The sequence below is a fragment of the Triturus cristatus genome, chromosome 12, assembly GCF_964204655.1.
Source record: "Triturus cristatus chromosome 12, aTriCri1.1, whole genome shotgun sequence".
Classification (NCBI taxonomy): domain Eukaryota; kingdom Metazoa; phylum Chordata; class Amphibia; order Caudata; family Salamandridae; genus Triturus; species Triturus cristatus.
Window position 1 is genome coordinate 856,455,753 of NC_140595.1, and position 72,089 is coordinate 856,527,841.

Below are 72,089 nucleotides of genomic sequence, written 5' to 3' on the forward strand. Positions count from 1 at the left end.
TCTGAGGAAAAGGTACATGGGCGTGTGGAGGGATGGTTCCAGAGTGAGAATGACAAAGATTATTAGGTTTCCAAGGATAGTTATCAGGTATATAAGGATAAACATGACAGAGAGAACCTCCTGCACCTGGGGCGATGCATCTGAGAAGCCCAAGAGAAGGAATCCGCTTCCCAGAGTCAGAATGGATCCATTCATTGGTGCACTGGGGTCAAGCTGTAGAAGAGATGGTAAATTGATACAAAGGATGCGTTACCAACAGCAAGTATCCATTTTCTCTTCCAACAAATATCTTATACATATGTAAATTCTTATGACTATGAATTCAAGTCACACTAAAATAGAATTGTCTTTGAAATGGCAGTGCAAGATGGAATTATGTATATCATAATATGTCACTACTAGCCTGAAAATCAAAAGAAAAAACTAAAAGTGGTGTAATTCTTCCCAAAGTCACTAGGGTGGCAGAATTTGCATCGCATGCCACTCAACCACCACTCCAATAACAACAAAGGATTTGTTTAATGCAAACTTTCATCTCATGGCATCACAAGAAGTGATGTTGCATGACCTATGATCAAGATGATATGCAGGAATTAGCATCTCTCAACCTTGAACCATGTTAACATTACAGAGAGTGTAATCTTAAAACTGAATAATAAAGTCCTGCTATGAGTATAAACTAAATAAAAAACGTAACATCTTTGCTCTCAGATTTCACCTTTGCTCCATATGCTTTTCCTTGAGTTTCTCCATGCCCCTAAGCTACCCGCATTTCACTGTAAGCACATCATTCCCCTTTAAGCATCCTAGACAATGCAGCACACCTCTCACCAACAGCCTGAAGAAATATGCTCACATCCTGATGCAAGACTGGCAGTCCTGCTTACTGTGATGTTGGGTTTTTGAGAGAGGAGGCAGTACCTTGAGATCAGCAATGCTTGGGGACCTTCCGGCAAAGGAAGGGTTTGGGATTAGAATAGTGTGTGAGCATTTACTGGATTCAAGCTGCGCTCGCATTGGTAACATGGCATGCAATAGAGCATTTTCATTGATGTTTCCCAGGGGGCCACAGGCTCTTGAACATTTAGACCATTGGCAGCAATCTTAAAACTTGTATGACTTTCCTAATGGTGCTTGGTAATCTTGCTGGGAAATGTGTGCTACAATGTTGCTGAAACCAGACCTCGATACATGCATGTTGGCTTTCAAACATTAGGACATCTAGGACCAGATAGCCGCAAATTATGCACTGACTTTATGCAAATCATTTCTTATTTTGCAAAATGGTCTATGATTAATAGGCCATTTGCAAATTGACTATTTGGAGTGCGTCACAATTCTACCTACCTCATAAAAGTTCAAGAGACAAATTATAACTCACTCTTATTGAATGCCATCACAGGGATGATGGCCATCTGGTGTTAGCAAACCCCCATGTCTGTGATCGCATTTAAATTCAGTACCTGTTTTTTTAACCGCAGTCCATTTTCCTTAAAGGAAACGGATCTTCATTTGTGAAAAAGATTGGGAAACACCCTTTATATGTACATTTTCAAGGAGGTAAGGGCTTGATAATGTGTTGCTATTTCCTTTGAGGATGTAAGTGACCTATCAAAACTGTGAATCCGAATTTAAAAGAAGCTACCTAAACATGCCTCTTCCAATTTGTGATTTATAAAGCATTTCTAAACCTATTGTGTGATTCAATAGCCAGTTATGAATTTCAAAATGGGTTTAGCATATTTGTGAAAGTGGTTGCAACCTGTGGTATTGAGTGAATTACAGGCTTTGCAACCACCACATGGCTTCGTATATCTGGTTTAAGTTCCCTAAGGATTAGGTAATGGATATTTTATCTTGACCCTTGATAAAATATGTGAACTGTTTTGCACATTTTATTGAAATATAAAGACTTATCTTCTGCTAAAGTTCCTGTGATGGAGCAGTACAGAATATAAAAGGACATTTTACATTCATAAAATGTTAATGCACAAATGTATAAGGTATTAGAATTCCAGTATGGCTACATATTGCTAAGTGTAAAAAATAATGTTCTAATGTTTTCATTTCACAACAGTGAAATAGAAATTGCATTCCCCTTCCACAAAAATTGCATATTGACACAGCTTATTCTAACAAAGAAAGCTTGATGCATTCCAGACGCTATGCAGCCTTGCTCACAACACAGAGGACCATTATGAATACACATTTATGGTGCAAACGGGCTATGTGACAGAAAACAGACTACTTTCTTACAAGAGAACATACCTAGAAACAAAAGAACAGGTGATAGAGAGAAAGTTCTGAGATGTTTATAGTCAGGATACATCACTGAACTCAACACAAAAACTCCAACAGGGTCAAATACTAAGGAAGACCTATATACACATTTGTAATTTCCCTTTCTTTATAGCGATTAAGGGGTTGCACTGAGGATGTTAATCACTCAATATTTATAATTGCACTAGCTCACTTTAGGATGCTTGTTTCCGGTCCAGGGAAGACATGGCTTGGCAGTTCGGGCTGGACTGTTCCCATGAGGCACAGGGTCAGACTGATATGTATTGTGTCTCACCTACAGGGAACACGGGGCAATCGTAGGAGTGAGGTCTACAACTCCCGAAGACATCCCCATTGAGTGTTTCCGCTGCTGCACCTTTTTAGTTTCGTTTGTCCCTTTTTTCCCTTTCCCCTATTGTGGTATGACCTGTGGAGTGGGTATATAGATACTCGCAGGTGGTTCAGTGCGGGGGAAAAGCTTCTCTGGCATCTTCCATCGTTCCCGCTGTACCCGGCTTAAGAAGTTAGTGGCTAACCGTTCTCTGTTGTGACACCATCAAACAAAAGCGCTCAGTTTTAGAGCAGGTCACTTTGCATTGGATTACAAATCATGTGGGTCAGACTCAATTCTAGTGACAATTCCAGTCAAGTTTGTAAGGTTTGAATCCCATTATTAACAACAGATCTCTGAGGGATTGCTGGTCTTTGTAAGAACAGAGGGCATTATTTAGAGTCGATTAGTTTCTACTCTGTTCACCAAAGCAGTAAAGATATCTACTCGGGTGCCATGGTAGACTACCTGCCACTTGCCATATTTTGAGATGTCCACCAGCCTGGCCAAGATCTCTGTCCTTTCAAAGGATCCACTATCATGACAGCTCCCTGGAAGGCAGTGAAAGGTGACTGACCATGTTGGTGTTTGTCCAAAATATTGAATAAAAAATATCATGGCGCAAAATATAAGTCAAGAATAGGATGTCAAAACTATTGACAGTAATATCGATGGTATGAGTATCATTTTAAGTGTTGATATCAATATCAGTGTACAAAATAATGATTTATAAAATTTAGTTGGATGTAATATTTTTTTTAATGTTATTTTGTAAGTAATTTATTGTATATTGTGTTTTATTCTATTAAGTTTTTTTTTACATTTGGGTTTTTAGTACAATAATATAATAATTGAAAAAGTGTGTTTTTATTTGCATTAATAAACATAATGAATGAATTTATAATTGTTTTAGCAGTGGGATATGCGATATTTAGAGGCTACGGGTGGGGAGATTTTTAAAAAGTGGATATTTCTAAGTATTTTTTATTTTTTATTTAATTGTTTGGGAGTTTTATATAGCGCTGGCTAGACTTGGAGGTATCAGAGCACTTTACATAAGAGAGAACATGGATGGTACATAGGTTACAAACAATAGATAGCAACATCAATGTCCAACACTAAAATTGCTGCTGAGTAAGGGAAAAGATCACAGTTACATTTAGCAAAGTGGAGAGGGGGCTCCGGAAAAAGGCAGATGATAGTAGGAAGGAGTGTACAAGCCCAGCAGAACAGCACCAACAAGGGCGGGAACCTGAGGTCAGTCCATCCCACCGGGCACAAACATAGACAATCCAATATGAGCATGGCGAGGAACGCACAGGAGTATTCCCACACACCGGTTGGAGTCAAGTAGTCCCAAAAACCAGTGCCAGATACACTCACTGCATCCGACCACCAAGGCAATGATGGGGGGCCGCAGGAGGGGGCAAATATGGGTGTCTCACAGTGAGCTTTAATGACTGGAGGAGTGTAGGTGTCCCAAGGGAGGTCAGCTAGAAGCAAAGGACAGGCAACATAAGGTGTGGACAAGCGGCAAGCTGCGATTGAAGAAACAGTAGAGGCAGTCAAGATGGAGGACCCTGAACCACGATCTCCATCAACCTCAGCACAAAATGGCGGGCCAACAGATCCACAGAAACCCATATCAAGATCCGTAAGAAAAACCAACCTCAAGGTGCAGGACTGGATGGGGGAGGAAGCCACCAGATCAGGAGGAAGGAAGGCTGGAAAGTCACCGATCATGCTCAGGTCGTCACGAGAGAGAAATGCTCAGGCAGTAGTATCCCAACACAGCATGCTGAAGAGACAGGGAAAATCGGCTTGGGCACCTAGACAGCAGTCCCGGAAGAAGGAAAGGCAGCCACGGATCCGGAGGGCGCACTCACTCAGATATGCCGTTGGAAGACAAGCTTGGGGTTAGGAGGGTGCTATCATTCAGCCTCACAGTGGAAGATAAGCTAAGGGGCACAAGGCTGAAGCGTCGCTGTGATCACATTTGCTGCTTTTTCGGTGGTAGAAGACACATGCAACCCAGTAGCAGTCTCGGAAGGCATTGCGGGATGCCAAGCAAACAAAGGACGAGCCCAGACGGTAGGTGATGGCCAGAGGGGTGATCTGCAAGCCCATCCCCATCTCCTCTCGGCTGAGAAGACAGCTCAACCGTCCCAACAGCCATGCCGAAGTTAGCTCTACAAGCGTCTGTCTGGAAAAACTCTGAGGGTGAGTAGCAGGAGAGCGAAATTTGCTCGGGGCAGGAGGAGGCAACGGAAAGTACTCCATAGATCTCAGAAGGTGTAGGTGACAGAAGGGGGTAGAAACATACATGGCAAATGTCAAAATCAATCCAAAGGCAAATCCCAGTCGGAGGAGCTCCCTGCCGGGGCTCCTCACCGGGGAGCCATCTTAGACCACCATAAGTAAATTTAATGTTGGTTATTTTAATGGTGTGCAAATTAATATTGTAAATTGTATACATTTATTTTGTTGCAATAATAATTTTTATAAATAATAATGTATAATTAACTAAAATACATATTATTTAAAATGAATTTTAAACACTATTCTTATTTTGTAAATTTTAAAATAAATATTTCAAAAAACATTATTTTCAGTTTTAAAACACATAATGGAATTTAGGAAGGTAAATTAATTTTGAAATGTTTTAAATAAAAATAAATTATTTACATGTTAGAGAAAAAATATTTCAATTACAATGTGTTTGAATGTTTTATGTTGACCTTTATAATGTCATTGTGAAAATATTATTGTTTTACATTTGTATTTTAAACATCAATGTTATATATGTTTTTTATTTTATGATCATTAATTTTGGATTATAATTTTAATGTAGTTCTTTTATGGTTCAAAGACTAGGAATGGTGGTAAATAATTTTTAAAATGCTATTAATTATTAAAAATATTATTTTATATTTTAATGTTTAAGTATGAATATATAGGCTTGTAGTGTTGGTTAGATTGCTTTTTAAATACATTTTAGTTTATTTTATATATTCAACATTTTATGGGAGTATTTAGTCATGATTGTGTATACTACATTTTTTATTTATAACATCTTGCATAACATGTTTTAGAGTGTAGTAGAAATAGTAATCTTCACCCCTGTAGTGTCCAACACCTTCCCCAAACTGGCTTAGAAATGAGTTGGAATAGTAAACATCACCCCTTTAGTGACCTTCCATGAAATGGGTTAGATTGGAGTGGGAATATTAAATGTCATCAATTTAGTGCCTAACACTTTCCCTTAATTGTTTTAGATTGAAGTGGGAATAGTAAATGTCACCCCTTTAGTTTCCAACACCTTCCCAAAATTAGCTTAGATTAGAGTGGGATTAGTAAATGATACCCTTTTAGTGTCCAACATGTTCACCAAATTGTTATAGATTTGCGAATAGTAAATGTCACCTCATTAGTGCCCAACACTTTGCCCAAACTGCTTTAGATTGGAGTGGGCATAGTAAATGTCACTCCTTCAATGTCCAACACTTTCCTTAAATTGATTTAAAGTGGTATGTGAATAGTGAATGTCACCCTTTTAGTGTCCAACACATTTCCAAATTGTTTAGATAGGAGTGGGACTAGTAAATGTCACCCCTTTAGTGTTCATCAGAGTCTTAAAATTGGTTTACGTTGGAGTGTGAATATTTAATTTTATCATGTTAGTGTGAAATTCTTTGCTTAAATTGTATTTATTTGTAGTAGAAATATTTTTTGTTATTTAATTAGTATTGCTGGTGTTCAGAAATATAATAAAAAAATAGTTGCATGTTTGTAAAATATAATATTTACATATTTTTTAGAATAATGTGTATTTGTACATTTTTAAACATATACATTTCAAATTAAAAAGAGACATTTATATATAGACAAAAATATATGTTTTTAAAAAAAACATAAATATGAATGTAAATGATATTTAAATTTGCAGTGCATGTTGTACGTTTTGAACTTTTTCCATTATTTAACAATTGTTTTTAACTTTTCTTAAATGGTTATATATGCGTAGTTTCAACATCATGCCAGAGCGCCTGCTGTGTGAAAGAAATGTAAATATGCGGAACTGGTCAATCTCTAACTGTTAAGGGTACTTGGAAGCCGGTATTGGCTTTAATTGATAAGATCACTCAACGCTTCCTGATGACACACAATGGGGCAGATTTACAAGCCCCTTGCGACAGTTTTACGCCACAGTTGCGTCACTTTTGTGACGCAGAGGCGGCATAAACAGTGCGCCACTATGTGACATATTTACAACGTGACGCATCTAGTGAGATGCGTCACGTTGTAAAGCCCTGCGCTACATTATACCTGCGTCAGGTATAATGTATGCAGGGTGGGCGTTCCGTCGCAAGGAAGTCCGTAAAAGTGACGCAGTGAAATCTACAAGATTTCGCTGAGTCACTTTTATGTCCCAGCTGCATCAAATCCTTATGCCTGCTTGAAGCAGGCGTAAGGAGTGATGCAGCATATCAGGTATAGGGCACCCCTGAGCAGTGCTGGAGTTGCATCGCGCTTGCGACACAACTCCAGCACTGCGTCACCTTTACGGCGACAAATGCGTCACGCATCTGTATATCTGTGCACCATGGTGCGCCGCATTGTAAATGCGGTGCATCCATGTTGGCGCAAGGGGGTTTTTGAGTCACGTAAAATAACTGCCGCATCCCTGCTAATATGCAGGGGTTCACCAGTGATTGTAAATCTGCCCCAATATTCTCCTTGAGAGGCATTGCGATGGGTCTACCAGCTGTGAAATGTGTGTTTTTGCAAGACAGTTATAAGAAAAATAACCTTTCTGATGACACACATTTATTCTTTTTGAGGAGGATTTTATTAGCGCTGCCAGATAAGCTGTGACGTATGTGCTTTCAAAAAACATTTACAACATTGCACTACAGTCTGCAAAAAATCTATATTTTGGAAACACTTTTTATCTTAAACCTTTTTGCATATTTTTTAAGTAGCCTATCTCATACTTTGTGTAATCCAAATTTAAAATAATGACCTACATGTTCACAGTGCTTTCTGTCAAAGACTGGGGCCTTGTAGCACTAAACATACACAAGTCACAATTCTCCCCTGCATCAACCAAGATTATATTCTGTGGCTCTCCATTAACTAAGAGAGGTTTCATAATGTACAATAGTGCATTTTCCACTGAATAACATAATTGTATTCAATTTAAGCTATGCGTTAGTTATCAAAACCCGAAGAAAGTTCCAGAAGATTTTGTTTTTTCGCCACACCTTTGATGCCCCTATGTTTTCTCAACCTGCCCCTTGCACTCAGCATCACAGTTCCCATACTTTTGTAATGCACCTCAACCACTGCCCATAGCACCTGTTGAGCCGTAACCAAACTCTCATTCATGTCCCAAACACCGGGTCCTGCCCCGTGCTCTGATCCATATTTTCCATGTGCATCACTTGAGATGTCATCATTGATGTCATAAATGATGTTATAGAACATGCCATGAGTAATGTCATGTATGAGTTCTTAAGCAGTACATGCGGGGGCACAGGTTATAGTTAATGCTGCTAAATATAACTGGTGAATTGCTGTGTGCTTTTTAGTTCGAACCATTAATGCTGTCATTGACAAATTCACCTGACTATTTAACCTTTGGATTTTTCAGTGAATTTCTGTTTTTTTTAAAACTTAATACTTAGAGGTCCATTAGGATGGGCAAACCGGCGGCCAAATTAGGAATAACAAGCAAAAAAAAACAACCGCGGCGGTACGAGGCCAAGAAAAACTGCCCGTAACGGGTCGAGATGGCCAAAATCCGTCCGCGGTGGTCGGAATCGTGGCAGAAAACAACCCGCCAAAAGTATAGCGGAGACATTGCACCGGAAATTAGTATATCCCCGACGGTCCCGTGGTACGTACCGCTGTCTGTGACTGCCACGGTCGCACAATGGGATGAATGGGAGAGCCAGTGGAAGAGCTGAAGCACAGCCACCGGGGTGGACAAACCGTCAAAAATATGGTGGACGAAGCCAAAACCCCACAAGAAGGCCAACAAGTGCACCATGTCTTCCAAATACAAAAACACAACCCAAGGACACAACCACATGGCAAAACGAAAAATTCAAATCCCAGGACAACACACCTGTCAGCAACACCCCAATTGGACACACCCACATAGCTGAGTATAAAACCAGCCCCTTCCCTGACCACAATCCCTTGTAAATCTCCAGTAGAGAAGGGACACATAACCCAGCTGACAGGAGAGGCAAAGGACACGACATCACTAGCCATACCACACTCAGCACCACCACCACCTCCACACCAGCATAACTAACCCCCTGCACAGCACACACCATATACAGCACAACCACAACTACCACTCACACTCCTGCACCCACAATCATTTTGCACACCACACACCATGGCCACACAGAAAATGCCCAAATTTACTGAGAGTGAGTTGAAGCTCATGGTAGATGAGATAGTCAGAGTGGAACCACAGCTTTTTGGTACCCTAGTCCAACAGACACCATTTGCCACAAGGACACAAATGTGGGCTAGGATAGTCCAAAGGGTCAATGCAGTAGGGACCACCCCAAGATCAAAGAAGGAGATCATGAAGCGTTGGCATGATCTGAAGAGGGTGGTCAAGGAGAGATGAAGCAGGAACCGTGAGCTGGCTCAGAGGACTGGTAGTGGCCCTCCCATTCCACAAAGACCATTCACACAATGGGAGGAGAAGGTGCTTGCTATACTGCATCCAGAGAGTCTCACAGGAGTAGCCGGGGGAGTGGAGGATAGTAAGTACAAACATGGCTACTGCCACTCTGCAATGTACTTCATTGCACAACTACAAAGCTACACCACCTAGGACACATACCATCCATCTGCACCACACACTCACAAAAACATGGCTCACAGATCCAACATTCAACCACTCCCACTCACCCCAAACATAGCTAACAACATAACCATGGGGGCATGTGTACAGGCAGAGAGCACTACAACTCCCACCATGCCCCCTCTCCCACACCTGAGTAGGATGGAGCCCTCCCCCACCCCACCCGGGAGCAGTTGGAAGCCATTGCAGTACAACAAACAAATTTATAGGTAGGTAGCCATCTTCACAATGAGGGTGTCTGGGGTGGGGGGCCTGCACCACTACTCCCACCATGCCCCCTCTCCCACAGCCTAGCAAGATGGATCCCTCCCACCACGCCACCCAGAAGCATGTGTCAGCCATTACACAACCCTCATCAAACTTACAGGAAGGTAATCATCTTCACAATGAGGGTGTCTGGGAGTGGGGGGCCTGTACCACCACTCCCACCATGCCCCCTCTCCCACACCTGAGCAGGATGGAGCCCTCCCCACCCCACCCAGGAGCAGTTGGAAGCCATTGCAGTACACCAAACAAAATTACAGGTAGGCAGCCATATTTACAATGAGTGTTTCTGGGGGTGGGGGGCCTGCACCCCTTCTCCCACCATGCCCCCTGTCCCACAGCCTAGCAAGATGGAGCCCTCCTGCCACCCCACCCAGAAGCATGTCAGCCATTACACAACCCTCATGAAACTTACAGGTAGGTAGCCATCTTCCCTGGGAGGGTGTTTGGGGATGTGAGGCCTGTACCACTACTTCCACCATGTCCCCTCTCCCACACCTGAGCAGGATGGAGCCCTCCCCCACCCCACCCAGGAGCAGTTGGAAGCCATTGTGTTACACCAAACAAACTTACAGGTAGGTAGCCATCTTCACAATGAGGCTGTCTGGGGTGGGGGGCCTGCACCACTACTCCCACCATACCCCTTTTCAGACAGCCTAGCAAGATGGATCCCTCCCACCACCCCACCCAGAAGCATGTGTCAGCCATTACACAACCCCCATCAAATTTACAGGTAGGTAGCCATCTTCCCTGGGAGGGTGTTTGGGGGTGGGAGGCCTGTACCACTACTCCCACCATGCCCCCTATCCTACACCTGAGTAGGATGGAGCCCTCCCCACCCAACCCAGGAGCCGTTGGGAGCCATTGCAGTACACCAAACAAAGTTACAGGTAGGTAGCCATCTTCACAATGAGGGTGTCTGGGGTGGGGGGCCTGCACCACTACTCCCACCATGCCCCCTGTCCCACAGCCTAGCAAGATGGATCCCTCCCACCACCCCACCCAGAAGCATATGTCAGCCATTACACAACCCTCATCAAACTTACACGTAGGTAGCCATCTTCCCTGGGAGGTGTTTGTGGCTGGGAGGCCTGCCCTACTACTCCCAACATTCCCTCTGTCCCACACCTCAGCAGGATGGAGCCCTCCCCCACCCCACCCAGGAGCAGTTGGAAGCCATTGCAGTACACCAAACAAACGTACAGGTAGGTAGCCAGTACGTGCACCCACCCATTTTTCACAAATTAAATGGTGCCATATGACAACACCAGCCCTCTCACTGCACAAAGAGGCATACCTACCCTATTGCCAAGCACAGTGTGCACACAGGTAAGCTAAGGAAACTGTCATAACCACCAAAGTGTGACACAACAATGCACAAGTAGAAGAAAGTCAGGGCACAATCATGCACAGCAACTAGTTACATATGCATCACCATGGGGCAAGTGCAACAAGGACCATTTGAAAAAAATGAAAGCATGTGAGGTGGCACAAATCAAGATATGCACATGACAGGACAAAGGGATGCAGGAGATGACAATGTCCAGTCCATGGCCAGAGGTGACGTCTGCTAGGTCAGACAAATAAACTATGATTCCTCAATTATACACATGTTGTGCCAGGCCCTAGATGGCAACAAGTGCCTGTAAACCTCAATTGTGCACGGTTCGCATGGTATGCCTTGACACCTCACACCATGGACAAGTAATGCTTGTACCACTGCATCATGTCAGGGAGCACAGTAGTGCACATAGTCAACAATGTGATGCTATGTCAATTGTGTAGTGTACAAAAAGTGAATGACACACAAGTTGAATGACACACAGCTAACACAAAGCTTTACGGGCGCACTGCAATGACCATTTCACATCTGACCCAGAGGTGACCAAGGACTCACTGCCGAGGACAACACCAGCAACCTGCAGAGCCAGTCTCCACCCCCGGTACAAGGACTCTCGGATGTTGACTCCCAGGATTTCATGGACAATGAGCTCGAGGCCGGGCCCATCTGGTGTGCCAGGGAGCAACAGGTCCCAGGACCCCATCGTCCCCCCCACCACATTTGTGGCAACAACAACTCCACAGCAGAAACAAAGGCCATGTCTTTTGATACCAGAAATGACCTGTTCTGCTGAGTGGAGCTCTGCTTTCAGAGAGATAGATGCCATGTGGGGAGACCCATCAGGAGAGAGATGGACTTTTAAATCCTTGACAGCACCAGTGATTGGACATGTGTCATAAGATCTTGATAGCACCAGTGATTGGACAAGTGTCTTTAGATCTTGACCAGGAATGAAACGGTCAATCATCAGCACCACTCCATGGAAACTGTGGTCTGCGGTTGTTTTTGAATTCAGAGAGGGTGTCTTATAGTCTCTGGTAGACCCAGTGCAGGCACAAGAGGTAGGTCACTGAGCTACAAAGATGCAGAAAAGAGAAGGGAGGGATCAGACATTCCTCTCCAGTCCCCTTACGATGATCCTTGATGCCCGTTCACTCCCAGTATGAGAGGGGTGCCCAATGCCAACTAGTCTCCTCTGAACCACCACAAATGTATATGGGAAATGAGTAGGACTTGGGTGTTTGAATTGTATGCTCTAGTGTGTTAACACTGCGCATGCACCGCAAACAGCGGTGAATACACAGCGATTACCACTAGGTGTCACTGTGCTGGGCTGGCAGCTGCATGTGCTGAATGGCAGAGTTTGCAGGTTAGCTCGTGTGTGTCCTACTGACAGTGCTTAATCTGAGCCGGTGGTGAGAGGTGGGGCCCACAAGCAATCATTCTTTGGGACTGGCACTAGTTTTCCTCTTCAAACATTGATCTAGAACAAGGGAGGAAAAAAACACAAAATGGGGAAAGAAATGACATATAGAAAAACATTGGAAAAGGGAGATGGCAGGGATGAAAAAGAAACCGAAAGAGTAAGGTAAAGGGGCTGGGAGTGTCTTGTGGTGGTTGAAAGAAGCATCAGGTGGACTCAAGACTTGGTATTCACAACCCTGGTGTTGGAGCCGGCCTCGTGGCGTGGTCCTGTTCCCCCTCGCTAAGCCGCACGAGGTCCCATGCACCTCGGGGCTCCTCCATTTTGGATTGTACGTCACTCTACGTGACCATCTACGTGATCCTGCTCTACCCGGCCTCGGTCCCAGCGAGGCCCAACATCGAGGCGCCAACCCCTGGCCCGGGGGATACCACGTGAACCCTTCCCACTCCCGGCAGAGGGCAGTATCGATGGGACCCCCAACCGTCCTTCCACACCTAGGTGCGATCGCCCCACAGCTCTCTGGGGCCTGGCGCCTCTCCTGCTGGGCGTCTGGCCGCTCCCAACCCGGCCTCTCCGCCCCCCCCGGGCGCAAGGGTCCGGACATCAAAGGGCTCCAGTCCTATATCTGGGGCGACCCGGCAACAAGACAACAGTTGTATCCCGGAGTCAAGAGCCCTGCTGATTGGATCGCGGCTGACCCTACGGAGAAAGACTCATCCTGAAACTACACCCTGAGCCCTGCTGACGACGTCGCGGCTCCACCGTGCTTAAAGACCTTCACGAACCTTTGGGGCCCTGCTGACGCTGTCGCGGCCCGACCTTGTTGAACTTGCCATCAGAGCCCAGCTGACCTCGTCGCGGCTCGACCGAAGCGGACCTACCACCGGAGCCCTGCTGACTGTGTCGCGGCTCGACCCGAACGGAACTACCACCCGAGCCCTGCAGACGCCGTCGCGGCTCTCCACGTCCGAGCTACTTTGAGGCCAGCACGCAAGGTCTGGCGAAGAGCCTCCCCGTACCTGGCTGGTACTGAGACTGACCCGCTACCCTATCCCCCTAAAGACATTGAGACTCTTTTTGGATCACTCGATCCCACTGTAAATATTGAATGTGCTACCTTTGATAAAGAACCAAGATAAGCAACTGATACAGAGTCCTGTGTGGCGCGGCTCGACCGAAGCGGACCTACCACCGGAGCCCTGCTGACTGTGTCGCGGCTCGACACTGATACAGCAACTGATACAGAGTCCTGTGTGGTGGTGTTACTGAGCCTAGTACGATCTCAGGAGAAGGACCTCTCCTAGGAGGCTTCTCAGCGGCGCTCGGCTATAACTTTGCGGAAGGAAGGTGGCCGGAGCAGTCCCCCCGACTCCCCGGTGGTCCTCCCTCCAACATTTGGTGGCCAGCGACGGGATCCGAGCCAGACGCAATCGTACAAGCAAGTAACGCAACCACTACCTAACCAGGCCAACACCTGGCATTAGAATGCGCCGGCCTCAGGCTTTTGAGCAAAACTTTGGGCACCCGCACTAGATAAGCATTTGCTACAGATAACAGCATCTTATATAAAAATGGCTGCACCCGTACTCCTTGGGTAAGTGTCCACACACACACACATCATTATTATAGGGGCCCGGGTCCTCCTGTTCTGATTGAGCCAATGTATATCCAATGTTTCTGTTTATAAAAGGGCCAACATCACTTTTTATATGATTTCTATATGGCCACAATTATTAGAATTAAGATTTCAGCTATATACTTATTACCATTTGTGTTTTTCAAAAACAAATTCACAAAGCAGGAGTTTGTTTTTGAAAAACATAACTCTAATGACCCTGACATTCTTAGATGGTGTGATGTCATTTAAAAACAATTCTGTTTGAAGCCATCAGGCTTCTCCTGTTGGTCCCAAAGAGTAGAAACAAGTATATGTTTCAGGAGGATGGACCTCCAGTCTGTCGGGCCATGAGTGTATGTTTGAGCTGGTGGAGCCAGGAGGAGACAGGAGCTTCATTAGGTGAACGGGCAGGGTGTAACCTTTGACGAATGTGTGACTACAGACCACCCTCGTTATAGGCCTCCTTGAGGTGAGCCTGAATTAAGTTGAGGGACCACATAAGAAGGCACCGAAGAAGCATTTCTCAGCCCTTCTGGAAGAATAGGAATTGGGTAGAGCGTATGTATGCCTGTTGTGTCTTTAGTATTTTTGCATCAATAAGGAAACAAGCACTGGCATATCCAATAGGTCTCGCCTATGCAGGAGCTATTGGCTTTGCATCCTTTTAAAACGGCTTAAACGTATATTTAGGATTTGTCATCTATACATTAATACGTTTTTTTGTTCATGCTTCTAGCAAGAACATTATTTTTCTAACTGTGCATCCGACTGGTGTTGTATGTTTATTTTATGATTCACATTACAAGTACTTGTGTGCTCTGTGTCTATTAAAACTCATTGTTTTAGTATACATTTCTGTTTGCTAAGCTCCTGCAATCACACAAGTGGGCATTTTGTGAAAGCATGTTGCTGCTGAAGACATGAAGTTCAAACATGTATTACTGCTGATTTAAAAGCGATGACAAAGCCCGATAAGCGATAGCTTTGATTGTTTTGGATGCTGGCAGTTGCATAAAAACCATGAGTGTGCATCGCAGGACTCAAGGGTCAAGCAATATGTTAGAAACAGACACAAAGTGCAGGGTTTCTTGCAAAGAGAAAGAGTGCTTATTAAAAATATTACAATAAAGCTGCAAAAGCAGATGTGCATTGCTAAAAAGAATATTGTTGCGACAACCATGAACCTAAAATAGATTAATAAAATAAATTGACAAAGCATAAATATCTGCTTAAGCCATCTCACAAGGAAGTAAGACAGAGCACGCAGGGATGTACATGTTAACAAAGTAATACATGTAAACGGCTGTAGAGCCACTTACTGTGCAAAGCGAGCCTGAAAGCAAAGCCAGCAAAGATGACAATGTTTATAAAACAGCTGTAGCACGAAGCGTAGTGTGTCTGATTTGGGAGGGGGGACACGAGTGAGAGATGGAAAACATTCACTCTCATGGAGTTCTTCCACAAAAACAAATATTTAATTCTATTCCTGTGACTCAAACCCAAAGAAAACAGAACAGACATCTGGCACAAACCTGTGGCTACTTCAAATCTCCAATCCCTGCCGTGGGAGGGGATAAGAGGCAACAGCAAACAGAGAACCAGACAAATGAAAACACTTTGAAGTCAGAGAAAGAAAAGTAAACTGGCACCCTCAGAAAACAGCATCTGACATTTGGCCTCGGTCTTTGAATGCAGAGCAAATGTGACAAGATAAGAACAAGATTTACAGGCCTGATGACAGAAATGGTTGAGTGAAAAAATGGGCGCTCATGTGAAGTGCTCTTAAACAAAGAAAAAGTAGTTCCTAAAACAGTTCCTAAAATGTGAGCAGTGGTCTGATAGTAGTAATGTGTCCATGCTCTCAGAGAGGTCTAAACACAGGAAGATGCATGACACATGCGTGCCATGGACAAATAGGGAAAACAAGCAATGGAGACAGCAAACGGGAAGCCTTTGGGTGGTCTGAAGCCCACATATTGCATACAACAGTATCTTTGAGACAGCACATGCACTGTCAAGTCAAAACCAAAAAAAGGATTCCCGGTCCTCACCAAAGCCACAGGACGCGGCTATTGGCTGAAAACATTGATCTGTCAGATGCAGGACTAATACCTACTCCTAGGCATCATCTCAGTTTTTGATCATCTCGTTGCCTTCTTGAAAGATTGAAGGCAGTTCATGTTAGGAGGCTGCCGTGATTTTTATTTTTGCTTTATATAGTCTGGATCCCATACCCCACCCTTCATCTGTGAGTACTTTCTGTTAGATATAGGAAGACTGCCTGCCATTATAGGATTCTTTGGTGAGCAAGGCTGGCCGATGATGAAGCATGACACCCAGGGGGTGAGTGACACATCCCTTTCAATTTCTTTTTAATTGACTTGTAAATGTTGACAAATGCTCCAAAGTATCTTGGTCCTCTTCAGAATATAAGCCGGATAGAGACTAAAGGTGCTCTACGTGCAAAACTCCAAATGCTCGAATTGGAGCTTAACAAGACATTTTTATAAGAAACGTCAGTGGGGGAAGAAGCCAGTCCAGGATTGCCTGGGGAGGGTGTATGGCAGGCTGAGCACTTTACTTGAGCGGCTTCCAAGCCCTTTTAACAGAGGCAGGGGCCCTTTATCATCTTTATGCTGACAACAACCAACTCTACCTAAAAGTGCTCTCCGCACACAACATCTCAGGAATGGGTGATGTCTCATAACATAAAACTGAACCCATCCAAAACTGAATTCAAATGCTCCACCCCCTGTTCAATCACGGATGTATAATCTATACATTCTTAACAGTAAACCTACCATCGTGACAGCGTCAAATCCCTGGGTGTCATTCTGAGCAAAAGACTTGGGGGCATATCAGCAACAACCGGCGATAATTATCGCTCAGCGCTCTTAGCGTGAGGATAATTATCGCCGGCCAACTCTGAATTTTATCACAGAGATAGCGTGCTATCAGCAACGCTTATCTCCAAAGCGATAAAGTTCAGAGCGCAAGCTGCCAATTCTGAGAATATCACTGGAAATACAGCGATAATCCCACAAGGTTTGGCAATAGCTTGTTGATAGGGCAGGGCAGACTTAGCCATGATATCCACCTTACATAGGGTAACATAGCTAAGTCAGAAAAATACCAGACGTAAAAAAGCAGCGATAACCGCGGTTAGCGCTGGGTTTTTTATCGCTAGCAGGGTTAACGATATCCTTGATAATAGGAGAAATGACGCTTAGCGACATTTCTCCTATTATTTTACTCTGGAACGCCCCCTTTGCATCTGCAAGGGGAAGCGTAGAGTAAAAGGGTGCTAACATGCAAATTTGCGTGTTAGCACCCTGTTGCTGATAGAGCACTAGTTTTATCTCTGCTTTTTTGGCTTTTAAAGCCCTTGTTGATATGCCCCTTAGCCCCCAATCCTAATTCAGCAGCATGGCCAAGAATACAATTTATAACTGCGCCTTCTCTGGGGGATCCGACGTTACATTCCTGAGCAAGACCTGAAAAATCTTGTCCAATCTTTGGTACTCTACAGACTGGACTTCTTGAATTCTCTCCTTGTAGGCCTCCCCGAGACCCATCTATCTCCTTTGTAGTCCATTCTCCACTCGGCTGTACATTTCGTATATGGGGCCAAAATGAATGACCATATTACCTCCTATTGAAGCCAGGACAATAAACATGACTGCTTGTAACACTCATAGTCATTCAGACTTTCTCCCCTCACTACCTAGCAAACAAATCAAGAGATCAAGTGGCTCTAGACCTTCAAAGAATGCAGGAAATCTGCTTCTCGAACCTCCAACTTTCAAATGGAAAGACTCATGTGGCAATCTTTCTCAGGTAATGCGACTGAAATTTGGAATTCGCTAATTCCAAACCTTCACACCACCACCTCTTTTCGGGTCTTCAAAACAAACCTTAAACCTCTTCTCTTCGGAAGAAATGTTTCTCTCTCACACTCCTCATCAAGAACCCACCAGGCATACACCCTCACATTTAATGGCGTGACCCAGACTGTTACATGACAACCATGAGAGCTATAAAGACCTTTCTGCTTCAACTCTGTAATATGTATTTATGTAACAAAAATCTCTTTCACTTTTATAAATAGGTAATATGTAATTTGTAATGAATATTTCATTTGTAAATATGTAACTCTCACTATAAGTAGCAATACATATTGTCACCCACTTTAATGTTAGTCTAAATTTCTCATGTAGCGCTCTTTTGTTCTATTATAAAGCACTCTCTCGATAATATATAAAAATGCATGCATAAATAATGAAGTTCTGCTCGGGTAGGGCCGGTAGGCCACCGGACTGCACTTCATGGAAGCTAAGACTTTCACAGATGCCGACAGTCAAGTCCTTAGGTGACCCACAGCTGCTCTGATACCTCACTCTGGTGAGTCTGAGTGGCCGGCGCTACTTGTGCTTTCCACACAGCCGTGTGCCCTCCGTTCAGCCTTATGTGGAGCCAGACTGGAGAAAAAACAACCCATCCGGACCCCCCAGGGATTCACGTGATACAAGAAATGCTAATTTGGTTGACTAAAACAACAAATAAATCTGGCTGGTGAAATCCGGCTGTGACTGGTGGTTGGGGACTAGCAAGCAGAGAGAGCCATGTATAATCTATTTTTTTCGGGGGGGGGGATATAATTAAGACTTGGGAACCTTAATCCGACATGGCTGCTGACGATACCGCTAAATTGTTATTGTACTTATTAATGTTTACACAAATAAAGTAGCCAGTCTCCAGAGCAGAAAGCCGCAAGATGCTGGTGCTCCTCCCACTTAGCACAGACCCTCACTCTGCTGGCTGGACTTTGGGCTGTGAATCAATCCTCAATGGTTCCCGGCGCCTTGAATTCCGTACATTGAAAGTTAAGATGAACTTGTGTACTGCCTGGTCAGTGATAATGAATTCCCAAGCTGGCACGGTGCCTAAGTATTTGACATGATAGTGAATATAAGGATAGAGCGAGGCAACCATAGTGTTGTGAGAACAGTGCTGGGCACATAGTTGGCATCAGAGCATGCTTGATGCTTAAATGCATTGCAGTCTGATCATTTTAGATTGCACCTCAGTGGAGCTATACATGTGGGACTAATGCATTTTGGTGAGGTTCTGTGAACACGTGCAATAGAATGCATTAGTCTAACCCCTAATGCGTGGTCCTTGGAACCGTTGCATAAAATGCAATGCTAGCCTCACATCCCCCATCTCATTAGTTGCAAAGAGAACTTCAAAGAAGTTCAGTCTTTCTGACAGTGGTCTCACTCCTAATCAGCCTCAGAAGCTGGGACACCTTCCAAGGCATATCTGATCTTGGTGCTCAGTCTCATTCAAACCCAGTTTTTAATTATGGGTTCACAACTACTACCACATGGTAGCCATCTTGGACAGAAATCTACATCCTTTATTATTGTTTTACCTTTCCAAGATGGCTGCCACATTTATAATCAGTTGGTGAGCTAAAGTTTCTAACATTCCTTTCATTCTGAGCATCTATTTCTCTGATGCTTTGTCATCTGCTGCTCCCACGTCCTGCAGGGTAATCAAGCTAAAGTCAAAAGGTTTAATGCTTTTGCGCTGTGCTCATGCAGAATCTGCATGTCATACAAATGAAAAATCAATTGCTTGTTTATATGGCTTGTGGCTTTATTGAACTGTACAAAATATGAATAGCTTGATTCAAGTCAATATTATTCATATTATCAGCCTGGGAATGATGAACCCTTGAGCTGGCACTGCTTTGATTCACATGACTGAACATCAGGCTGCACAACATCTCTGGTGGTGCTAGCTATGATATCAGTATATACCACTTCAGTCACTTCAGTCATCACACGAGAGATGATTAGTAGATACACCCTTAATTCAACAAAAAGTAACAAGACTGTGGAGACAATTAGGAGGGACAGTTGAGGCCACCCTGAGATGCTGACAACAGGGAGCCCAAAAACACAGAATGAAGGCAACGGAGAACTCTTTTGTGTTTCTTCATATTTGGAGATATTAGAGGACGACACATTATTATGAGAGAGTTAGGCTCCGGGAAGGTCTAGTGCTCAGCACCCCACACTGCCATCACATCAAGGGTGCTGCATCACCACAAACCGCCATCACATCAAGGGTGCTGCAGCACACACTTCCTTCACTTTAGTGTTTCAACATCAAAAGTGCAGCAGCACACACCTCAATTGCATCTACATGCAGCAGCAAAAAATGGCATCACATCAATGGTGCAGCAACACACACCAACATTACATCAAGGGTTACAGCACACACTACCATCAAATAAGGGTGTGGCAATACACAACGCCATCAAATAAGAGTGTAGCAACACACACTACCATCAAATAAGAGTACAGCAGCAGATATCACCATGACATATAAATGCAGCAGCACATTTCATCACCTTCACATCAAAGGTGCAACAGTACACATCACCATCACTCCTGGGCTGCAGTCTATGTATAGCAATCACATCAAGGGTGCTACGACACATCATGAGATCAAGGGTGCAGCAGCACTCACTATCACATCAGAAAGAACAAACACAGTAGATATACACAGATGTTCAGTTGCTTCTTGAGATATAAAAAGGGTCAAGACAAATGAAGAGGTGAAGAGCAGATTTGGAAAAGGAAGGGAGGGAAAAAATAGTGAGAGAACGGGGGACCAAGCTTGGCCTATTATTAAGGGTGGAGGGCCAAAGCATGAAGGATGTCAGACAGACTGAGAAAAGGTTAGTCTGACAGGCACTAATCATGTTAGGGTAAGGCAGCCAGGCACTATACATGCTCCAGATGACCAGGTACCTGGCAGCGTGAGCCAAACTTCATCTGGTTAAAGACTTCACAACCCTGAGGGAGTGACCTCATCAGCCGGCAAAGTCCCATTAGGACCTCTCACTCATGACAAAGGGGTGCATCACCAATGGACTAAGAGCTGGGTGCTCCAGTTTTAAGCCCTGAAGTGCCCAGGCCTAAGTGTCAATCAATGATACCCTGTCACAGAGTGGGGTGGGGTCATCAACTCTCACTGGTGCCATCCGACTCGCTTACAAGTGAGGGAAGGTCAACCATCACTGGCTGTCCCATGAGAAGGTCAGCTAAAGATAAGAGATGGTGGGATGGCTTTATTTTCCCTGCTGGAATTATCCAGCTCATTCCATTGCCTTCTGCTTTCCCTTCCACTTAACCTGCATCACCACCACAGCCTGTAAATTTGTTTTATGTTTCAGTGCATGCATGCATGAATGTAAATGTATTTGCAATTTCATTTCAAGACCGGAGGCTAACATTATGCATTAATTCTTTAATGTCAACTCCACACAGCCACTTTAAAGTATAAATCACAGTTTGTATTGTTCTAGAACATAATACCGTCAGGCTATAATAGGCCAGTCTCACCTGCCTCTTTTAAATGCGGCTCCACACAGATAAGTATCACATCTCTTACTCTGATTGGGTGTATATGTGTGTCTCGCTTTTGTAAGGTATTACCTGCTATAGTAGATGCGTTTTAAGACCCAGTTTCTTTTTTAGATTCTTTCTTTATATACATAGGTAATAATAGAAGTATGATAGCAGTTTAAAATATAGCTTTTATTAGTTTTGAAATACGTTGCACAATAGCAGACTCTAAAGTTGCTGAGTAACTGACCTTCCATATAGCTGGAGCTTCCAATTTTGGTCGCTTTATCACTCGCTGCCTTGCAACGCAGCCCGTGCTATGAATGTAAGTGTATTTGAAATTGTGTGCTGTGAATGAATTTGTGGGTTTGCACATGCTTGTGAATGGTGGGTGTATAGTGGTGTGATTGTGAAAGGATGGGTTTGAGTCAACGTGCATGTGAATGGGTATGTTTGAGTATGTGTGTGTGTATGTGGCCTTTTCTACAGCTCAGCCAGATGACAGGCAACCACTGAGAGACAGGGAGTGAACATTGTGGAAAAAAGAGGGAGAGAAAAAAGGCAAGGATAGAAAAAGAGAGTGGCCTGGACTGTTAGTGTAAGAGGAGCCAGAGGTAGAAGAGAGGATGATGCTATAGAAAAAAGAGAGGGGAGACCTAAAGAGGGGTCAAGGCCATTGAGGGGAGTGATTGAAATGTTAGAGAAAGTGGAGAGAGGGATTAGAGCAAAGGGAATGTGTAGAAAGGTAAGCTTTAAATATATTGGGTAAAAAGATGGATGAGAAAGGAAAGATATGAGCAGCAGAGAGGAAGGGGTGAAAATAGAGTCCAGAGGAAGAGAGTAACACTGGGAAGCACGAGAGAGCCGAGAAGGAGAAGAAAGAGGACCAGGATTGCATGCAATTGTTTGAGGGGACATTGCCTTTATTGCAGAGTCAGGGTTCAGTTGTATGGGGATATTCCTGACTCATTGCCTTGTGGCTTTGAGTATTTGGCCCCGGTATACCTTGAAACCACTCTCAGCCTGCGCCCTGGGCACCCCAATAACTCTTATTGTGACTTCAAATACCCCAGACAATACTAGACATCCCAGAAGTCAAAACCCTACTGCAAACGTCTCCAGAACCCTATAGCTGCTAACCTTTGTAGTGTTATGGGAAATTGTAAAGCCCACTATCAACTGCGAGGACATTCCAGAAGAGTTTTGCGAAACAGCCTAAGTTTGTTATAATACTAACACTATGCAGGCCTGCACCATGTGGAGGGTGAACATTTGACAGAGGTGGCATGTGACAAGTTAAAAACAAATAATATTACAGAATCATGAGACAACAGATGGGGACCAAGACCTTCGCACCTACTTCAGAGAGGACTCCAGCTCAACTGCCAGGGCACACCTGGTGAGCGGAGGGAGGAAGGTGCTATAAAGGCTGCATAATCCCCCCGAGACCAGAGGCTCCAGGATCTCAAAGTAGATTTTAATTAATGCTCAGAGGTAATGATTCTCTTCTACCCAGGAGACCTCAGGCCCTCTCTCTGATGCACACACCCAGCTTGGCCTCTGTCCCCGAATTAAGGGTGGATAATTGTAGGCACATCAATTTATGGAATAAACAAACATGGATCCCTTTATTAAAAATGTAAATTAAAATCAAACAAGGAGAAGGATATTCTTTAACAGAAAACAAAAAAAGTGAAAATAAATAGTGGCAGACAGGACAGTTGAAACACAAGGAAATGTGCTATGTGTGAAAAGGTACACTAAAAAGAAGAAGTGTGTACTTGCTAGTAATAGAAATTAATAATGAATTATCTGTCAGTAAAAAAGTAACAAAGCAGCGAGCTGTCCTAGTTACTCTGAGATATAGTTCAGACATTTGCTTATGGAAATCATCCTCAGGGAGATCATGTTTCTGTCACAGCTGCTGGTCTGAGTAGATTTAAAGAAATGTGTGCACATTGTTAGCTTCTGTGTCTTGCTATAAAATCTCATACTAATAGCGAGCCGGTTGGTGTGTTGTGGCGAGGAAGCGAGCTTATCCAAGTAACATAAGAGAAAGTATACTAGGAAGCATTGTGCCTTGAATACAATACATTGAAGAACAGACACACAGAGAAAACTGCTGCTGGCCCTCATACACGCATTACATTGAGATCGATATCTCCCTTTCAACGCAGCCCATGAATCACTGTAACCAGGAAAGCCCATTGGCCCATGGATCACACCATCTAGCTAATTTTCAAAGGTCACCGTCATACCTTTCAGAAATTAACTGTGATGGCTGCCTATGACTGTCCTTGATAACTAAGATAAAGTGGTCAATCTGAAGATCCCCAACCACTCACCTGTAAAAAACAAATTAGAGTGGTCCTGATGAAGGTGGATGAAAGTTTAAATTCACACCGTAACGTATGTTGACCAGAGAGATTGGTATCCCAGTTGGCAACACCCACACGGATGGTCATGACATATAATCTTTGTGATTACATCAGTGTATGCTGTTGAAGGCTGGGTGGCGAGTGCATGTATGCAAGTTGTGTGGTAGCGAGCATCAGTGTACTAGGTGAGGATAGTAGTGTGATTTAATCATGGGGAAATTGTGACGAATTTTATGTACATGTAAAATGAAATGGAAACAAAAGAATCAGACAATACAATCACTGGATCTGTCTAATTGAAAAAAAAAATTCTGCACTTTACTAATGTTTGGTGATCTTATGTTTTTAATATTTGTATAATGAAAGGACATATGTTTGATCTGATGTTTCTAAATGCAAAAAAGAAAAAATGAAATAATAAAAAATATTAAATGAATTAAAATTGTATATTTGATCCTGTGTATAGGGCCTATTGAGCTCATATTAGCCTATGGAAAAGAAATTGAGGTTGTGGGAGGTTTGTTTGCAATATTGTATAAGATGTTCACCCTTACTCCCAGTCCTATGAATTATTTATAGGGGGGTACCTTCATTTATTTGAAATTGCTACAAAACCTGCTCCTTGCCCGCCTCTGCGAAGAATACTTACTTTACTTAAATACATGTAAATAACCAAATGTACATACATGTTGCTATCAGGCAGCTATTCGCCATTGATGCACTACAGACCCAGTGGTATTCGCAGTAGGCTCCACCAGCAGAGGAATTCCAGCCACTTCCTCAAGTAACACAGAAACATTACAACTCCACTGAGTAAAGAAAAGAAGGAGATGCTATTTATGTTAGTGTTACCGCTGGCTTGGTTTTGGGCTCTTCAATAAAGCACCTGAGAAGTGCAGGATGATGATGTTTTCATGCAGGTGTGTAATGTGGAAACAATTCAGACAGAACATTTCACCTTTAATCTTATGACCATGCACATGTATACATTGACCGTGGGCGGAGATCTCCGCTCCACCCGCTGAGTGTGTGGAGTTGTGCCTACGCCGCATTCCATGGAGAACATGGAGTAGGCACAACTTGGCACACTACATAGCAGAACGGAGTTGCCCAGACCTTTCCTTCACCCCCCAGGAGAATTATATTAAATATACGTCTAAAAGTTAAAAAAAGGAACACTTACCTTAACTGCGGCGTCCCTGGGTTGCCGTCCTCCTCTTCCTTGGTTTCACGATGATCTGCGCATGCGCGCATGCTCGCGCATGCGCTTTCCGCATGGGCGCACGTGTATGCGCAGATCATCGTGGAAACCAAGGAAGAGGAGGACAACAGCCCGGGGATGGCGCAGTTAAGGTAAGTGTTTCTTTTTTTAACCCTTAAAGTATATATAGTGTAATTCTCCTAGGGGAGGGTGGAGGAGGGTGGCAGAGCGGAACGGAGTTTCCACGGAGTTGGTCCCCAACTCCATGGACCTCTGCGTTGTGCCACTCCATCAGCTCTGCCCAGGCTTAGTATACATGTGTGTATAGTGTCAGTTTGATTTAAAGTATCCTTTTCCTAACGATAACATCCCAGTAACCTTTGGTTTTTCAATATATATATTTACTGAATAAAACAAAGGTTACAGGGATGTTATAGTTAGGAAAAAGAATTACAAAAACCTTAGAAAGTCACAGAAAAAAACAAAGGTTACAGGGACGTTATAGTTAGGCTGACATTTCACTCATACAAAACCACAGAAATTCAGCAGTTATAGTTAGCTCAGCTAACTATAACTCGCCCCGCAATGCAGTACTTATGACCTCACATATTACATCACTCTTGACATGGTCAGAGACATCACTGTTGACATCTCAAATTACATCACTGATAACATAATATAGTGACTGTGAGAGTTTTTAAAATGTTTATGAGTGTTCAAAATATATATCAAGGTGTATTGATGAATCAGTGGGTGTATGTATTCTTGTATGGATGAGTCAGTGTGTGTGTGACTGACTGTATAAGTGAGCGATTATGTGTCTCAGTGAATGTATGGGTGAGTGACTAGGTTGTGTGAATATCTGTATCAGTCTGTCAGACAGTGCCTAAGTACCTTCATGGGTTTAAAAACAAAAATCTTTTTTGGGCCCTAGGGGTACCTGACCAACAGAGTGGGCCTAGGGGTCAGGGTGTTCCTACCCTGTCCCTTTTCTTCTTTATTTACCTCTTTTCTTGCGACTTGGTTCAACGGAGTCACAAGATGTCTGCCAACACTTCCTGGTTTGAAGTGCTGGCAGCCAATCAGAGTCAAGCTCATCATCGGAAGAGTTCATGAATCCACTGCGGTCACCAGATATTAATATTTTTTTAAATATGAATTTCTCAAGATCTACTGAACAGATTTACACCATTTAATGAAAAGAGTGCTTTCTGGTCCGAAAGCTACATTTTAGCAAAATTTTGTGTAATTCCGGTCAGCAGTTTGGGCTGTAGCTGTGTCTAAAGTTTCCCATGGAAATTAACATGGAGAAGACACGTTTTGGGACTCCCCTTTTTTCTCGGTCCCTGCTTGATGAATCACCCCAAAACTTTTAAGACAGGAGCTGACCGGATTGCTCCATTAGATATGGAAATTTCACGAAGATTCATGAAATGGCGCCAAAGATATTGGCAAAAGAAAATACTCTTTTTCAAAAGAAACAAGGTACCCAACAATGACTACCTACAGTAGGTTATATCAATATATATATGTATATTCACAAAAAAACATAGGTTTCAGGGACGTTATAGTTAGTTGAACATTTGACTCATATAAAACAAGAGAAATTTGCCTGTTATAGTTAGTTGAGCTAACTATAACTCGCGTGCCTGCAATGCACTGCTGATGATGTCACATATTACAACACTCATGACATGGTCAGTGACATCACTGATGACATCTCAAATGATATCACTCATGACATCACTCATGACATCATCCAGTGAATGTGTGTTTCTATAAAATGTAAATATGTTTTATATATATACATGCCAAGGTGTATTGAAGAATGAATGCATTTAAAAGTGCCTAAAGGAATTATTTCGTATGTGTGTGACTGATTGACTGTATAAATGAGTGATTGAACGTGTCTTACTGAATGCATGGGTTAGTGACTGAACTGTGTAAAAGTCTGTATTAGTCTCTCCATTGGTGTGTAAGCAACTTCATGGGTTGCTGAATACCTACATGAGTGTCTATATAGGTTATTGATTTGTTTTCTGAGTATCTGTATGGGTCCCTAAGTGTCTGTGTGGGTGGATGGGTGTATGAGTCTGTGCATAGATGGCTGAGTGGTTGATTCAATGGTTGTATGGATTAAAATGCGCATCTGGAAAGGGCTGTATGGGTGAGTTAGTGTGTCTATGGGTATGTTGGTGATTGAAAAATTATCTCAGTGGTATATCTGTGACTAACTACATATGTTTTAAGCCACTATATGTGAGTGTTGGAGTATAGAAATGAGTATACGTGAGACTAAGTTATTTCAAGAGTGGGTGTATAAACAAGTGTCTGCTTCTATCAGTGATTGTATAAGACAGTAAATATGGGTTAGTATCTGTATAAATAAGTGATGTGGTATGTCTAAAAATAATGAAGTTGGTGTGTATAACTGTATACATGATTAAATGGGTATGTGATTCATCCTTTGCATTACTGACTAGGTGTGTGAGTAACTCTATGGATGAGTGGCAGTGTGTGACTGCAAGTATAGATGTATGAGTGCATAGTATAGTCCTCTATTGATGAGTAAATTTATGTATAAGTGACTGGATGTGTGTGTAGACCTAGGAAAAAGTGAGTGCTATGTAGTATATGGCATTCGTCTGTGTATGGTTTCAAAAATAGTAGTCAGCATTTTAGAATGGGTATCTCAGAGTTTATATTAGAGCATCAGTATGTGCATCAGATTGTCACGTGGATGATGTCATGAATGATGTCATGAGTGATGTCATTTGAGATGTCATCAGTGATGTCATCAGTGATGTCACTGACCATATCATCAGTGATGTAATATGTGACATCATCAGCAGTGCATTGCGGGCACACGAGTTTTAGTTAGCTCAACTAACTAAATCAGGCGAATTTCTCTGGTTTTATATGAGTCAAATGATCAACTAACTATAACGTACCTGAAACCTATGTTTTTTTAGTGAATTTCTAAGGTTTTTTAAATGCTAATTCTTAACTATAACATCTGTAAAACCTATGTTTTTTACAGTGAATTTCGAAGGTTTTTTAAATGTTAATTTCATATTTTAATGTTTATAAAACCTATATTTTTTCTATTATATTTTTAGAAATTTTGGAACTCTATTATACTTCTTGTTTTTAACTTTAAAAATCACCACACTAATCCTATCCGCCATATCGCTAAACTCGTATAAGGAGCGCATTTCGTATCCACTCGTTACGTCATGTACGTATGGGGTCGCACCTGCTCTGCGTTGCGTATTCGACGAGTACACGCTGAAATGCCCTGTGTTTCATCACAGACGTATAGTATCGCGCCAGGTACGCCATTCCCTTTTTTTGTCTCAAAAGTATATCTAAATAACTTTAAACAGTATCTGAGAGCACGTGAAAATCTAAATTATTTTAAACATTTATATATTTCTAACTGTAATAAACGTATATTATGATAAATATGTTTTGTCAAAATCGTGTCGGCTGCGGTCTCCTTGCGCGCTCGGTGCGTGATTGCCATGTGACCTTAAAAAAAAGCATTTGATTGGTTCATAACATTTCCCATTGTAATAGTTGTATGACACCACCCATTTTACTCATTCTCTCTACAGCGTTTGATGAGAGACACCTCTTCTGCTTAGAAAGCTTTTTTGAAAAGTGGTTTCCTCTATACGGATATCTTATACACACACAACATGCAACGATCATCTTGATCAATATTCATGCTCTGTACATTAGCCTTCCACGTGTGATTGACATGCATCTCAAACATTCCATCAAAAAACAAATATGTGATACACAATGCCCCTGGTGTGTGTGTCTGCACATTATTGTGCTGCCTGAACACCGCCCAAGTCCCTGGAATAATTATTCACACCCCTATGCTGGCCTGGCGTACGCAAGCCCAGCTCACTTTGCGTACGTATAAATAGGATAACCACGACCCCACACATGCCTCTTCTTCCACACTACCTCAAATAATTTGCCGCATCCACCTCGCATATCACAATGCGCAATAAAAAAAAGAAATGGATCCATGAGGTGTACTCCATCCTGGCAATCAACACGGGCTCTAAATTGTGAGCCCTACTGCCCGTCGTCTACAAAAGGGATCCATGAGGTGTACATTCTCCTGCAATCAACACTCCATCTGAATTGTGAGTACTGCTGCTCGTAGTGTTTGCTCACACAACAATAACAGCAGGTAAGCATAGCGGCCTGGGTGTATAGGGCCTCCAATTGAGCGCGCTGCGGCGAGAGGGGTGGGGTGCTTCAGCCTAGCTGCGCAGGTCCGAACAAATGATATTGCTGTGTGTTATGATGTGATATTTGACCTCATTCAGTCACCTCTCTGTCTCATTTTAAAGACCTGCTGGACTGTACTGTAGCGGTACAAAAGAGAGTGGTGATGGACGGAGCATCAGAACCAATCAAACACTCACACCCAGTCAACAGATCTGGCTTTGATCCATCACCGTTCTTTAGCCCACTCTGCCACCCCAGTTCAGACATGGCCATATGCAAATCAGTCTGACCCTGTGCCTCATGGGAACAGTCCAGCCCGAACTGCCAAGCCATGCCTTCCCTGGACCGGAAACAAGCTTCCTAGGACCGGTTTCTGGCATTTCAGCCGTCTTCAGCCAGGCTTGCTTGAATCCAGTGGCAAAGTGAGCAAGGGACTCACGTCTGAGCATACCCTGCCAACTTATGGCGAACAAAGCGGTACAAAAGAGAGTGGTGATGGACGGAGCATCAGAACCAATCAAACACTCACACCCAGTCAACAGATCTGGGTTTGATCCATCACCGTTCTTTAGCCCACTCTGCCACCCCAGTTCAGACATGGCCATATGCAAATCAGTCTGACCCTGTGCCTCATGGGAACAGTCCAGCCCGAACTGCCAAGCCATGCCTTCCCTGGACCGGAAACAAGCTTCCTAGGACCGGTTTCTGGCATTTCAGCCGTCTTCAGCCAGGCTTGCTTGAATCCAGTGGCAAAGTGAGCAAGGGACTCACGTCTGAGCATACCCTGCCAACTTATGGCGAACAAAGCGGTACAAAAGAGAGTGGTGATGGACGGAGCATCAGAACCAATCAAACACTCACACCCAGTCAACAGATCTGGGTTTGATCCAGTACTGTACTGTAGGCCTGAGCCAGCGGGCAGCGCTGCCCTACAGACACCTCTTCAGCACGGTGCTGCGGGAGGGATGAGATGCATCAGCCAGACTGCGCACATGCAAGTAAGCGATATTGCTGTGTATTATCATGTGATCTTTGACCTCATTCAGTCACATCTCTGTCTCATTTTAAAGACCTGCTATACCATAAGGTAGGCCTGAACCTACGGGCAGCGCTGCCCTACAGACACCTGTTGTTGGCATTTCTGCGAGAGGTGTGGGGTGGGGTACATCACCCTGAGTGCGCATGTGCGAAAAAGCGATGTTGCCGTTCGTAATGATGTGATCTCTGACCTCATTCAGTCACATCGGTCTAATTTTAAGGACCTGCTGGACCTTACTGTAGGCCTGAGCCAGCAGTCAGCGCTGCCCTACAGACATGTAGCGATGGCTTTTAGGACACTGTAGTGAGCTCCTTACTAAGTGTACATGCACACAGGCTCCCGCCACTGCATTACACGTGCACATTATGCTTCTAGCATGCGCTCTGTTCCTTTGTATGTGAACGCTGGAATAACATATTATTATTTAACCTTGTGTATTCTCATGCACTCCAACTCCTCTTTGAACCACGATTACCACTAACAGTTGGTAGATCGTAATTCAAAAACGAAGGATGCACTCAACTCCTATTTTCTATCAAGCTTGAAATAAACCTTCATTTACCTCCAGACGTTTCCACCATTAAATTATTTCTCCCTTTTCAGACATTTCATTGTTTGCCTCAAGAAGGGCGGAGCGGGAGCTGACCCTGCAATGATGCCCTGGCATTCTGACACCTTCCATCGTGGTATCAAGACACCGTCCCCGACCAGAGACCTGGTCTATCGTACAAACATACCCTGGACTAGGAACTTGCACCAACACATCGTGGGACACACCAGTGGTGGAAGGTGAGCAGTGAAGCCTCGGTGGGCAAGACCTACAATTGAGCACAGTGCAGGGGAAGGGGTTGGGGTGCAGCACCCTTGGAGCACAGGTGCATGCAAGCGATTTTCCTGTAGCTAATAATGTAGGACTATATTATCAAACAACGGCGATAACATTATCACCACTTTAGCGACAGGAAACTGCCGCTAAAGTGATGATAAGGGGATGATAATATACGCTTGTAAATTCCCATAGAAGCCCAGGTTCACACCAGAACCTGGGCTTCTAAGGGAATTCAAAAGGACATATTATCAACCCCTTATCGCAGTTTCCTAAGTGGGGATAATGTTATCGCCCTTCCTTCATAATATGGAACATAATCTCTGGCCTCATGTATTTAATTTTAAGGACTTGCTGAACCACACTCTTTCTCGCAGACCCCAGCGTCCTAGACAAATGGGTGACCGAGGGTAAACACTAAGGGCTGGGTGCAATAGGCCGACGCTCTGTCTTCTCCTCCCTCTCTTCTTTTGACTCTCCCTCCCCTTCTCCCTTCCACCCACTCCCCCTCCCTTCCATCCTCATTATGGTCCTTTCATTCGGACTACCTTTCTTTACCTCTTCCACATATCACACATACTTATGTTTCATTTTTGTCTTGCAGGTTTCCTACACTGCTTCCACTGGAGTCTAACCCACGTTTTATTTATTATATTGTTCTATTACAGTTACATTTCTATTTATTTCTGTTTTAATAAAGGTTACTTATTTTTTCAAATAAATAACTGAGTGTATAGGTCTTCTTTTTCTGACGACACTTGTCTATTGTTTATTGTGAAAATCATCTGTTTATAGAAGATTTTAAGGATAACATTATTTAATATTAGCGTGCACCTACCAAACATAATCTAACTGACTATTTTACAAATGAAGCCTGGGTAATTGTACAACTGCAAGAGTTCTATAAGTCTATCACTTTATAACACCATAAGTACTGCCCGTGTCATTACAGAACAAATAAGGCACTGCCTAGGACCACCGAGGCTTCAGGGACTGCCGAGGCCCACCCAGCATATTTAATAAAGACCCAGAATGTGGCGATCCCCGTACTTCAGTTGGCCTTGAACCCCCCGAACAATTAGTAAACAATACCCGGGAAGGTGGTGCTCCCCTAGGTTGCAAAACGTCTCTGTGCCCTTCCGCGCCTAATTTACATGTGACATTAAGATCCCCAGTCCTACAGAGACCCCACAATATAATAATTGGATTGGCCATGGAACATTACCCACCCACCAGGGGCCTCATTTAAAAGAACGGGTGAGACCCCGTTTTTTTTTTTGTTCTTTTCTCTCCATTTTTACCATCCGCATCCCCTCTATTACAGCAATACGAGGTTTTCCTCCTCTCGCTTCAAGTAGTCGAACAAGTATTTGCTATCACAGGGTGGAAGCCATGCACCACCCTCTAATAGCAAACACAAATGTCCAGCGAATACACACCCCGGGACATTGTATGAGCTGCGCCTGAGAGGTCGCCCTCCGTACTACCATGATGAATTTGTTAGTATAAACGAATACAAACACTACTTACACACGTGTAGTACAGCAACCAGAATGTAGTAAAGATACAAAGGAAGCGCAAAATCTAAAAATATAAATCCTACCAGAAGTCGGATCACATAGTTCAATGAGCCGACGACCCTGGCATGAGTAGAAACAGCTACACGAACAAAACGGGTCTTCAGCACAACGCAAGCAATTTTGAAATATTGCTGAGTGGTGCCTTCTTTTTGCCTTCTCCCACTCGTCGCCAAATTTATGTAGTGAAGAGGCAGACAGCAGTGAATCTAATAAGTAGATTTATTACAAGAAAACAAGACACCTGAAACAACCACCAACAGGAGCAGACAGCAAAGCAACCGTTTAATCCAGCACCGTGTACTAACTCCGCAAGGTTCCCCTCATGACAGCCCTACATTCTAACATTACATACTGAGGGCCATATTATTAAGGAACGGCGTTAAAATTATTGCCGCTTTAGCGGCAGGAAACCGCAGCTGAAACGGCGATAATGGGCTTGATAGTATGCCGTAGAGAATTCTAATAGAAACCCATATTCTCGTGTTAACATGGGCTTCTATTGGAATTTTCTACGGCATATTATCAAGCCCATTATTGCCGTTTTAGCAACAGTTTCCTGCCGCTAAAGTGGCGATAATTTTGACTCCGTTCCTGGATAATATGTCCCCTAGATTCTAGTAGATTTACATACTAACATTTTACTATGTCTTACAATGGAATACTACACAGAGCACATGACTTTACAGCAATGAGCTCATAGTTTCATCCACGAGTCTTGACACCGGTAGGGGTAAGACATTCGCTTCCCACTCCCTATATAAACGTAAACTAACACTTCTTCCACAAGTATGCTACAGCGCCCAGAGCACATCACTTTACAGCAATGAGCTCACAATTTAGGCTCACGGTTTAATCCCTGAGTCTTCACACCAGTAGGGATGAGTAGTTTGCTTCCCACTCCCTATATACTATAAACGCATACTAACACTATTTACACACTTATACTACAGCAGCTAGTATCCCACACTGCCCAGTGCCCATCACTTTACAGCAATCAGCTCGGTTTCATCCCCAAGTCTTCACACTGGTAGGCGTAACTACTTCGCTTCCCGCTTCCGGTATACTATCAACACACAGTAGAGGTCAGTAGTTCGCTTCCCACTCCCTGTATGGTATAAACGCTTACCAACACTACTTGCACACATATGCTACAAACACCAGACCACATCACTTTACAGCAATGACCTCACAGTTTAGACTCTCAGTTTCATACCCGAGTGTAGCACCATATCATATCACCACCATGCCACTCTGAGCAACACCGCACTTTCAGACCGTTAACTGTGATAACTACCTACTGGCGACCGCCAGAAGGTAAGCCAGAACAAATTACAATAGTTCCTTGATTCTTTTAACTTTCAAAAATTCTCTCTATTACTGTCTTTCTACTTTTCCATATAAATTGTTTTTTTAATATTCAAGTGCACATTGAAGTCAGAAATGCAACGTATTCTATCAACACACTTTCTAGAACATTCTACAACACATGGAGCAATTTTTTTAAACCTAACGATTTTTTTTGCAACATTTTCTTGAACATTTAACGGCACATGCAGGTTAAAAGTTCACAATTGTTTTAAGTTCGAACAGTGCCTTCCAAATGCAAGTAGCAGGTGTGGTTGAGTTGAGAAAACTTTATCCTATAATATGTACTATAATATGTACGTGCAAACTGCTTTTTCTTAACTAATCACAAACATACTTTTCCACAAAACAAATGTGCACCCTACTTTTAAAAAACAATGCTTTTCATCTCCCAATCAGGTACTGTTTTGTATGCGAAAAGAAACTAGTTCCCCATCTTTAAACATATCTCTTATTCTACGAAGGAACTGCATGAACTACAGACATCTTTCCATACCTTCCAGCCATACCTTCTAAATGCTAGTGTGGATCGTACGACATAGCTATGTTTTCTGGTGTAAGAGGTATGCAGAACAGCGACGTATTGACTTAGACCTAGGTTTACAAAATGTGGACATTAAACGGTTTGGACAGAGAGGATTGAAGTGGCACCAATAGTTGCCTTTGGTTAAAACCTGTTTGCATCTCCAACACCCTGACCTCATGATTGTGCACTGTGGTGGAAACGAACTAGGCACATTGACTGGGGCAGATTTGGAAATGCTTATGAAGGACACCTTTGGACAATTGATGTTACTTTTGCCTCAAACTGTCTTTGTATATTCCAACATATGCCAAAGACAGAAGTGGAAATGGTCCAAACAATTTTGTCCTCAGATTGAAAAATCTTGGGAAAAAGTCAACAAAGCTGTCTCTGCATACCTCAGAGACCACAAAATGGGGTCTATATACAACAACATACGTTTTGATATGGCGGATATATACAGAAGTGATGGAGTACACTTCACAGATCAGGGAAATCGAGTTTTCCTGAATAACTTGAAGCTGTGCATCCGCACTTATATGTAGCTCCAACTAATGAACACAAGGGCTCTTTTTAGAGCCACCCTATACCTTACAACCTAGGTCCCCTATTTTAAGTTATTGGGAATAGAATGTTGCCATTTTCCTGATTCTTCCTTGGATAATATTGACTGACTTCATGATGAGGGGGATGTTGACCATGGGGTCAGAGGTGCTCGGGCTGTGACCAATGAACAAGTGTCTACTATGGCCGGCCTTTGTATCAACCCCTATTCCTCCTCCGTGTACCCTGTCCCTATAGCCCCTAATATTTGCCACCTTACTTCTGCCTCAGACTTAAGCCAGGGGCTTAACCAACCCCCCAGTGGTCTTTTAGCAGATGCGCAACTCACCATCCCTGATCCAGTCGGCCATGCCTTGATTAGTGGCTCCTTATGTTCCTGGAATATTGCTGGCCTAAACTCTAAGCTAGCTATTGTTGATTGGGGCACATTTATTAACACAATGGATATCTGTTTATTCCAGGAGACTTGGCTCTTACAGCCACGCTTTTGTGTGGGCTACCTAAATTTCCATATCCCGGCATCCAAGGGGTCCCATGGGCGTCCATCAGGGGGCCTAACTATTTGGTTAAGAAGTCAATTGTGCTTGACTACTAAGCTCCTCCACACGGGTAATTGTGATATTCAACTGTTGAGGCTTGAGCTTGGATCAATGGGTAAAATTGACATCTATAACGTGTACGTAAGAAGCTGTAGGGGTGTTAAATCCTCGGTCATTGATGATCTTATCTTTTTAGCCTGTTGGATCTTTACTCAGCTGATACCTTTGTTATCATAGCAGGTGACTTTAATATAATGTTTGAACCTCTTCTTTAAAATAAATGGGATTCGCAGGATATTGAAGAGTTAGGCTGGGGTATCCCACCTCTGGAGTTCTCCCCATTATCAAGGTGGCCTGAAGTGGCCATTCAGTTTAATTTCCCTTGTATGGATAGGGGCTTGAGGGCACTGAATGGTAGGATGCCTAGTAACCGCGAGTGTGCCTGCACTTTTAATAACGGAGTGACCAGTAGCCGAATTGATTACATTTTGGCGGACATGAAACTATGGCACACCCTTGTCGACATGAAGATTGTGTCCCTTCCGGAGAGTGATCACAACCCTCTCTGTTTACTACATAGATGATGGAAGGCTGATAGTGGCCCCGCCGAGATTGGGGAGTTGAGTCCTCCTGAGGTGGTGCCATCCAACGACATGCGCCATTTGAAATGGTCTGGTGTTATGGGGAACCCCATCACCATATCTCAAATCCAAGAAGAGGTGGATGGTTCCATTATTACCATAGAGTCAGTTCTTGCCTCTAACGGCAATCTATGGGACGTAACATCTGCGCATGATAGTCTATTTACCAGCCTGAAGTCTCATTTCTTCACCAAAACGAGACCAGGACCAAGAGGTGCTATCCATCAAGCCTCTTGGTATAATAAGGAATGCAGGGAAGCTAGATTATTACTTGGGATTGCTTTGAAGGGCGGGGACGTCTCCTTGGTTCGCCACAGAAGAGCCACTTATAAGAATTGTGTGGCTAGAGCTAAACGCCTCTGGGATGGGAAAAAATGGGAGGGCCTCCTTGAAGCAAGCCTTCAAAATAATAGTAAATTGTTTTGGAGTGTTGTAAAGTGGGGTTCCGGTGGTCAGCCAGAGGGCCCCCAAAATAATGTCTCCCAAGAGAAGTGGGTCAAGTATTTTAAACCTCAATATGCCGCACCCATTGATCCCTCCGAAAGTCTGGGGTCTTACCAGTTGTTTAAACCTGATGATGATTTTACCAGTTCCGAGGTGAACATAGCACTGGTTGGCGTGGCTTCTGGAAAAGCCCCCAGCCCGGACGGTGTACCTGCGGATGTCTTCCTGCATGACAAACTTAGATGGGGGAGATATATCCAGCTGATTGTTAACGCGCTGGCTCATGGTGCCCCAATCCCTAGCTCATGGAAAGCCGCGGAAATAATCCCGGTGTATAAGAAGGGAGACCGCTCGCTTCCAGAGAATTACCGGCCCATTAGTTTGATTGACGCTATCCAGAAGATCACTGGTAGACTGATCATCTCTGGATAGCGTCAAACAATATTTTATCTTCATTCCAGGCAGGTTTTCACCAGTACACTAGTACCATCGATCAAGTATTCCGCTTCATCCTTCTCTATTGGAAGACGGTTGTCCTGGGCAAGGGGAGTTTGTACGTGGTGTCTGTGGATCTAAGGGCCGCCTTCGATCTAGTACCACGTCCCAAACTTTGGTTGACATTGAAAGATCTAGGGCTCCATGGCGGCTTGTTGTCCTTGATCCAGAGGCTGCATGCGGATAACTCCGCCAGAATAAGATGGGGAGGGCAGGGAACAACGACTGAGGACTTTCCTGTCCAAAGAGGTGTCAGGCAAGGTTGTGCAATGGCCCCAACGTTATTTTCCCTATATATTAATAATATAGCGGATCGACTTTTGAAAGCCCACGTAGATGCACCCATTCTTGCCAACACTAAGGTCCCCATTCTAATGTTCGCTGATGATACGCTTCTAATTGCCAAAACACCTTGCGGTCTCCAGCGTTCATTGGATATTTTTGAGACCTTTTGTGTTGACCGTGGCCTTGAGGTTAATATTAAAAAAAACAAGTTTATGGTATTCAGGCCACATAAATCTTTTTTAAATAATTTTGTTTTGTTTAAAAATCCGCTTGAACAAGTACAGGCTTTTAATTACTTAGGTGTTAACATCCAAAATAATTTCTCGTGGAAATTACAGCGTGACATGTCTACCCTTAAACACAGGCAAATTGCTGGAGCTCTAGCTGGTGAATTTAAAAAGTCTCCCTCAAAGCCAATTAGACCTGTGCTTCAGGTGTATAGTGCAAAAGCTGTGAGCTCGGCTCTTTATGATGCTGAACTGTGGGGATATGAGAACCTGTCTCCCTTAACTATCTCGGAAAACAGGTTCTTGCTTAGCATTACTTCTCTCCCCCAGAGCACACCTATAGTTCCCTTAAGATATGACCTTGGTAAGAATCCAATAGCCGATGTAGCCAGGCTTCGTCCTATTCTCTATTGGCGTCGCCTGTGGACCACCCCAGATTTAGCCCAGTATGCGGAGGGTTTTTTAGATATAATGTCTTTGGTGGGCTCCCGGAAGATTGTTTGGCTTAATGAGATCAGAAAATCCCTTGTGGCGCTAGGGATGAGCGATCTCTGGGAGAACCCCTTGGCTGCTTCCTTCCCATCTAAAGCGCATATTTCAGCTGCTGCAAGCGCGCGCGCGCATCGGGCGCGCCGGTGGCGTGCCAGAGGCGCGCCAGAGGCAAGCCCGTCTGCGCCCGTCCGCGCCCTCAAGCGCCCAGCGGCCAGAGACTATGTCTCTGGTGAGGGAGATGGTAGTCTTCGCCGCATTTACTCTGCTGGGGAGCTGTACCACTTACGGGGTAAGGAATGTGTTGGCAGGCCATTTGACTTGTCAGCTAGACCATTGACTAATTGTACAGGCTGTAACTTCACATTTAATCATAAAAGAGATAAAATACAAGCTGTACCCTCCGTAGCAATAGCCCCACGGGGGATTGTAAATACCACTTTTAAATTCTGGAGCGTTAATTGTAGGTCCCTCCCAAAACACAAGGAACATATATTCGACCTCCTAAGCACCGCTCTCCCGGACGCTCTATTTCTCACAGAAACTTGGCTTCATGCCAGTTCCTGTGCAGATGTGGCCAGTGCCCTTCCACCAGGCTATGTTATATTGAGAATAGACCGCAGTTCCGGGAGAGGTGGGGGGGTTGCAATTATATTTAAAGACACCTACACATGTCGGCTAGAATCCCTACCATTCCCAGACTGCGAAGCTGGGCTGTTTAAATTAGCACTGTCACCTCACATGACTATGTCAGGGATTCTCCTTTATCGTCCCCCAGATAAATCCACTCAGTGGCTTTTTTCCTTTTCAGAGCTGATTGCTCCTTATGTGCTGAAGGCGGCAAACTTTGTTATTGTGGGTGATCTTAACCTTCATTTAGAAGACACCAATGATAAATTGTGCAAAGCGTTTCTTGTCGACTGTGAGGCAATTAATTTAGTGCTATGCAATCAGGGACCCACCCACCAGGCAGGGCATTTACTTGATCCAATTTTATCTGATATCTCGCTGGATTGCAGTATTTTACCCCTCCCCCTTACTTGGTCCGACCATTTTGCTGTTCAGCTTAGTCTTATTTCAGTTAGCGGTGTTTCACCAGTTCCCCCTTCTAATGCCACCAAATTTAGAGTTTGGTCTAAACTGAACTTGGATAAGTTCAACGCCGAGCTGTCATCCACCTGTCCGGACACTTCTGGCCCTTTATTCTCTCTGAACCTGGAGGTGGCACAGTGGTTGTCATCTGCCATCGAGCATCATCTGCCGCTTCGCATTAAGCGTCCTCTTGTACACTTGCCTCCCGCGCCATGGTTTACGCAGGATCTTAAAATTATGAAGGCCAAGTGCAAACACCTGGAAAGGTGTTGGAGGAAAACGTATTCTGCAGAGAGTAAATTAACCTATAGGGCAGCTTTAAAACTATATCATCTCGCCTGCAGGAAGACAAAAGGGACTTTCATCTCGGAATCCATTTCCAAGGCCACCAATCGTCCTAAGGCCCTTTTTTCTATGGTAAAAAAGTTGGCAGGGGCAGATACTTCTCCAGCCCCTCCTATACTTGATGAAGCCCAATGTAATGAGATCGCTGACTTCTTTGTTACTAAAGTTGAAACTATTCACAACTCCTTGGCAGTCAATACACCACTGCCTGGGAGCAGGTCTTCTCCAATTATGTATGATGAGAGCCCTCCTCCCAAGGAAGTGATCTCTGCATGGCCGCTACTGGACCAGGAGTCCCTACGCCTGTGTTTTTCGAAGGTGAAATCCGGCTCCCCTTTAGATCCCATGCCCCCTACTATTCTTGAACTACTCGCACCAGCTCCTCTTCTGGTGATTCAAGAATTGCTTAATGCTTCCCTTCGGGAGTCCACTGTCCCTGTTGACTGGAAGAGGGCGATGGTGATCCCCCTTTTGAAAAAACCGGGGGCGGACCCCAAAATCTTTGCGAATTTTCGGCCTATATCCCTATTACCTATGTTTTCAAAAATTTTGGAGAAGCATGTTAATACTCATCTAACTGCACACATAGAGGCAACAGGTTATCTGCATACCTCTCAGTCTGGCTTCCGTGCAAATTTTTCAACTGAAACCACTTTATTGGGGGTTACTGAGACTCTGCGTAGTCATCTGGATCAATGTGAAACCATGGAACTGATACTCCTTGACTTGAGCGCCGCGTTTGATACGGTGTCCCATTCCATTCTTATCACCGCATTAAAAAAGGCGGGGGTGGTTGGGCCAGCTTTGGCTTGGCTAGCCTCGTTCTTGTGTCAGCGCTCATTTCGGGTCTTTTCATCAAGCTGCTCCTCCTCCATTCGTACAACTGCTTATGGGGTTCCTCAGGGGTCTACACTAAGCCCCATGCTTTTTAACATCTATGTACGACCCCTGGCCTCAATAGTGGAGGAGGCTGGTTTATCCCTTTACTCTTATGCAGATGACACGCAGATCATTTTCTCTCTCTCCTCTAATAAGGAATGCCCCTCTTCAACACTTCAGGAGGGACTTGGTCGTGTTGCGGAGTGGATGCAGGCTTACCTGTTAAAGCGTAATGGGGATAAAACCGAGTTAGTCATTCTGGGCAAGGATAAACCTCTCTGGGGTCCTAATCACTGGCCCTTGGTAATGGGTCCGTTACCTCAACCAGCTACACATATACGCAACCTGGACTTCTTGCTGGACGACTCGTTATCTATGCGCCAACAAGTGGTCAGCATTTCAGCCACCTGCTTCACCATCTTAAGGTGGCTTCGTAAAATTCTTTGGCTTCTTCCTGTTCCAACAAGACGTACCGTGGTCCAAGCTCTGGTAACTTCTCGCCTTGATTACGGCAATGTACTCTACTTGGGGTGCACCCAAGAGGTACGCAAGAAGCTTCAGTTGGTGCAGAACTCCGCAGCTCGGCTCTTATGTAAGGTCCCGAAGAGATCCTCTATCACTGCTGGATTGCGGACTTACATTGGCTGCGCATAGAGAGCCGTATTAAATTTAAGGCTCTGTGCGTCATGTTTAAAATTAAACATGGTTCAGCACCTCAATACTTGCGTTCCAGGGTCCATCCCTATGTCCCTTCACGTGCTCTTAGATCTGCCTCTCAGGGCAATTACGTGATCCCCAGATTCAAATTGGCAAGAATGGGGGGTTGCTTCTTTTCTTATCTGGCCCCTAGGCTTTGGAATTCCCTTCCAGTCTCCTTAAAATGTCAATCCATCTTTACACAGTTTCGCAGGGATCTGAAAACTTGGCTCTTTGCGCAGTAGACAATTATTCCAGTAAGCCTCCCTATTGCTGGCGCCGGGAGACCCCATGGTGGGTAGCTGTGCGCCTTATAAATTTACCTACAATACAATACAATATGAAAGAAAAATACTGGGAGTTGGTAAATGCCAAGGTACTTCACGAAGCTAAATCCCTCTCACTAACTGATGAATTTTTGAGTATTAAATCGGCCCCAAGATTAGAACACTTCTGGGATCTTGTTATTAAAGTGCTTGATAGGAAACTATTTTTCCAGATGCGGGTGGGAGTGTTGCCCCAAAACTCTTTTTCAGCTAGGTGGAAGCCTACAAGTAGCAACCTATGTTTTTACTGTAATTCGCAGGTGGAAACCCTTGCACACATGTTTTTTGCTTGCCCTGCCTACGCGGCCCCGAGGCGTGTATGGTTGAGACCCGTTTGTAAACTATTGGGTACCAGATGGAGTGTAGAAGCTGTAAGACTCCTTCGTACCTGCACAGACCCGGTAATTGTTGTGGCCGTTGCCAAATCTTTGGGGTGGGCATGGGTAATTAGATTTAAGAGCATTAGCTAGTAGTGTTAGTAGCCCTGGATGTTACCCTCAATGATCTTTTTGTGTATCATATGATTTTTTTAAAAAAATTGTAAATATTTTAAATAGTAACATTTTTATATTGTCTTATTTGTGTATTATGTACCTGTACTTGTTTTGTATCGCTTTTATGACTTCTGTTGAATAAAGCTGTTTTGGACTTAAATCACCCCCAAACATAGGAGCTGATCTCAACAAGGAATTAGTTTTGGAAATTTCGTGAAGATTCGTCAATCGGCGCCAAAGTTATTGGGAATAGAATGTTGCCATTTTCCTATGGTAACTAGGTCCTAACTATAACTACCTACTGGAGACTGCCAGTAGGTAATATATATATATATATATATATATATATATATATATATATATATATATATATATATATATATATATATATATATATTCTACTGGCGGTCGCCAGTAGATAGTTATAGTTAGGACCATGTTACCATAGGAAATCCGCAACATTCTATTTGGAATAACTTTGGCGCCGGTTGACGAATCCTCGCGAAATTTTCAAAATAGGTGGGGCGCTACGCTCCACTCCTACCCTGAAAGTCTCGGGGGGATTCGTCAAGCGGGGGCTGAGAAAAAAGGGGGGTCCCAAAACATGTTTTCCCCATGCAATTTTCCATAGGGACCTTTAGTCCAAGGTACAGCCCGAACGGCTGAACAGAATTACTTGAAATTTGGCAGAGAGGCAGTCCTCAGGTCAGGGATGTGCCTTTTGCAGGTCTGGTGTTAATCTGTTCAGTAGTTCCTGAGAAAATCAAAAGTAAAATCATATATATATGTGGGCGGAGCCTAACCACACATCTCATCCTAAGATCTGATTGGCTGTCAGCACTTCATCCAAGAAGTGTTGGCAGCCATCTTGGGACCAATATACATGATAGCACCTCATTAAAAAGCATTGCAGTTAATAGAAGGTTTTAAGACTTTAGTTACATTATAAATCATTTGTTGATGGTACCATACTCATTTTAGGAATTGTGGTATGTTCTAAGGTGATTTCACCATGTGAAAAAGCCTTCTTCTGGCATATCATGATTGAGAGAAAAATATTTTCTCATGCTTTTCCCACAGAGGTTTGGAAGGTGATCTATAAGCTAAACTGAGAGCTTATTTTCTGTAAATTCACATTATCTTTCTCAGTCATGTGAGAATGAAGTCTGACATTCTCAGTAAAACATGTACATCCAACAAGGGCAGAGACTGTTAGCTGATTCCTTTGCGTTCTACTGCAGCTTCCCAGAGTGTTCCAAAGAACAACTAGAGCGCTAACAGTCCTACTTATGATAAACGTATAGCACAACTGAAGCCATCTTGCTTCGATTAAAGTGGTAACTCTTAAAACATTTAATTTAAAAAGGAACAAAATGAGGGGGTTCATTTTTCCATAACAAGTATGATTAGTGCTGCAGAAAGAAAAATTAGGGCACATTTTGAGTGACTTCTCAAATCCTCTTCTATTTCATTAAAAAATTCTGACATGCAGACTGAAACATGCACTTTCAATACCAGCAGCAGTTTTCCCTGGTGAGCAGTAGCTTTACTACAGTGATCTAATGAGCAAAAAGAGTGCTAACATTCTGAATTTATGGCAAATGTGTGACACATCTGAATGCCTTTGGAATCAAAGTAAAAAACTGAAAGTATTTCCTACTGAGGAGACTGCAGTAAATGAGGAAATTAGGAAACTTCATAACAAATAAGTCTGCCAAGATGGCCACCGGAGACAAAAGAGCCCAAATGTAGCCCAAATATCACCCAGATGTAGCCCAAGTATAGCCCAATGACAGAATGTCCCAGAGTGTTCTTAAAAACAACTAGAGCGCTTACTGTCTTCATTATGACAAAAGTATGGCACACCTGAAGCCATCTTGATTGGAATAAACTGGTTACACTTAAAACATTTAATTTAAAAAGGAACACAATGAGGGGGTTCATTTTGCCATAGAAATTATGATTAATGCTGAAGAAAGAAAATGAGGGCACATTTTGAGTGACTTCTCAAATCCTCTCCTATTTCATTAAAAAATTCTGACATGCAGACTGAAACATGCACTTTTAATACCAGGAGCAGACTTCCATGGTGAACAGTAGTTTTACTACAGTGATCTAATGAGCAACTAGAGTGCTAAGATTCAGAATTTATGGCAAATGTGTGACATATCTGAATACCTTCATGATGGAATCAAAGTAAAAAACTGAAAGCATTTCCTACTGAGGAGACTGCAGTACATGAGGAAATTAGGAAACTTCATAACAAATAAATCTCCCAAGATGGCCACCGGAGACAAAAGAGCCCAAACGTAGCCCAAAATCACCCAGATAGCCCAAATATAGCCCAATGACAGAGGTGTGCAAAACACTTATTATTTTGTGTTTTACATGAGCATTGGTTACATCACACAAGAACAAATTCATTTTGGTTGTAGACATGGGGAGACTAAGTGATTTGACCAGAATAACAGAATGTCGAGCTGAAGCAGAAACTCCAACCTGGTTCCCCAGTTGCAAAGTCTGCAGTTCTGGAAGTAACACCACATCCTCTCCCCTAAGTGCAACATTTAATCAAGTGGTCAACTGGATAAAAAAACATAAAGGTAACAAATAATTTAAAAGTGCTTTTTCGCTATTTGAAAACTCAGAAAATATGTCCTTATTTTAGTCTTTTAGAGCACTAACCATAATTTTGATGCCAATAAGACCCTCTCATATATGTAATTTCTAAAGGAAATGCTCTAGGTATTACAGTTTTGATTACATCAAGATGAGGTCAGGCGTTCCACACTTTTGTAATAAATATAGAATGTTAGCAATCTAGTTGTTCATTAGGATACTGTTGAGAGGCAGAGGCCAGGGGCACGGACTCTGAAAATTGAAGGCAGGTAGGAGGGTGCAAAGGCAACAATTTAACCACACTGAGGAGGCAGGAAGGGCCGTGGCAGCACAACAGACTATGGAGGGCAGTGGAAAGGGGGGCAGGGGCAACAAACCAACAATACAGGACTTGCAAGAGAGGCTGTGGCAATGTAATAGACCATTGTGGGCAGAAGGAAGAGGCAATGGTAGTACAACCATACATGCCAACAGACCCGATTCAGCCAGGAAACGTCCAATGTTTTTAAGCTCAAATGGGCTTTATTTTATCTGTCTCCTGTCTACAATCTCCTCTTTTTCAATGTAACTCAAAGGGGAAAATCAATACCCCAGTTTTTTTTCAAAATCTCCCTCTTACCAAGTTCAAAATGTTCGCAAGTATGGTACATTGGATCATGGAAGGAAATGGGGTAGGGACATGAACTTGGATAACAGAGGACAGGAGGGACATGGAGAGGTGCACCAAACTGACCCTGCAGGGCAGGCATCAGGGTTTGCAGCAGCACAATACACCACAAAGGGCATGCGGGACGGGAGTGCAGCACAACACTCCATAGAAAGCAAGAGGGAGGGGACAGGACCATGCACATGGACAACAGAGAACAGAGGGGCAAGAGGCAGGACCATAATGGACAGACAGGAGAGAAAGCTGCAGCATAACAGACCATAAAGGGCAGGAGGGATGGATCAGGGGCATTACAATGGAACAGACAAGCCAGGAGGGAGGGAGTAGGGGTCTGCACATGTAAACAGAGTGCTGGGGGCAAGGGGGCAGGGCAGGAGCAGCAAGATAGCCATGGAGGTCAGGCAGGATGGGCACTAGAAGCAAGACACGCCATGAAGAGCAACAGTGAGACTGTGATGGCATACACACAGACCATGGAGGGAAGGTGGGAGGGGTTCAGGGGCAGCTAACTGACCACACAGGAAAGGTGGGAGGGGCCATGGCAGCACAGAAGACCATGCATGTCAAATGGGAGGGTTAGTGGTAGCACAATGGCTATGATGGGCAAGAAGGAGGGTGCAGGGGCATGCACAAAAGACGATGGAGGATAGAAGGGAGGGTCAGGACCTGTGCATAGACAAGAAAGTTCAGGGGAAGGTGCCTCACAACAGACCGCACGGGGCAGGCAGGAGGAGCAGTTGCAGCACAACAGACCAAGGAGGGCAGAAGGGTGTGGCAGTACAATGGACCATGTAGGACAGGAGGAAGAGGATAGGGGCATGCCATGTGGACAGGCAGGGTGGAGGTGGCAGGGACAGGTTACAGTCATCCGACAATGCTAGGCAGGTGGGAGGGGAGTGGCAGCTCAACAGAACACTCAGAGTAGATAGGAGTGGCAGGTCCATGGAACATGGTGGGCAAAAAGGATGGAGCAGGGGCATACACAAAGACATCGGAGGGCAGGGGGAAGGAGAATAGGGGCAGCAAGCTAAGCACAGAGTTTCAGCAGGAGGTCAATGATGGGGCATAGAATTGGGCAATGGAGGGCAGGAGGAGTGGACTGGTACATCATAATAAATTGAGGGCAGTGGCAGCACATCAGACATGCATGGCAGGAGGGAGGAGGCTAGTCCATGGATTCACACAACAGAGGATAGGGAGGAGGGGGATGGGGCAGCAAGCTAATTGTTCAGAGAAGGCGGGTATTAGGAACTTTAATGTTTTTAAAACGTGTGTCTGTGCGAACTACTTAAAATATGAACAAGTATGCAGCATAATTTCACTTTTATTCAGGAAGAAGAGGACGTTTGTGACTGTGACTCCGGGCTCACTTGGCAGAAACACCCCCTGACCCTCCACCCCCTATCGCAAAATGTAATACCCGTGAAAATGGTAGGTGAACACAGTGTTATATAGAACATAGTCCTGAGAGCACGATTGAAAATGAAAACTAGATATAGTGTATGGTATAAACTATGCACCAAAAAGTGTGATATAAGATGAACCGGGCGTGAAATATAATATGCAATACATTGTGCACAATGACAGATTCATTGGAGAGCGCGAGATAGCACAGGCACTAGCGCGTGCTATGCGATATGCGCCTTGGAGTGTAATATGCACAGGGCAGTGTTGTGTAACCTAACTAGTCTCTAAAGTTGTAATATAAAATATGTGCTGGGGAGTGTAACGTTGCATATGCACTGTGACAAAGATATGGATCCTAGATTGTAATATGTATGGCATAGCACTGTGCGTTATAACATAGGCATCGAGGAAGGCACGTTAGATGGGGCAATATAACCCGTGCGAAGACAAGTGTGGCATGACATATTCACGGGGTGGTGTTACAGTGCACATGGGCTAGAGAGTGTCATAGCATATGCACTAGCTAGTGGAATACAACACAGAGGTGTGTGGCACTCAGCAGGCAATGGTGGGTGTAATACAGCATTGGGCTCTGCCAGGAGCGCGCTGTGACTCTCAAGTGATGTTCGTCCCCTTTCCAGAGAGTAAAATAAAAAGTATTACACATCCGGCAGTGGATGTGTGTTTTATTAACCGTGAGGGGGGTTTCTTGCATAGTTTTGGTCGAATTTTTGTCGAATCCCCTTTGAATGGCTTGGTGTGCATGTGTATTAAATCTAAGGTCCTTCTAGATTGCATCTGGTTGTCTCTCTCCTTTTCTTCTTCTTGCTCTTGTTCTTCTACTCTCTCCTCTGTTTTGTGAGACTAATTAGCCCTCTATTTTTGCATTTCCGCTCATTCTGCAGGATTTGACTAGACCCCCAGTTCTTTGTTTTGTTTTTTCATATTACAGATTTAGGGGATTAGAACTGAGGCAGGTCACTAAACTCTCCCTTAGACCCTATCAAAAAAATTTTTAGTGCTTGGTTATTGAGCAGCTTATAGCTGCGGGTCTGTACTTTTGATCTCTATACCAATAGGATAGTACACATCTAACTTACAATTAGTTAGTTTCCTTCCTAGTATTTTTTCACACATATGTGTCTGACCTTCGACTGTTTCCCGCTGCCCCTTTGACTAGTGATAAGATGGCCGAATACGGTGGCTTAGCGTATGATGATGCTATCTTACAATCTATTCTCGACAACACACCAAGCATTTTGGATTTACCTACCACCTCCTCTGTCAGCGGGGTTGACGAGTGGGGGAAGATCCTAATTCTAAAGAAATCACATTCCCGTTCTTCGGTCCATGGGGCCATCATGGCAGAATATTTACGGGCCAATTGCGCACCCCCAGGCCTAATAGTCACCAATGCTCCACGCTTGTTCCTCACAGATAAGGGATTTCTAAAAGATTGGTCTCTGATAGCCTGGCGCTGCACGCGCGACTGGCTTATACTGATTATCAGCACTGCCAAAAAGGTCGCTGATTCAATTCTAATTGAAATCCAGCTCTTAGAATCTCAAATCAAAACGACCATCACTGCCAGTCTCTTTCGTAAAAATCAGGAAGAGTCCAACAAAAATAACAAAGAGTTCAAAGATTCCATCCTACTCTCAAAAATTGAAAAATTCAAGAAAGACCTGGCGAAATTCAAACACGAGACTGTCTACCCATATACCAACGAGAACTATTCCCCTCCTGAATTTAGGAACAATGGCAAAAGATTTGGATCCACTTACTCAGGGTCCAGCACGGAAGATAGTGATTCAGAGGGTCCAGGTTCATATAAACAACCACCTAGGGGTAGGGGTAGATTCAATCGCTTCAATAGCTATAGGGGACACTCCATGCCTCAATTCCAACAGTGGTGGCCACCAACACCGTGGAGCTACCCCACACATCCCTTCCAACCACCAATGGCACCCTTTCAAGGTTTTCCATCTGACCCTAATTCGCATCCTTTTTTAGGATTAGGCCCTCCCAGATCGAGAGGCAGAAGAAGAAACCAACGATCCCAGGTTCACTGGGACCCGCAAACAGGCCCACACACGGGGACTCGCAGTCAGACACAGAGGAACATCCCTCCAACAGACAGCCCCCACCAGACCTGATTGTAAATCTCAGTTCAAAGATACTCACTAAAGATGAGGAATCAGTTCTGAACAGAGGCCTTGGGTTTGTCACCACCTTTGATGGGGACCCCTTTCAGACACAGTGCGAATTAGCACAATTTTTTCGTAAACTCAGACTACATTACTTTTTCAAAGACAAGGAACTGACCGAAGATGATCAAGCTGATATGAACACCGGCCTTAAGAAACGTTCGGTGTTCAATCCTCCAACTCATACAGTTCCGCCGGCAGTCCTAACTTTTGAAGAAGCAGTTCAGAAAGATGTCACCCTACTTTGTAGCAGTCACAAATCCACATACACCAATCTGCCCTTGGCTGAACAAAGAGCCCTTCGAGACCTTTCCGCAGACTCCTTGATTACCATCAAACCAGCGGACAAGGGTGGTGCTATTGTGATTCTTGACACATTGGATTACAGGACTGAATGCCTCAGACAACTGGAAGATCGCCGCTTCTACTTACCACTAGCGGAAGACCCCACTAATAGACTACAGCGAACTATTAGTGATATGTCGGAGGAGGCACTCTGCGAAGGCTGGATCACTGCAAAAGAGTCTCAGTTCCTACAAACCAAATTCCCCATCATGCCATATTTCTACATTTTACCCAAAATACATAAAGCCCAAAGACCACCGCCTGGGAGACCCATCATTTCGGGTCAAGGAGCGATACTGGAACCTTTGTCTACTTTTGTGGACCATTTTTTGAGACCCATTGTCAGCAAGATGCCTACGTATCTCAAAGATACGAAAGATGTATTACGTCTGTTACCCACCATTGATTTTGATATGAACACGGATTTACAAGTCTCTTTTGATGTAGAGGCGCTTTACACCTCCATCCCCCAAGATGAGACTTTGGACACAGTGTCTGCAATTTTACATGAAACCGAACTGAACTCCATTACTCCGGTACATTTCATTATGGCATTAGCTAAACTCGCCATGAAAGACAACTTTTTTAAATTTGAAGACCAGATCTACTTACAAGTCTCCGGGACCAGTATGGGCAGTATTTTTGCGCCTAGTTTGGCCAATCTTTATGTCCATTCCTATGAACAGCAACACATCTTCAATCCTACCAATCCGTTTCTTCAGTCTATCCGACTGTGGAAACGCTACATTGATGATGTGCTGGTGGTCTGGAGAGGTGACCGTGCGTCTATCCTTCTTTTCCATCAATGGCTCAACACCAGAAACCAGTTCCTAAAGTTCACAGTTGAAATTGATGACAAAAGGTTAGCCTTTTTAGATCTGTCTATCTTTGTCACACCTACAGGTTTAGAAAGTGAGCTCTATCGTAAACCTATGTCTCGTAACTCTCTATTACGATACGACAGTCAACACCCCAAATCACTAAGGGACAATTTACCTTTTGGACAGTTCCTGCGAGTCCGTAGGAACTGTTCGACTGTGAATACTTTCAGGAAACACGCTGAGGCCCTTACGGAACAACTGGTCTCTAGACAATATCCTCCAAGATTAGTGAAACGCTCATTAAAGCGGGCTACTAACAATCATCGTGAGGCGCTCTTGGAACCTGCTTTTGAGAAACCCATACTTGAACGCATGACGTTTGTTACCACTTTTAGCACAATGGCTAATAAGATACAAAAAAGCGTCAGAAAACATTGGCGTATTCTGACCTCATGTGATGGATCCTTGGCACCTCCTTTGTTCTCCTTCATGAGATCTGGCAACATACGAGACCGTTTAGTGCATACCCGCCCGAAAACCCTTCCTCAGAGAGCGGTAGGCACACTATGGGAGCTCCCCGCAGTGACTGGCCACTTCCCCTGTGGCAATTGCTCTATTTGCCCACAAACGATACACACCACCTCTATCGATATAGGCACCAACAGACCTTGGGTGCAAAAGAGGTTTACCAATTGCAACAGTGACAATCTCATTTATCTGATCACTTGTCCGTGCCAATGCAAGTACGTGGGTATGACAACCCGGAAAGTAAGGACTCGTATGTTAGAACATAAGAGTTCCTTCAGATGTAAGAAATCAACTACTAGATTAACCAGACATTTCATTGAAAAAGATCACAAAGCAGAAGACTTTCTCTGGACAGTGCTCGAAAAACCACTGATACCATCACACATCGTTGACATCACTAAATACCTCTTCACGAAAGAGCAGAAATGGGTGTTTAGACTACATAGTGATATCAGGGGTCTGAATGATGACATCCCATGGGCCACCATATAAAATGGGTTGTGATTTCCTTTTTCCTCATTCAGTGTGCCCTATTACTTTGGAACCTGCATGTGGCTTTAGTTGGTACGGGACAGTCCCTAGTCATCTGGAATAAATTCTTATAACATTTTATAACATCTTCATAAGAATAAGGCTATTATGCTGTTTGGATTTGACTTTCCCACTAAATAACGAGGCATCTGCACACAAGTATTCAAGAGATAGAATACACACTGATATATTTACAACAGAGCTTTATTACACTATACAACATCTTCACACCCACAAACTAGACATTTCATAGTTCATGTGATGGTGCGATCTCCCTACGTTCCGAATTTGAAGCTTTAGGCGCGAGCCACACCTTTAGCGCGGTAAACGAACTACAGACGCCTCCATTGTGACGTCATCTTGTAGTCCTCGATGTGCCCCTACCGTAATCATGTATTAACATCACATACTGCTACTTTGCCAAGATATGAGGCATCTCGTGGCCTCATGTACATGCCCTGCTGATTTTTATGGTCATCTCGCCAGTTTAATTTGGTACGCGCGAGTTACCATCTTAGCGGGCAACCCAGAGACATAAAATAAACTACACAAGTCTCCATCATGACGTCACCCTGTAGTCCGGACTGTTCTTCCGGTGACAGGTGATGACGGACAAGGAAGTCTTCCGCGTTTCGAAACCTACGGGGTTTGTCGGCTTTATAAGAACGCCGGTTTGGACGTCCGGGTTACCTCCCTCCTGACTCTGCAGCCACAACGAGGCAACGACGGATAGGTGAGCACCCCCCCTACTGGTTTGAGCCCTATTATAGATAACATTGGGCACTCTAGTTGCACTTTCTTTAAAAGCGAGGTCATGAGACTTTTTCCCTCCTTTCTTTGTTAATTGTTTCCATACGAGATCCTGCACTAGATATGGAAACATTTGTCATACTTAGTTATTTATTCCCCCATGCCTCTAACATTACAGTGAAAACTCTTCCACAATTACAACTGCTGATGAGTTTTAGGGGCTGGTATATAAGGCAAGAGATGTTATGTTTGATGTGTCTTGACATACAGTCTCTCCCTTTGGCGTACGACATTTTGTCGGAGTGTATGGGCGTGGGTCTCTTCCCTCGAAACGACACATGTGTTTTTACTCTACCAATAACTGTCACTAGTAGTCAACTACACTAGTACACCTTTGAAGATGCATCAAGTGCTCTATGATCATTCTTCAGATATTGGTAGTTCATTTTCTCTTCTATACAGAGCGGGGCCTCCTAGTCCTGAGCCAGGATCCAGGCGAGGTGAGGTCCGTTCCTCGATCATTACGGGTAAGCCCCCTAACATAAGGTTGGGTATGAATATAACAGTGAGAGTACTCCTACTTCTATTTCTAATGATTGAGACATTTTCCATTTGCTTTCTTGACAGATGCACGCAGCATCCTTTTGAGACGGAGGATTTACCTAAGGTGGTACAATGTGCCACGCTTTCATGATAGTGAGATAAATTTACTTTTTTGTCTTTATCTATTCTTTTCATCACTATACATTTTCACTTGATTGCAGTAGCTAGAACATAACAACACAGGTCCTGAAGAAAGCCGCAGGGGTAAATGTATCTCATTTGGCTGAAACATGTCGACCTTTTTACACAGCAGTTATTTGTTTAACACTGCTTTTCTGCACTGTTGTTTTATTTAGAATGTGAGACACATATTAAATTGGTAGTGTTTTCTCGCAATTCTATTTTAATACACCACTTCACTGTCTTTTGTTAGCACTGCACTCCTTTCAATTGTCCTATCATCCTACTACGGTTGGTCTTCCTACTCCAATCCTCTGACAACCTTGGACCACCCTTGAGTGAAATCACTTCCATTTAGATGTTCTCTATGATCAAGAGAAGCATCTCACTTTGGATTGGATGACCAGATGATAAGATTGATCACACAGACAATTGATGGGTATCCAATAATTTCGCTCTAAGGTCCTTCTAGATTGCATCTGGTTGTCTCTCTCCTTTTCTTCTTCTTGCTCTTGTTCTTCTACTCTCTCCTCTGTTTTGTGAGACTAATTAGCCCTCTATTTTTGCATTTCCGCTCATTCTGCAGGATTTGACTAGACCCCCAGTTCTTTGTTTTGTTTTTTTGTGTATTAAATGTGCCCGTTAATAGCTACCCATGTTTGTATAAATAAACGACAAGGGTGTCTACCGGGATTAGGCATGGTAGGGCATCAGACATGTCAGAGCTTCACTAGTGGTGTAAATACATTCCACGTGGATTCATTGTATGCATAGTCGCCTTTTAATGAATATCACGCAAATCGTCATGGTGATAGGTACGTACGGTTTGTCCAGCATGTCCTAGGTGTGTCTATAAATATATATTTTTTAAAAATAATAAAAAACAGTGGCCGGCCCTGGAGATTGGGGTCAAAAAAATATAATTAGGAGACAGGCCCTGGGGGATGGGGTCATCAGGGCCAATAAATTAGAATAAGAAGGGGAACCACACAGCCCCCCTTCTTAAAAAATTAAAATAAATAAAAGACTGGCATCGTGCCGGAGGCCACGCCCCCTCCTTGCAGCACTCTGCAAACGCGCCCCCTGGCGAGTTGTAAGTTGGGGAATTAATTCCTCTTCAATACTGAGGGTCCCTGAGGGCCAACTAGCCCAACAGGCATCTCCAGTATGCACCAGGGAGCTGCGCTGCAGACAGGTGTTCTGAGGCCAAGCCCCTTTTTACACCTCTCTGCAACGCAGCTCTGTGGCGTTTACTGGAGGTACCTAGTGGGCTAGTTTGACCCTAGGGACCCTTAGGATTCAAGGGGACTTAATCTCTCAACTTAGAACAGCCACAGGGCGCGTTTACACAGTGGTGAAGGGAGGGGACGGGGCCTGAGGTGATATGTGCAAACACGCACTATGGCACGTTTTAAATTGGGGATATAATTTTCCTTCAATACTGAGGGCCCCTGGGGGCTAACTAGCCCACAAAGTGCTTCCAGTAAGCGCCACTCAGCTGCATTGCAGAGAGGTGGTCCAGGCCGTGCCACTTTTTACACCTCTCTGCAACGCAGCTCTGTGGCACTGACTGGAGGTACCTAGTGGGCTAGTTGGACCCTAGGGACCCTCAGGATTCAAATGAACTTAATCTCCCAACTAAAAAAGGACACAGGGCGTGTTTACACAGTGGTGAAGGGAGGGGACGGGGCCTGAGTTAACGTGTGCAAAAACGCCCTGTGGCCTGTTTTAAGAGGTAGTTTTAATCCCCCTGCCCTATTATATACTAGGGGCTTACAGAGGAGGTCATGCTAATCACAGGGGGACCCCAACGCATAATGTTCCCTAGTGTATGTAGGTGTTTTCACTGTATTCTAAGTGTCTTTTAACATAGCACTGGCTCTAGGACTGGTTAGTCCGATTCAGTTACCACCAGTATCCGTCTGAAAAAGATGAGGGTACAGGATGATTTTGCAACAAGGCTTCTTTCTGCTCTTCTTTTTGTTCTTTCTGCACGTTATCCTTCTTCCTGCACTTTTCTTCGTCTTTGAGGACTTCTGTTGCTTCTTTCTGCACTTCTTTTTTTTCTTTCTGTGCATTTTTTCTTCTTTCTTCACATGTCCTATCTCTGTAGGCATAGTTAGAAATTAGCATTTAAAAAACCTTTGAAATTCACAGAAAAAACCATAGGTTTCAGGCACGTTATAGTTAGGAATTAGCATTTAAAAAACCTCAGAAATTCACTGAAAAAAACATAGGTTTCAGGGGTGTTATAGTTAGCTGGACTTTTCACTTGTACAAAACCATTGAAATTCCCCCGTTATAGTTAGTTCAGTTAACTATAACTCGCGCGCCCGCAATGCACTGCTGAGGACGTCACATATTACATCACTCATGACATGGTCAGTGACATCACTCATGACATCACTGATGACATCTCAAATGACATCACTGATGACATCATCCTTGTAATAGAGTGGCAGACCTCCTCTCACCCTAATATAACCTTTGATACACACATTCAAAAATAGAGACTAAACTTTTCAAAACAATGGACATACCAATACCAGTTACAACAACCTCTTCAGTAATTCTAAGATCCACATACACATCCACTCATTCACCAACAGTCCTATACAGTCACTCATACATGTATTCACTCATCATATGTACTCATACACCTATACATGCCACTCATCCATAGAGTTACTCACACACATAGTCACTCATGCTAATAAAGAATCAAACATACATTTATTTGCATATACAGTTATACACACACCACCACACTTACTTCTACGGAAACTTACACATACTTAGTCTTTTAAACAATCACTTATAGAAACACATACTTATTCATACAGGAACTCTTTCAATCTCTCACTCTCACATATACTCACTTATATACACCAATAGTCACATATACTAGTTTAAAACATATGTAGTTACTCATAAAGACACTATTGAGACAGTCATTCACTCACTAACACACCCATACACACACTCATCCACCCATACAGTCCTGCACACATGCTGTCTTCAACACATACAAAGAGTGAGTCACTCATTCATGCACCTATGCACTACGTAATACCCCCCACCGAACCATGCAGACACTCAGACTGATACTCAAAAAACCAACTAATAACCTATATAGACACCCATGTAGCTACTCACCAACCCATGCAGCCACTTATACAGAAAGTGAGAGACTGATACAGATATTTACATATTTAAACATTACTCACTAAGCCATGTATTCACTATGATACACTTAAACAGTCAGTTACACAATCAATTTTTCAAAAACAAATCATCCATTTAGACACTTATATACCCATTTATTCTTCCATCGACCTTGAGATATACATATATAAAACATATTTAATTTTCAGAAAAACACACATTCACTGGATGATGTCATCAGTGATGTCATTTGAGATGTCATCAGTGATGTCACTGACCATGTCATGAGTGATGTAATATGTGACGTCATCAGCAGTGCATTGCGGGCGCGCGAGTTATAGTTAGCTGAACTAACTATAACGGGGGAATTTCAATGGTTTTGTACAAGTGAAAAGTCCAGCTAACTATAACACCCCTGAAACCTATGGTTTTTTCAGTGAATAAATATATATATATATAGATAGATAGATAGATAGACAGACAGACAGACAGACAGACAGACAGACAGACAGACAGACAGACAGACAGACAGACAGATAGATAGATAGATAGATAGATAGATAGATAGATAGATAGATAGATAGATAGATAGATAGATAGATAGATAGATAGATAGATAGATAGATAGATAGATAGATAGATAGATAGATAGATAGATAGATAGATAGATAGATAGATAGATAGATAGATAGATAGATAGATAGATAGATAGATAGATAGATAGATAGATAGATAGATAGATAGAGATAGATAAATAAAGGTCTGTTCCCTAAAAAATGCCTAAGCAGACTTTGTCCATCCTTATGAGCAATGCTCATATAGAGCAAGGTGACATCAAGAGTGTTTAGCAAGTCATCATCTTCCCACACCATCTCATGTAGCTTCCTCAGTAAATCTCCTGTAGCAAAGTTTTGACAAAATCCTGCAAGAAGTGATCTAAAAATCTCGAAGTAGTTTCAAAGAGACTGCTAATAGCTGAAAGAATCAGCCTTCCTGGGAGTGTCACCATATCTTTGTGCACTTTAGGTATCAAAAAATGTATGGGGGGGTCACTGGGGTATCCACTTTCAAATATTGCAGTTCTGCATCGAAGATCAACCCCATACCCCTCCATCTCGCCAATTCTTTATGAAACTTTGCTTTCACTTCCAGGACATTGCTTTGTGGGACTTTCTGGTGACACTCTTTATCTCTCAATTGAGATCATGCTTCAGCATCATATTTGCAAAGCGGCCATAAGACTACGTTGCCCCCTTTATCTGATTGTCTTATGACTATGTCCTTTCCTGGTTTTACTTTAACCATGGTTTTAGCATACTTTGTGAATGTAAAGAGAGAGGCCCCCTACTAAGAGGATATGGTTCCTTAACGTAGGGAAAAACACAATAATTGTATAGAATTAAGGCAACCAAAAAATATAACACAATGATAACTATACATACTGTCAAAGTAGAACCAACAACTACAATGATTATAGCAAAAATACAAAATGAATTTTATTGTACATTAAAGAATTGTTATAAAACATTATCGCATTCTTACAGGAATTTGCGTGTCCATCATACACATTTACAATCATACTTTCAAATATACAGAGACGTGACTTTATTAACAATAGTACATTAATAACAATTGATATTCTAGAAAAGAGATTCAATAAAAAACACAAATTTGGTTGACTGGGGTGTTCTCTACGCGCCTTTCGGCACACCAAAGTGCCTTCGTCAGGAAAAGTTGGCCACTGGGGAAAGACAGGACAATGGAATTTCTTTATTATGTTATTGATAAAAAGCCTGAATCTTGTAACCGAATGTCAAAAAAGATATGGGTTCACAACGGAACTTGATAGTAATCTGATATTCTCCCTAATGTTGATAGGAGAAATAATTATAGCATTTCCAGGTCGGATAAAATGGAAATATTAAAAATGTCTGTGGGTTTCTGATATGAAAACCATCAGTATCTCGAGAAGCGGGATGTCGCAAATCTCGAGGTATCAAGGCTCTGGATCATCTGTATGACCTTGAATCCGAAATAATATATTGGACCCAATTTTAATTTTTAGTTGATTTTTGATGGAGTCTGAGCCTTTGGGGCAATGGTTCCGGCTTCCGCACGTCCTTCTCTAGCATACTTTGTCTCTTCCTCTTCTTCTTTCATATTTTTGTTGAAGTTTTTACTCGATTCTTTTGCCAACTCTTTGAGGTCTGTGACTACCCATTCTGCAAATAAGTCAATAGAGTCTTTTGGCATGATGGGTGTGAACGTTGATTTTTTTCGAAATTCAGTGACACTAGTCCCATAAATGTCAAGTCCTAATCTATCGACAATGTTGATACTTAATATATATATATATGGCTTTATATGAATTGCATGGAATTTGTTGCCTGATTTACAGCTTTTGAGGACTCAGCTCGTGCTTTAGCTGAGCTCTTTGAGCCATGCTAGACTGCGGACTCGGCTCGTCCCAAGACTTCTGTGTGTCCCCACCAATGTAGGCCCAGATTTCATCTACAAATGTATTGTCCTTGTGTGATGCAAGTCATAACAGGCAATGCAAGCACTTAACTAGAATTTGAAAAGCCAATCAAGGGATGATTTCTGCCACCGTGAAGGGCTTCTTAAAATAAAGTAACACAAGGTAACGTATAGCACTGATTTGTGTCACCTTGCACCAGGGAGATGTTCACTAGGTCGAGTATTAGCATTCCCATACCTCCACCTATGAATTTTGGTGCATTCCCAAATTTACAAACATCTTGTAAATCTGGGAATGTATCAAAATGGTGCACCTACTTGACCATTGTTTATTTCTTCTTGTCGCTTCCTCTTTCCTTGTGGCTTCATTCCACATCACACATAGAAAAAGTAAAATGCCTTTAAGGGTTGTTTTTGTGCAGGAAGGTGCCCGTCCCTGCACAAAGACAATCCTGTTCATAATGCAGGCCCCCTGGTACTGTGATGCAAGGTTGCCTGTGTTGGCGTTAGGCTGCACAGAGTGCACCAGTGCAAGGAGGGAGCAGAAGTGTGACACATCTTCATAGATATGGTGCATTTCTACTCCCTCCCTTTCATGCAGTGCAGTATAGGAAGTTCTCTTGCTCCAATGCATTGCTTGAAAGAATAGTAAATCTGGGCCCATGCCCTATGCCCTTGCCGCAGTGCCCTATGCCCTTGCCGCAGTGCCCTATGCTCTTGTCGCAGTGCCCTACCCATTTAATTCGTATGACGGTCACTGTCCTCACTCCAAGACAGGCAACCTAATTTTCTTACAGGGAAGGCTGTCCTAACTCTGCATTGCATAGACAACAACATCTACTTATTTTTCTACTGCCCTGTCTCCCTACCCACAAACCCCTTTTGCTTTACCTATTTCTGTCTCCAACAGGAGAATGTGGTAATCTTTTTCATGTAAGCACTCCTGTTTTTGCACCCCTGTGTTCCCTTCTCCCCCATCAGCTGGACTTTGTCTCACAGTGAGTTTATTGGTATTGTGTAGACATGTGGCAGGCTCGGGCCAGACCTATTTGCTTCATTGGAGAATGTGCTTCTGTTTGTCTGGAACCACATAGCCAGGGGACTGAGAAGAAGACTCTTTGTTGTATCCATGGTGCTGCAGGGCAGGAGCCACAGTGCAGTAGCATGCACAACAAGAGTTGTGTACAGTCTCTCTATATGTTGACAGCTCTCACAGAGAGCTACTCACAGAATCCTCACGTTCAGTTAGCGAGGCTGCCAGGGGCCCAGGAATTGGAATCTGTACTTCTTACAGGTGAGGGTCCGCCTGCTCTCACAGTTCAAGTCACAATGAAGTTGGTGTTTTGGTGAGGGAATGGGATAAGCCCACATGAGTATCTTTCACAGGGGTATTCAACTACAAAGGGTGACCAGTTCAAACAGGTTCAGAGTAGCCAGTCGCAACCACTAGGCCAATGCCATAAGACTGGACATCCTTTGTGCTCCTCTAGATCAGAGCTTTAAATGCAAATACAGAAGTGCTGGTACTCAGTGTCCGGAGTACCTGTTTGCTCCTAAAAAGCACTGGTACTCTTCCAGTAAATATGGTGTAATGGTGCTGAGAAGTAGTTAGGTACCCTAAAAAAGTGCAGTTACTCAGTACTGGACAGCACCTGTCCATTTAAAGCACTGCTCAGAGGCTAAAATTGTTAAACAGTCTATTTTTTTTGTCCTCAGTCGCTTCTGACCACATTGACCACTCCAGGCGCCTGTACCTGAAACGTAGCCTAAAAGCAGGTGTGAGATAACACCCCCCCCCCGCATGTACATCTACCCACTGGCGAGGTACAATCCAGATGGGAAGGGTTACTCTCAAATTTGTTCCGGTGTACACCGGCAACAGCTGAGATAGCTTTTTAGGGGTGGGAGAAAGTGGAAAGCCTATCGCAGGCCAGAGAGATCCAAAGAGGTAAAGTCATAGGGCAGTTTTTTACTTTCGTTTTCAAGGAAATCCCTATCAATTTGCCTCTGACACCATGCTTAACCAAATGGCTTTCTTCCTCTTAAATTGAGCCCCTTTCTAATCTAATTTGGATATTGATATAACAGAGTCTAACCAGTCAGAGTTTTGGGGAGGGAAACATTCTGCTCATCTTCGACAGATTTCCCTTCTTGCTAACAGTATGGCATAGAAAAAGAGTGATCTTTTTAGGCCTGTTACTTCATTGGAGAATCCAAAAAAGTGAGGCCTACCTTGGCTTGGAACCCAAGAATGTTCAAGATGGTTTCACCAACCTTACACCAGAACTCGAGGATTGCTGGACATTCCTGGCACATCTGTATATCTGATGCTCTTTCGAAGCCGCATTTCTTATATTTTACAGGGGGTTCTTTCGTCATCTTTGATAACCTTTGGGGAGTTAGGTAGGCCCTGTGGATCGAAAAGAGATTGTTGCTCCCTAGCCATGCCGGCTTAACTGTAAGAAACATAGGGGCAAATTTACATGCCCCTTGCAACACATTTACGCCGCCTTTGCGTCACTTCTGTGACGCAGCAGCGGCATAAACCATGCGCCATGTTGCGCCTTATTTACAACGTGACGCATCTAGGGAGATGCGTCATATTGTAAAGCCCTGCGCCACATTAAACCTGTGTCAGGTTTAATGTATGCAGGGTGGGCATTCCGTAGGAAAAAGCCTCGGAAAAGTGACGCAGTGAAATCTACAAGATTTCCCTGAGTCACTTTTCCGATGCCGCTGCGTCAAAACCCTGCCCCTGCTTGAAGCAGGTGTAAGGCGTGACGCAGCATGTTAGATATGGGAAGCCCCTGAGCATTGCTGGAGTTGCGTCTCTCTTGCGACACGACTCCAGCAATGCGCCGCTCTTCCGCCATCAGATGCATCACGCATCTGTTTATCCTTGCGCCAGAATGTGCCGCATTGTAAATGCGGCGCATCTGTGGTGGCGCAAGGGTAAACTTGCGTGACGCATCTTGCCTGGCGCATCCCTGCTGATATGCAGGGATGCGCCAGTCCTTGTAAATCTGCCCCATAGTGCTCAGTGATACTTGCAAAAGTTGTTCCCAAGGCTCTCCCAGCAGACAGGCCCCCATAGATCTTCTGCAGATCTTCTACAAGCCTGAAGTCCCCATCTACTGCCTCTTCAATTTTCAAGTACCACACTGAAACCTCTTTTTTCCCATGAGGCTTTTCCACCAGATATTCCTCTAAGAAATTTCCTATGCCAATTGGGGATTTCAGGCTCTGAGCCCAGCTCTTAAGTTGAATATATTTAAATTTAGAGATACCACCCTCCAGCTTGGTGTGTAGTATTTACCATAATAGAATTGTACCATCCTGGGCTAGGTCTCCCTATATGCTTAGTCTGGATTCCCTTAATGACTGCGCTAATTTGTCCTTAGTGCTCATAAATAAGTAGATGGTCCGTGAATCCCGCAAGCCAATAATACTACTAGTCGATTTGATTAGATAGGTAAATTTTTTTGCAATTGTTTCCTTAAATGTTTTTTGAGCATTTTTTTAAAATACTTTATTTGTTTCACAGCAATCATTAATGCTTGTCTCTTTCTTTATTATATCTTACATGATCAGCAGCACCAAGTCAGCGGGACAACCAGAGGACTGCTCCTATCCTGAGGGTTCTGCTGCTGGCCACAGTAAGTCCTCCAGTGGTTAATATTACCAATTATATTTCCTTAGCTTTTACTGCACCTTATTTTTTCCGAGCTAATAATTCTGGTTCTACTTCCTAATTCTATTTTTTACAAAATCTTCTTTGATCTTGACTATCTGTTTCTAAATTCTGGTTATCCCTGCCTCTAAGTTCTAACTGCCTCTGCTAGGACTCTCTGTACTACTACTATTAATCTGTCTTTAGCTAAGCGTGCCCAGTTAGCCACTCTTTATTTAAGGTTTTGAATAAAACTCTTGTTGACCAATAGCTCTAACCACTGACTCCAGACCTTTGGGTTGTCCTCTTCTAGTCTTCTTAATCTTGAGGCTTTGACAATTCCCACCAACAGAATGCCCAACCAGATATTTGACTATTTTTGATAGGATATAGTACATACTAATACTGTTGTGAGAATTCTGCACAGCCACATACAGAACTATGCACAAGGAAATAGGATCTTGGTGTCAGGGGAACTTAACAAATCACACAGGAGCAGAATGACGCTAACTCCCAATGCCCTTCTCAGGACCCCCCCTGCTAGGTTTGTTTTAATCCATCGCAGGTAAGTTCTGAGGGGGGAAAGGGGATTGGATAGAGAAGAGACAGCTCCAAAACACTGCTGGTCCTGCTTAATCTTCTTCTTCAGGTTGTTAGGCTAGAAACATTAAATAGTCAGATATATCGGTTACCTTGACAGACTGCTTTCCTCAATATAGATACATATACATATAATAACTAATCTCACCAGTAAGTAGTTTTGGGCTTGCCACTCTTCTTACTTCTCTTGAGCGTTGTGTGTGTTTACCCAGAGAAGCCTTCTCTCTAATCACTTGTTCTTTTTCTTGCAGGTCTTTCTATTCTAAGGTTCTCTGTCTTGATAAAGGAAAAAACAAGGTAAGTTATCTTTCTGTTCTGTAAGTATGTAATGTAGTTCGATGTTCCCTTCCTACCTATGTACTTACTGGACAAGTGATTGAGATGTTTATAATTTGTTGCCTGAAGTATGAGAACTTCAATTAAATAGAGATATAAGGACAATTGCACCTGTCTAAGATTTTTTCTAAATGGAAGATTTGCTGATTTATGCTTCCCAGCCAATTAGAGAAGGTGCTTATAATCAGATTGGTATGACTATTTATCACAGCTCTTATGGCGGCTGCCAAGATGTGTGCAATTTAATATTTTCCTTCTCAGGTAAAAAATGTAATGAAGCGCGAACGGACATCTCTCAGTGTTCGCACTTGTTCATTTTTTTAATTACGCAGCCCAAAAGAGAGGCTTGTTTAAATATTGCAGAGGAATTTCTGTAACCTTGCCGGAAGTGCGCACAAACTGAAACGTGCGCACAAGTTTAATTCCTGCCACGAGGCACAAAAGGAACAGTGCCCACGAGTAAACTTCAAATCCAGAATGAGAAATTCGATCTAGAATAACGCAGCTCAGAGAAACAATGCTCGTGTTTTTCCCTAGTACGAATTTACAGGACGTTAAGAGTTAACTGAACTTGTCCAAATTCTCTTCCTTGTCATTCTCTCAGGAAATACAATACTAAATATATTTAATTGGTTAAAGTTGAATTAATCTTCTTCACAGATTTATTTCAATCGTTAGCGCAAGCAAGGCTTCAGTCAGAATTATGTTTCAACAGCTTATTGCCTAAAAACTTGGATGGGAACAGAAATAATACTTTGAAGTTGACACTAACCTATAATCTTGAATATTGGTAGTAACCAGCGAAGCTAACCCCGCATATTCCGCCACTACCCTGACTAACTCTCGTGACGCATGAACAACAGGTGCTGCTCCAGAAGAATCTTCAGTGAAGTGCGCAGTAGAATGTTGGAGCACACCTCACCAACTGTCATTTGCAGAAAGACTAGACTGCTAAACAGCGTTATTCTGTTGCAATGTCAGGATGTTGGCAGCCATGTTGGAGTTTCTACGGTGCCAACTAGTGCTCCAACTAAAAGGATTAGCTACTCTTTGAGTTTGTGAAGAGAGAATAGTAGCTACGAAGGAAATAGGAGGAGGAAACCTCCTGTGATTCCTGTCACTTGATGATGGGAGTTTGGACCTTCCTCACACCTCAGTCAGGACTCACAATCCCCTGACCGACTAGCTATAGTGTCTCATTAGGTCCCCGAACCCCCACCCGAAGATACCCAATGATTACACAACCCAGAACATAACACCCTTTCGCTCACTCACTCGTGTAAGTACACCACCACACCAAATACCACAGAGTCTATGTGTAAGTTCTAAAGGTTTATTTTCAACTTACAATTCCTGTACATTGTTCTATAATTCAGTATACTACAGCTAGCTCCAACAGCAAAATGCATAAGATTAAAACAATAAACATTGTTACAAGTGCATAGAAGACAAAAGATCTGGTAAATAGACATAATATCGAAAAAAAAATATCGAGTGGACAGAATATCGAGTTTTTAATATAGAATGGACAGAATATCGAATAGCCAAAATATAGTGGTGAAGAATATCGAAAAACAGGTAAGAAATATCGATTACAATAATAAAGAAGTAAGTAATATCGACAGTCATAATATAGTTGTTAAAAATATCGAATTTTTTATAGTGTTTTAAGTGTTAGTGTATGTGTTAAAAGTATGTATTAATATTGTAATGTATGTTAGAATATTTTTAAAGTAATGAATTTTATGTTATTTTATTTTTGTGTAATTCAATTCCATAGCGGGTTGTGGGTTTATAGGGGAGTAGGGTGGGAAGTAATTTAATTATAGTACATTAAATAATAATTTATAGGGATTATTAATTATTTTTAATTTAATTTTGCGTTTTACTTCTGTAGCGGGTTGTGGGTTTATAGGGGAATAGGGTGGGAAGTAATTTAATTGTTATTAGTTAATTATTAATTAATATTGAAAATTAATTGGTTGTTGATTACTTATTAATTTGTAAATAATTTGTATTAATTGGTAATTAATTTGTATTAATTGTTTAATTGATAATTATGTTAATTGTATTCATTTAATATTTGTAGCAGGTAGTGTGTTTATAGGGGAATATGGTGGGAAGTGATATAATTGAAAATAAATAATTATTTAATTAATTTGGGTATAATGTTAATTAATATATCTTTAATTTAATTTTGCGTTTTACTTCTGTAGCGGGTTGTGGGTTTATAGGGGAATAGGGTGGGAAGTAATTTAATTGTTATTAGTTAATTATTAATAGGTATTGAAAATGTATTGGTTGTTGATTAATTATTAATTGGTAAATAATTTGTATTAATTGGTAATTAATCTGTATTCATTGTTTAATTGATAATTATGTTAATTATATTCATTTAATATTTGTAGCGGGTAGTGTGTTTATAGGGGAATATGGTGGGAAGTAATATAATTGTAAAAAATGAATTATTTAAATAATTTGTGTATATTGTTAATCAATATATTATTAATTAATTATTAATTGGTATTATTAGCATTTATTAATGTCTGTTATTGAAAAACAATTGGTTGTTAATTAATTAATAATAGATAACTAATTAAACAAAAATGTATTGGTATTTATAAATAATCAATTATTAAATCTTGTGTGATTGGTAATTAATTGTAATACATGTTTTGATATTAATAAATAATTATTTTATAAAAAAATATTAATTTATTATTTTCCCTACTTTAGCACTTACTTGAGTGGGAATAGTAATTTTTACTCCTATGCTATCCAATGCTTTCCCTATTATTGCACTCTCTGGAGTGGGAATTGTAATTTTTACCCTACCGCTATCCAACGCTTTCCCTACTGTTGCACTCTCTGGAGTGGGAATAGTAATTTTTATCCCTATGCTATCCAATGCTTTCCCTACTGTTGCACTCTCTGGAGTGGGAATAGTAATTTTTACCCCTACGCTACCCAACGCTTTCCCTACTGTTGCACTCCCTGGAGTGGGAATAGTACATTTTACCCTCCCGCTATCCAACGCTTTCCCTACTGTTGCACTCTCTGGAGTGGGAATAGTAATTTTTATCCCTACGCTATCCAACGCTTTCCCTACTGTTGCACTCTTTGGAGTGGGAATAGTAATTTTTACCCCTACGCCATTTGACGTTTTCTCTACTGTTGTAATCACTAGAGTGGGAATAGTAAATTTTGAACTCCCGCTATCCAACGCTTTCCCTACTGTTGCACTCTCTGGAGTGGGAATAGTAATTTTTATCCCTACGCTATCCAACGCTTTCCCTACTGTTGCACTCTCTGGAGTGGGATTAGTAATTTTTATCCCTACTCTATCCAATGCTTTCCCTACTGTTGCACTCTTTGGAGTGGGAATAGTAATTTTTACCCTTTCGCTATCCAACGCTTTCCCTACTGTTGCACTTTCTGGAGTGGGAATAGTAATTTTTACCCCTACGCTATCCAATGCTTTCCGTACTGTTGCAATCACTGGAGTGGGAATAGTAATTTTTACCCCTACGCTATCCAACGCTTTCCCTACTGTTGCACTCTCTGGAGTGGGAATAGTAATTTTTACCCCTATGCTATCCAATGCTTTCCCTACTGTTGCACTCTCTGGAGTGGGAATAGTAATTTTGACCCCTACGCTATCCAACGCTTTCTCTACTGTTGCACTCACTGGAGTGGGAATAGTAAATTTTACCCTCCCGCTATCCAACGCTTTCCCTACTGTTGCATTCTCTGGAGTGGGAATAGTAATTTTTACCCTCCCGCTATCCAACGCTTTCCCTACTGTTGCACTCTCTGGAGTGGGAATAGTAATTTTTACCCCTACGCTATCCAATGCTTTCCCTATTATTGCACTCTCTGGAGTGGGAATAGTAATTTTTACCCTCCCGCTATGCAATGCTTTCCCTACTGTTGCAGTCACTGGAGTGGGAATAGTAAATTTGACCCTCCCGCTATCCAACGCTTTCCCTACTTTTGCACTCTCTGGAGTGGGAATAGTAATTTTTACCCCTATGCTATCCAATGCTTTCCCTACTGTTGCACTCTCTGGAGTGGGAATAGTAATTTTTACCCCTACGCTATCCAACGCTTTCTCTACTGTTGCACTCACTGGAGTGGGAATAGTAAATTTTACCCTCCCGCTATCCAACGCTTTCCCTACTGTTGCATTCTCTGGAGTGGGAATAGTAATTTTTACCCTCCCGCTATCCAACGCTTTCCCTACTATTGCACTTACTGGAGTGGTAATTGTAAATTTTACCCGCCCGCTATCCTACGCAGAAAATATTGAATATTTTTAATAAATATTACGTTAATATATATGTATTAAATTTTTTTTTACTTAAATTAATTATTGATTAATTTTAATGTTATGTAAGTATTTTTAAGTATGTGTCAGTTAATTATATGTATTATTTCATTAATATTACATTACTTTTAAAACATTTTAAAAATTCGATATTTTGACTAACTATATTATTTACAACGATATTTTGGATTCTATATTTTTGTACTTTCCTGTTTGGAGATAGGGAGTCGATATTTTGGTATTCTATATTTTGGCATCGATATTTTTGTAAGTCTATATTTTTGTAGTCGATATTATGTCAGTGATCCAAAAGATCTATGCGAATTCTGGGAGACCCCTCACCGTAGAATGCAGAAGTACTGGTTACATGCATCATAAGCTCTGCAAATCTCTGGTTCATAGAAGGGATTCTTCCGCCTGTTATGAGAAAAATGGTGCGCGTTAGATAGTATAATGCAAGCATTTCTCTGTCATGCCAAAAAGTGTAACATGTTATGGCTAAGCAATACAGACTAACCGAACTCCATAACAAAGTGGCTTGTTTTTCGACCTCTTGTACGCAACGCTCAGACAGTAGCTGTATGAGCTCATGTGGGCTCAAAGGCGTCTTACTGCACAACAAGCTGCGAGGTAACATGCGCAAAAGACATGAAGCTAAAATGGTTGCATGGCTCAGGCTAACTTTGCAAAGAGTAGAGTAGACTATAATGACCCTTGGGACCAAAACACTACTAATGTCTACTGACTCTACTCTAGTACCCGATTTGGACTAGTGATGTATGTTGTATATGTATGTATTAAAATTTTTTTAAATCTTGCTAGTGAAAACGAATAAATAGGGGGGGGGGGGTGTACAGGCATCTAAAAATGTGCAATGTTTTTTCTAGGCATACTGCCGACCACCAGTGTCAGCAGGGCCAGTGGCGATGGCGATGCGGCCATTCCGGAGGGGGCAGGAGATGCAGCACCTGCAGAAGCTACAGGGGGTGAGCCAGCAGCAGCGGCGGGCGGTGGTAAGTTATATACCTTACTTATTGAGATTACACTAGCTGGATGGGTGTTCACTTCACTCACTGTACTGTTGAGACTTAGTAAGTATGAAGTTGTAGTGAACATTATACAACGGTTGAAGAAGACACCCTTTAATTAGCATTAGCATTAGCATTAGCAATAGCATTAGCAGCGTGAGTTGAGTAACCAATGGCCTCTTCTATCTGACTGCAACTCAGCTGTGAAAGTTTTATGGAGAAGACTAAAAGTCAGATCAGATGACCTTAATAGATGTGTTGACCAAAAAAGGAAAGAAGGGTGGAAGGAGGAAGGACAGGCGAGATGTAATATGACTGGCAGAGAAGGATAAGTTGGAAGCATGCATAGGTGACTGGTAGGAATCAGATGCCTGGGTTGTTGAAGGATGGGTGGAAGGTGAAACAAGATGCCTGCCTGGGTGGGGGACACAGTATGGGTGAATACTGGATCGCAAGAATCATCAGCGGTGTTTGGGTCAAACTCATAGCCAAGGCAACCAAGGAAGGAGTGGACGCATGGGTGGTTGTTGGTGAAAGCCAAATGCGATGCAGTGCACGCAACAAAATTAGTTTTATTTATTTATATGTTTACTTACCTGTAATCGGCCGTAATCCATAGTTTACTACCTCCCACCATAACCCTCCCCCTCCCCACGTCACCGCCTGGCAGCACTCCCACCACCGACCGCTACTGACCTTATGTCGTCGTCCCATATGTAAGCAATGATCATTGGATCAGATATATAATCTGCCTTTTTGTAGTTGCAAGGGAAGGGTGAAAGTGAAATTGAGCAATTGCCCTTCATGTAACAGAGAGAGTATGGCCAGTGCCACCCGTAATAGAAAAATACGAGCTTCCCCACCTGCAGACAATAGTAAATAAAACTAACATGAGTCTGCGTCATGACTCATATGTTTGTCTTGGGTGCAAGCTTAGCTGACTGAGCTGGCATGCCGGCTACAACAACGTTATGTAATTTCGCTAAACTAGAGATAAGAAGAAGACTGGTGTACTGGAGTCCATAGTGCTAGTATAATGCCTGAAACTCCCACAAATGTTAGAGGCCGAGGAAGTGGGAGGATTGATCATTACCACAAATGTTATGTACTGTGCTTGCTAGTGCTACTGTGCCACTATATGTTGAATTAATTTTGTGTTACTGTTTTGCTAAGAGTATTGGTTACAATATTCTTTTTATTTCTTGATATAGATCCTCCTTCCCAAGAAAAATAAACAAGGAAGGAGTTGGCATCCATGGTCCCGGTGCCGGAAACTGGAGGGCATCTGCCAAGAGTACGGGCGGCTAGTGTCTCAGGCGGAAGAGGAGGAGGAGGCGGCAGCAGCTGCAGCCTCCTCCAATGCCCCGGGCCCCAGCCAGGCCCCGCTTCCAGTGGTACGGTGCCGCGGTCAGGTAGCCGCTCACCGCCGCACTTTAAAATCCAGCACTGCTGCCCTCCACCCTGGATGCAACTGCAAGGCCTTTCGCCGCCAGATGCTCCTCCGAATGGCACGCCTACTGGAGCACCTAGAGGGGCGGGTCAAGATCCTCGTCGACAAACACCTAAAAGCCCGCCGAATCTAAGAACTATCTATGACCCCGTTGGATTGTCCCTTTAATATTCCTTTTGTTGGTGGGTGGGAATTGGTCGTTGGGTAACTCTGGGCAGTGAACTACGCTCCGTTTGCGGAGTTTCGGTAACTTTGCGATTCGCGTAGAACACGTAGTTAACGAATACTACGCAATCTGCAATGTAGCGTAACTGTTTTTCTTCATCACGTGCTCAATATGCATTCTTGCGCATGCGGTAACGACTTACCGTGATTCTGAGTTCGCGGACTCGATTTTCTATCCGTTCGCGTGCGCCACGAGATTTGTAATAATGCCGCCCGATCCCGCGAAAGTGTGCGAACGCGAACACGTCACTGTGACGTGCGAGCTGACTTCCGGCAGCAGTCTTGGTAAGATCGCGATCCCGAACACGCAAAAACAACAATCTGGCAAAGAATATCTCTCAAGCAACATAAAACCTTCTCGAAAAGGATCATTTTGCTCAAAAAAACTCTTCAGATTGTGATTTGGCAGTAGTTTTTTGTGCAAGGAGTCCTTTTTCTTTTTTTACTTTTTCTTTTCAAGAGGAAGGAAGTGCCCCTGAGTCTTCAACTTCCTCTTCCTGTCCAGCAGGCTCCTCCCAGTGCTTTGTCCATGTGCTGTTCACTTTCATTTGGATTTTGGAGCCGGAAGGATCCCTTTTTGTGTCTGTCTGCTGCATCATATATCATTGGATTGGATTTGAGGACTTTTGGAATTGAGATTTTACAAGTAAGTTGGTGGAATTGGTGTACTTGTCTGTTTGATTGAGGCTTTTTCATTGTTCTTTAAATTTCTTGTTGTGGGTGGCCTGTAGTTTCAGTAGGGGCCTAGTTGTTTTTCTTTGAAGTTTCAGCCAGTAGGCCCAGAGGTACCCATGGGTGCATGTTTCTGTGGTGTCTGTTGAATTTTATTTTAAACAACATGTAGGGCATGGATGGCACTGGATTGATTTGCTAAATGTGGTTGGGGTGCATTTCACTTTTTGTGTTTGTGTGTTGCTGTTGTTAATAAATAAATATCTTTGTTGGATGTGTGTTTGTGCTTGCTGTGTAACTTTCCAACCTTTCGTAGCCCTGTTAATTTTTGTTTTTGCATATTTGTATTAAAGCTGTGTTGTTTAGCAGGCCTCCTTTGTCTGGTCATATAGGCCTGCTTGAGTTCATTGTTTGCCATGGCCTGTTGTGACTGACAATCCATGTGGCTTGGGGCCATTTTGTGTTCATAGTTTAGTAGTGTGCTGCTTTTCCACATAGGCCTGCATGTCTTTTCTTTGTTCCCCTTGTTGTTGTGGCCTGACCATGTGGGTGGCGGCCATTTTGTGAAGGCAGGCAGTGTGCTTTTGCCATAGGATTGCATTGTCTGTCTTCCATTTCTTTTTGTTGTGGGTGGCTAGCGGCCATTTTGCGGAGCCATCCAGGCTGTGTCCACTGCTTTTGCCATAGGCCTGCATTCATTGTCTAGTGTCTTCACTTTCTGTGTGTGGCCTGGCCATGTGGGTGGCGGCCATTTTGTGGAGTTAGGCAGTGTGCTTGCTTTTGCAATAGGCTTCAGTCCCAAGCTTGTGGCCTAGTCTGCCAGTAGGCCAAGAGGTAGTCATCTCATCACGGGTGCCTAAAAACTGTTTCTGTGTTGTCAGTTGAATTTTAACACTATTTATAGCATTGGATTGAATTGCGAAATGTGGTTTTCGGGGTGGAATTTCACTTTTTTAGAGTGTGATAAATAAATAGGCCTTTTCAGCCAGTAGGTAACCCTGAAATGAAATGAAATGAAATGAAAACAGATTTCTAAAGCGCATGGCTGCCCTTGAGCGTCCCAGCGCTAAGTAATACACTGAGCCACTATCCCAGAACATCAGAAGGAACCTACAAAGGGAAAAGAAGGGTCTTAAGTGTTTTGCGGAATTTTATCAGGTTGGATTCATTGCGCAGAACCACTGGTAAGGAATTCCAAAGATGGCCCGCATTAATAGAAAAACGACGACCACCTGTTTTCACCTTTTTTGCTCTGGGTATCACTACAAGGTTCCCAGCTTCAGAGCGAAG